Source organism: Diceros bicornis, chromosome 19 (genome assembly GCF_020826845.1).
Source record: "Diceros bicornis minor isolate mBicDic1 chromosome 19, mDicBic1.mat.cur, whole genome shotgun sequence".
Classification (NCBI taxonomy): domain Eukaryota; kingdom Metazoa; phylum Chordata; class Mammalia; order Perissodactyla; family Rhinocerotidae; genus Diceros; species Diceros bicornis.
In genome coordinates this window covers 11,374,444-11,444,204 of record NC_080758.1, presented here as the reverse complement: position 1 = coordinate 11,444,204, position 69,761 = coordinate 11,374,444, and the positions used below count along the sequence as shown (strand labels likewise).

The following is a 69,761-nucleotide window of genomic DNA, read 5'->3' as shown; positions in this document are numbered from 1 at the left end:
AGCTGCACATCCTTCTAGTTGCTGTGTGTGGGACGCGGCCTCAGCATGGCCAGAGAAGCGGTGCATTGGTGCGCGCCCGGGATCCGAACCCTGGGCCGCCAGCAGCAGAGCCCACACACTTAACCGCTAAGCCACGGGGCCGGCCCCTTCCCCTTTTTTTTTGTGAGGAAGATTAGCCTTGAGCTAACATCTGTGCCCATCTTCCTCTACTTGATATGTGGGACGCCGCCACAGCATGGCTTGATAAGCGGTGCATAGGTCCACACCTGGGATCCGAATCTGTGAACCCTGGGCTGCCGAAGCAGAGCATGCAAACTTAACCACCATGCCACTGGGCCGGCCCCTAAACCCCCTTTCTTGGTACAAAGTTATTTAGTAAACAGCTTCCTCACTAATTCTAATCCTATAATACTTCCAGAAGGATAATGTCAATAGAGGATGCTTTCTTTTAGAAAAATGCCACCAGTATTTCATGGTTCAGAATAACTTTTTTAAATAAAAAATTTGTTTTTCTCATTCCAAAAGTAATATATGTTCACTGCAGGTATTTATAGACTACAGAAGAAGAAAATTAAAATCACTGTATTACTACCACTTGGAAACAGCCACCATCAGCATTTTGCTGTTTTTGTACACAGAGTTTTCTCTTTTAGTAAAAATAAGATCAGACTGTGCAGTCATGTAACTCGCTCTTCCCATTTAATATTTATGAGCATTTCTTCAACTCATTAAATATTCTTCTACGACACTCTTTTTATGGCTGCACTAGGTCTACGTATGAAAGTTACCTGGTTTATTCTATCAGCTTCCCCACTGTTAGCCATTTGAGCTACTTCTAATTTCTTTTACTATTTTAACTCCACAAGGATTTGCATACAACCACGATTATTTTCTTAGGAAAGTTCTTAGAACTGGAATTTCTGGATCTAGGGTTGTGCAAATTCTAAAATTTTTGATACATATTGCCAGATTTCCCTCCAGAAAAGTTGTTCTGAGTTTGTATTCTGTTGGGGGTCCAGATACTTCTCCAGATTCTGGTCAACACTAGACATCATCCTTTTAAAATCTTTCATAAGTTAGTGTGTGAAAGGCTGTTTTGAAAAGCCCTTTAATATGTTGAATTTTTGATGAGTATCAACAGATAAGTAAATGGTGAGAATGAAAATAAACATCAACATGCGGACAGTCTACTAATTTGTCATCATCAGTGGCCAATAAAAGTGATTCACGGGGGCCAGCCTCATGGCATAGTGGTTGAGTTCTCGTGCTCCCCTTCAGTGGCCCAGGGTTCACAGGTTTGGATCCCAGGCATGGACCTACACACCGCTCATCAAGCCATGCTGTGGCGGCGTCCCACATATAAAATGGAGGGAGATGGGCACGGATGTTAGCTCAGGGAAAATCTTCCTCAAGCCAAAAAAAAAAAAAAAAAAAGAGGAAGACTGGCAACAGATGTTAGCTCAGGGCAAATCTTCCTCACCAAAAAAAAAAAAAAAGTGACTTGCAGGGCGGCTCTGTGGCCTACTGGTTAAGATCAGCGTGCTCCACTTTGGCAGCTCAGATTTGGTTTCCAAGCACGGACCTACCCCACTCATCAGTGGCCATGCTGTGGCAGCAACCCACATACAAAACAGAGGAAGGCTGGCACAGACGTTAGCTCAGGGTGAATCTTCCTCAGCAAAAAAAAAAAAAAAAAAAAGATTCACAACCAAGCGGCCATCAAATGAGGAATGAATAAGCAAGCTGTGGCACATCCTTATGATGGAATATTATTGGGCCACAACAAGGAATGACGTCATGCTGTACGCCACGATCAGGATGAACCTGGAAGACTTGATACTGAGTGAAAGAAGCCAGACACAAAAGGCCACATAGTGTGTGACTGCATTTATGTGAAATGTCCAGAACAGATAAATCCATAAAGATGGAATGTAGATTAGTGGGTGCCCAGAGGTAGGAGGAGATGGGAGGGTTGGGGAGTGATGGCTAAGGAGGGGGGAGGTGGTTTTTTGGGTGATGAAAATGTTCTAGTATTGATTGTGGTGCTGGTTGCACAACTCTGTGAATATACTTTAGTATATACCACTGAACTGTACACTTTAAATAGGTGAATTGTATGGTGTGAGTTATTTCCCAATAAAGCTAGTAAAAAATGACTCACAAACCTCATTCACTTAAAACAGATCAGCCGTCTAGAGAGTGGACTTTGTGGCAGATGGTGGGGGGTCCCCGCAGTGAACAAGAGGACGCAGCTCCTGTCCTCAGGGAGCCGATATTCCAGTGGACTTGATGTCACACTATATCCTTGGAAAGAAAAGACCTGAAAAAAGTCTTTGCAAGACCATCGGAAATTCTTATGGCTTCTTGAAGAATGGTGGCCCTCAGGTAACCGAACAGGCCTGCTGACTCACAACCTGCATTTAACCAAATCCCCTGGGATGCGTCCTTCAGCTGGTACATTCAGGGTTGAGAAGCACTGATCTGGAGGTCGAGCTCTTATCCAAGCAGAAACCCTGCCTACACTGCCCCCCGTCAACCCTCTACCCAAAGCAGAAACCCCGTCTATACTCTCCCCACGTGCCAGGGGCACTCTGGGAGGGGGCAGTCTGACTGCTTGAATTGTCCCATGGGTGGGGACTCGCTACTTGGAGAACTCATCTGGTCACATGTATGCCTCACCTTTAGAAACCTTCCCCTCACTTCGGGGTGAAGTCGGCATCCCTTTTGTAACACCTCTGGAGTTGTTTTCTGTGGCTGCATAACGAATTCCCACAATCTCAGAGGCTTAAAACAACACACATTTGTTACCTCAGTTTCCACGGGTCAGGAGTCTGGATACGGTTACCTGGGTCCTTGGCTCAGGGTGTCACAAGGTCTGTGAAGGTGTCACAATGAAGGTGTCTGCTGGGGCTGGCTGAGGCTCCTTCCAAGTGCATTCAGGCTGGGGGTAGAATTGAGTTCCTGCAGCTGTAGGACTGACGCCCTGGGCTTCTGGAGGCACCTTCTGGAGGCACCTTCTAGAGGCACACCCACGGGAAGGGCGCAGAGGCTGCTTGCTGTCTTCCAGGCCAGCAGGAGCGTGTCTCTCTGACTTCTTCCATCTCTGACCTCTAAACTCTCCCTGAGGGCTCACCTGATTAGGCCAGGCCCACCTAGGATAATCTCCCTTTTGATTAACTCAAAGTCAATTGATTGGTAACCTAATCACGGGGATGATATCCCGTCACACCCACTGATCCCACCCACACTTGGGATTAACGCAGAGTGCATACACCAGCCAGGAGGAATCTCTGGGGCCATCTCAGAATTCAGCCTCCCTCGGCTGTGTAGCCCAACACCAGGGGGCGCCATTTGCACAGCTGTCTCTGTGAGTGGTGTTCTGGAGTTTTGCGGTGACCAGCCTGCACAGCGGGGTTTCTCTGGCTTTTGTCTCTCTGGCTCAGTTGCAGTTCTTTCCTGAGCAGCCCCATAGAATCACTGACTCCTTCCTCGGGATCTTCCTTTAGACAATCAAGCTTTCTCCACGCAAACAGCTCCAGCTCCTTCAGACCGTCTTCACACGGCATGACCTTATGTCCAGTTTGTCTCACAGACATTTATCGAATCTGGACTTGCTGACAAACACCTTGCCTGACAGTTTCACCTGTTATGCATCTGGCCATCTTCTTTGCCCTCCCTTGAAAACACTGTAGTTGTTCATATTCCACTTATGACGTGGGATTTATTGAGCACTTACTCTATGCCAGACACTGAAGCAGTTTACATAGATCATCTCATTGAATCTTTTCAGCAACACTGTGAAGTTGTATCATGTCATTTTACTGATGAGGAAACAGGCACAGAGATGTTAAGTAACTCTGCCAAGGTCACGCAGCTTTTGGGGGAGCCAGAATTCGAACCTAGACAGTTTGACTCTAGAGCCTGTGCAGTTAGCTGCTATGCGTTGCTGCCTCCCAAATCTACCCTCTGTACCCAGCAGGGGTCGTCCAGGGGCCAGAGGCGTTCCACTTTTACCTCTTTGTACTGAATTCTGTGTTAAAGCATCCTCATTCTCATTTGCTTTTTAGCAGGTGTGTTATTTCACTGCCTTAAGTTAAACTCAAAGTCAATTTTAAAATTCTCTGTGTTTGTCCTGCGAACCGCTGAAGACGAGGTCTCCCACGTCAAGGTAAATGCTTTTTTTGCTAAATTTGATTGTGTTTGGTTTTGGCCATTATTGTAACCAGAGGCCCCTCTCAGCTTTTTGTTTGCTGCTGCTAAGACTGCAGGTTTCATACAGAGCTGTATCTCATTTATGAAGTACCTACTGTATACAGGATGCTGTGCCATGCACTGCAAGGATGGAAGAGGGCCTCTGAGTCCTAGGGAACAGAGAGACAGGTTCCTGAAGCAAGAAAACAAATATATTCAAATGTCCCAATAGTCTAAAGAAGACTGTTTTTACTGGGGCATGTAACTGTTTTCTAACGTCTTCCAACATATTCTGATCCACCTCAGTGCGATGTAACAGAAAGAGCCCCTGCGTTCGAAGTTCACCTCCACTCAACAGTCATATACATGGGCCTGAGCCTCAGTTTCCCCCAACTGTGAAATAGAAAAACAAGTCCACAACTCCTTTTTCGTAATTTTGAAATCCAGGAGACTTGAAAAATCCTTTTCACCCTCAATTCAGCAGAAACGCGCTGGCCAGCAAAACCGGAGCCGAACTGACATGAGGTTTATTCAAGGGCTTCGTTCAGCTCCTTTAAGATGAATAGTCACACGTTTTGCTGAGAACTATTATTGAGTTGACTCACAAGGCGCTGCCGCACGCCCTGGAGTTACCTAAGACGCCACCGTGCTCTGGGTCGGCACTCTGAAACCCAGAGAGTTCTGTTCTGAGACACGGCTGGCCCACGGGTTTTGCGTAAGGAGTGGTGGACCTTAACGCTCAGGGTGGCTGCGGGCGCTGGAGGAGAACTCACAGAAAGCACCGAGCTCAGGCCTGGGTCACTAAGTCCTTCACTCTCGACCTCCTCGCCTTGGGCAGCGTTTCCCATCCAGCGTCTGCTTAGATGGAGGCAGAGAAGACAAGCCGGGACCCACATTTCAGCAGCTGGCAGGGGAAAAACCTCTTTCCTCCAAACCCGAGACTCGCCTCCCTCTTCTTAAGACCAGGGTGGCTGTGGCTGTAAAGCGAAATGTTGACCTGGATGGAGCCGTCTGAACCTTGACCCTTGGCCTCCTGCCTCCAAAGCTACGAGACCCTTTGTGGAGCTCTGTCGTGGAAGGGAAAGGAGGAGAGAAAAACCGATGGCACCGCTGCGGAGCACGCGAAGCTTTCCTTTACGGGGAAAGAAGGGGAATGGGCTATTGCTGTTTCTATTACTACGGAGTGATGATTCAAAACCGGGATAGGAAAATGCTTTTAAAACCTGGTTTTTCAGTACACTTCCATGAAGATGGACTGTTTTCTAAATTATTTTGCAAGTGGGGAAACAGACGCTGAGCAGGAGAGTGACTTCAAATTTTAGACGTGTGTGTATACTGAGGACTCTGCGCACCGGTAGCCTGCTGGACTCCTGCAGCAATCCGAACAACCGGGAAGCCACAGATCCTCCGTCGTCCAGGAGCTTCCTGTCTGGTGGTGAACTGACAGCTTAGCAGAGGGTGGGAGGTATCAAAAGGCAAGTTTAAGGGGCAGAAAAATGGGCCATTGAAAAGAGACCTGGAAGGCTGAGAGCAGGGAGGGAGGGCGGTCAGCCCAGGGGCAGCTAGGGCCTCCCCGACGGGAACTCTGGACGCGGATGTGAGCCCAGCAGACGTGGGCCATGCTCAGGGGACTCCGGAACCAGAAACCCAGACACCTCCAGGGACCAGCAGGTCAGTGAGAGACCAGGGCCAGGTGGGGAGACTGTGGCAGACGGGCGGCTCCCTAACTCCCAAGTATTGCCAGGCCACAGTGCAGGCCCACGGTTTCCTGGTCTTTCCTTTCTTTTTGAGAGAAGCCACAAGTTTGAACGTCCATGTGAATGTAAAAGGCTACATACTACATTAAAAGATATACATGCAGACATGCATTGCTTAACGATGGGGACAGGCTCTGAGAAACTCATCGTTAGGCGATTTCACAGCTGTGCGAACATCACAGAGTGCACTCACACACACCCGGATGGCACAGCCTACGACACACCTGGGCTAGAGGGTACTGATCTTACAAGACCACCGTCGTCTATGCAGTCCCGAGTATCTGTACGTGCGTTGACTGAAACGGCGTTATGTGACGTACGCATGTATTTAAACACGATGTTGTCCAAACCAAACACGTCTGCAAGCACCTTAGTCCACTCAGGCTGTTATTACAGAATACCACAGACGGCGCAGCTTGTAAACAACAAGCATTCATTTCTCACGGTTCTGGAGGCCAGAAGTCCTCGATCCCGGCACCAGCAGATCCGGTGTCCTCTGAGAGCCACTGCCGGGTTGCAGGGGCCGACTTCTCGCTGTGTCCTCACGTGGTGGGAGGGCAGGGGAGCGCTCTGGGGCCCCTTTGATAAGGGCACTAATCCCATTCACAAGGGCTCCACCCGCACGTCCTAACCACCTCCCAAAGGCCCCCTCCTAGCACCATCGCCTTGGGGTTAGGTTCAGCAGATGAATTTGGAGGGCACAAATATTCAGTCTATAGCAGCAGGCCGTGTGGCAGGGCCAGGACTCCGGTGAGGCAAGCAAGATGCCCAGGGCACGCCACACAAGGAGCCCTCACTCCGGGTCTCAGCGAGCCCCCTTACAGTTTGTTCTCCAAGTACCTCTCTCACCTCACCAAGTCCTGGCCCTGCCCTGTGGGCTCCCGTGCGCAACTTAGGGCTCACGGAGAAAAGCAGTCAAGGACAGAGCTGCAAGGTAGGGCCGGGGCATGGCCTGTGAACTTCACTGGTGGGCACTTGGGAGCCACTGAGGAATTACGAGCAAGAAGGGAGATGGCGAGCATGTGCTTTGGGAGGGCAGTGAAAGGGTGCGCTTTCCCCATAGGCCAGGCTTGAACTGGGGAGGCAGCAACAGGGACGGAAAAGGGGTTATCTTACAGGAGGCGGCGTGGGCCATGCAGCAGGGAAGGCCTTGGGTTCTGGAATCAGACCGTCGGAGGTCAGATCCTGACTCTTCCATTTAGTAGTTATGACCCTGGGTGAGCAACTTAACCTGTGTCTCAGTTTCTTCATCTGTAAAATGGGCATCACAGCAGGGCCACGGTGGGGTGTGGTGGAGATTCAATGAGGCCGTCTCCATGGAGAGCTTACAACAGTGCCCTCCAGGTAGTAGGCGCTCCCTTCAGCAGAGGACTGCTGTAGAGACGAGGGCCCACAGGACCCCCACGCCCACAGTGTTAAGCAAACCCTGGAACAGGGCAGATCAGGTCACCTGGGGATCCTTCAAACCTCCCCAAACCGAGGCCACACCCCAGAGCAATGAAATCACAATGTCTGGAGTGGGGTCTGGGCATCAGTATTTTCTGGAAGCTTCCCAGGAGTTTCCAGGGTGCCCGAGCTTGGGAACCACTGCTAATCTAGAACCTTCTGTGCCTTTGGCCTGAGCTGGGAGAACTGACCTTGAAAAGACACAGACAGGCAACCATTTTGCAGCTGGAGGGGAAGCTAGATGGGGTGGGGGGTGGGGGAGGCTGTGTGGCCTCGGGGCCCAGCTGGGGGCTACCAGGGCTCCTAGGGGCCCGGAGGGCCTGGCGGCCAGGCACCCCCCGCATCAGCCCCACCCCCTGGCTGGGAGGGCCTCTCTGCCCGCCCCTGCGGAGGGCTCGGAGCAGGAGGCCGGAGCAGGAGGCCGCAGCAGCAGCTCTGAGCCCGGCTTGGGCGCCAGAGGGAGCTCGCGGGGACGCGCCACGGCTCCATCCCCGAGGCTGGTTCAAACTGGTTTGGGCAGGGTGCGGCCCGGGCAGGCTGCATTCCAGGCCCCGGGCTTGCTGCCTGCCCAGGGTCTCCCCCAGAGCTGGGTCCCGGGGGCAGGCCTCTGGGGCAGGAGCCGAGCACCCCTGGGAGCCCGGGAGATTTAAAAAAATTCAGCCCTCCTTGTTTAAAATCATTGGTTTGGCCTCCCCCGGGGGTCCTGGCTAATGGCAGTAGCAAGAGGCAGCCCTCAGCCCCCGGACAGGGGTTCTTCTCAGACGCTGGTGTGCGGCGGAATCAACTGCACCGCCTTTAAAAACGCACATGCCCAGCCCCCCGAAGATTTTAATTCAGAAAGTTGGGGTAGGGCTTGGGCATCTGTATTTTTAGCAAATGTTTCTAAGGTATAATCACACATTTAGAAAAAAAGACTAGAAACAAAATGACTGTTGGCTAGCCAACTTGGCCCTGGGTGTGAGTCACCGAGAGGCTTGGGAAGAACCAGATATCTTCTCCAGACACCCCATCTCCAGGGACAGGGGTGTGTGTGCAATCTGCACTTTTTGCTGATGTCCCAGGCTTTTTTTCGTCTTTTAAATGAGTCATTTTGGGCATTCGAAAAGTTTAAATATTATAACAAACATCAGCAGAAGAAATAAAACATTACAAATATAATTGAAACCTCTCTCATACCCCTTCCCAATTTCCTCTCCCCCACCCCAAAGCCACCACTTTCCCCAATGTGGTGTGCGTGCTTCTCATGCAAAGCTTTATACTTCTACTCCATATGTCTGTATCCATAAACAATATACAGTGTGGTTTCGCATGTTTTTAAAATTTTATGTTAATGGCAGCGTGCCTTCCAGAGCCTTCTGCAACTTGTCTTTTTTTTTTTTTCTTAGCAGTATGTTTTTGAGATTCATCCATCAGGGGAAGTTTGCTGTGCTCGGACCTATTTGACTAATCTGAGGCTGGTTCTGGGCTTTTCCGAGGGGGGGGCCCTAGCCAGACCACAGTGTGAGGGTCTGGTTCCTGGGCGTGTGTGATGCCTGGAAGGGCTCTGACCATCAGAGAAATCACGGCAGAAATGAATGGCCAAGTGTGGGTTCAGTGAGTTCCCATCAAATCCTTTTCCTAAGCACCTGAGGCCCAAGTCTTTGCCAAGAATTTTCCAGAAAATGACTCTGGCCTGAAGGCTTGAATGTTTGGGCGGGGATGTGGAGAAATTAGCAGTGGGCAGATAAGGAAGTGGGAATGGTACAGTGATGGATTATCCAAAAGACAGACGGAGCATGTGTTTACGCCCCTCCCCGGGGTTGCCGGATAAAATATAAATTCAGATTTAACGAGGTGGGGGGGGTGAAATATATCCTGCATGTTTATTCACAACCCTAAAAGCCTAGCCCGATTTTTTAAACGAATTTAACATTTTAAAAGAAAAGTCATCATAGGAAACATTAGAACTCTAGACTTCCCTATACTTCACCTTTTTAGTATTTTTCTCATTACCATTGCTTTGGGGGTATCACCGCGCCCTCTTCAGCCTCTAAAGGGCCTAGACAGCCTCCTAGGGGCATGTGAGGGGGTCACATTTAGTGCGCTTAAGAATTCCCCGGGAATTATGTTAAAAGCTGCCCCTGGGAGGAAGAGGACCGCCACCCGGCTTCCCTAATTTGCAGGACAAGGAGATGCTGGAGTAGGGAAGGCCTGGGGCCGGGCGGCTTTGGTCTTTAAATGAAAGGATCCTCTAGGATGGCCCTTCTCTATCCTGGAGGCATGGTGGAATCACCCGGCGAGCTTTAAAAACTCCCGATGCCCAAGCCCCACCCCCAGAGATTCTGGCTGAAAGGGCCTGGGGGGAGGCCAGGCTTCCCGGCTTTTAAAAGCGCCCCAGGGCATCCTAAAGTGCCGTGGGGACTGGGAACCGCCGCTCCATCCGGATTCCAATGAAAAGGGGTGGTCTACACCGAGGGTTCTCCAGCTCCGCGGTACGTTGGAATCACCTAGCGAGCTTCAAAAAATGCTGATGCCCAGGTCCCAACCCCAGGGACTGTGTGGGGCCCGGATTTTGGAAGTTTTAAAGGAGCCCCAGTTGACTGCAATCGGCAAGCGAGTTTGAGAAGCTCGGGTGCACCAGGTGGTGCGAGGGCCGGGCGCAGTGAGCGCCGCGCGCCACTGGGTGGCGCTGCCCACTCGGCCCGGCGCTCCGGGAGGCGCGGGCTGCGGCCGCCGGGTGCGCACCTGCCCCGCCTCCGCCAGACGGGCCGCGGGGCATGCAGCCGGCTGGGGGCGGGGCTCCGAGCCCGGGGCGCGGCGACAGGCTCCCGGGCAGCGTCCGACAGCTGGACCCGGCCGCGCTCGTGATGCTGCTCGTGGACGCCGAGCGGCCGGAGCCCGTGCGCAGCGGGGCGCGCGAGCTCGCGCTCTTCCTAACCCCCGAGCCCGGGGCCGAGGTAGCGGACGGGGGTTGGAGGCGGGGGAGAAGGGTCTCGGGGTTGGGGGCTCTGGGCCCGCGCGCCCCGGGGGTGGAGTGGACGGGTGCGGGCCCCGGACGCGCTGGGACCCGGGCCCGGACCCGAACCCTCGGCCTCCCCGCAGCATCCTTTTGCACCGGCGCAGTGGCCCCGGGTCGGAGTGAGGGCCCATGAGTTCCCCTCCTCTGCGGAGCGGTGACTGGCGCCGCCCAGAGATGCGCGGCGGGTCGCGCCCGCTCCCTCCTCCGGCCGACACGGGCCCTGGGGGCCCAGACTCGCCTCGCATCCCACCCGGGGCCCCCCGCGTCGGCCGGGACGCCGGCCCGAGGCGCGCTCGGAGCCGCTGCCCTTTGCCGGGCCGGGCCCTGGGGGAGGCGCTCGGCCCCTCCGCTCCGAGCCGTGTGCCAGATGCCGGGAGCCGGCGGCAGGCTGCGTCTGTGCGGGAGGCACCTCGGTCCTCTGCTGTTGCTAGGAGGGAAAATTCCTCGTCTCTGGCTGTACTTTCTATTTTAAAAGCACAGAATAAAAAGTAGATCTAAAACTGGACCTTTATCTTCCAGCTGAAGCCAGTCTGTTGCCAGCGCCGTGAAAAAGTTATTTACCGAAGTTCACCAGGAGTTATTTAGGGCTAGAAATGCAGCTCTTTCTCCTTTTAAATCACAAAAGCAGTACAGAAGTATATAAAAGAAAGGGTGAGCACCGTCTCCCTTTTCTCTCCCATCCCAACTCTAGTTCCCAGAGATAACCATCATTAACAGTTTGGTGTACATCATTCCAACATTTAAAAAATGCATCTACAAACGGGGGTATGCATATATGTTAATAGTAATATATCTTAGTTTTTATAAAACCCCACTTGATACTGTAATACTGTTCTGCAGCTCACTTTTTTTTACTCAAAATAGCATGGACAAATGGGGAGTGACGGCTGTTGATAAGGTACAGGGCTTCTTTTCAGGGTGATGAGAATGTTCTGGAATTAGTGTGATGGTTGCACAACTTTGTAACTGTACTGGAAACCACTGAATTGTCCACTTTAGTTTTTTTATATTTTTTTAAATTTTTGGTGAGGAAGATCAGCCCCAAGCTAACATCTGTCGCCAATCCTCCTCTTTTTGCTGAGGAAGACTGGCTCTGGGCTAACGTTTGTGCCCATCTCCCTCCGCTTTATATGTGGGATGCCGCCACAGCATGGCTTGACAAGCGTGCCACGGTACGCGCCCAGCATCCGGGCCTGCGAACCGTGGGCCATGGCAGCGGAGGGCATGCACTTAACAGCTATGCCACCCGGCCGGCCCCTGAATTGTCCAGTTTAAAAGGTTGAATTTTCTGTTATGTGAGTTATATCTCAATTTTAAAAGAAGGTGTGGACATATTTCCATGTGAGAATGTATCCATAAGAGCTGTTTGATAGAAATATAATCTGAGCCACAAATGTGAGCCATCCATTTAATTTTAAATGTTCCAGGAGCCGCATAAAAAAGGAAAAAGAAACAGATGAAATTAGTTTCAATATATTAATTTTTTTCCAGTTTTATTGAGATATAATTGGCATACAACACTGCGTAAGTTTAAGGTGTACAGCAAGTTTCAATATGTTTAAAATAACAATGTATCTAAAATATCATTTCAACTTGTAATCAATGTAAGAAAAAACGAGATTTTTTACATTCTTTTCTTTGTACTAAGTTTCCAAACTCAGGCTTTTAACATTGAACTTACAGCGCATCTTAGTTTAGACCGGCCGCCTTCTGAGTGCTGGGCAGTCTCTTGGGGCTGGTGGCTTCCATACTGGCGGGTGTAGGTCTTCGTCATCCTTTGGCTTCCCAGGATCCCACAGTTAAATAATAATTGCTCCTGTCTCCTGGGCACATACTCTGTGCCAGCCGTGTGCTGAACTCTGTTCGTGGAGTAGGTCACTGGCCGTGACCTGGTGGCTAGGGTGCTGTTATGTCGATTTTAGAGCTGAGAAGACCGAGGGCCCCACCAGATAAGTGACATCCTGTGGCTGTATGGTAATTTATGACCCAGGCCCACAGGGATGGGCAGTCAGGGTGGCTGCGGTTTTTCACCCGTTTAAGGAACCTGAACATCTTTCTTGTTCCTTCTCTCCCGCCTCTTGCAGCGAGATGTCCTTGTGCCCAGCGGCTAAACCTCAGCGTCATTTTGTCTCTACTAGGGACAGCCTTCAAGAGACACTGCCGGTAGTAACTGCATTTTCCCACTCAGGGCTCTCTTTAGCTCCGACTCGGGTGGCTCACGCTCATTTGTAAGGGCCGTAATGAAGAGCCCAGCTCCCTGCAGCTCCGTGCGGCGATAAACCCACTCAGCGCTCGCTGAAGTTTATTTACCAAAAGAAGCAGAAACTACCAGAGCAGAGTCACTTGCAGCCTCTGCTTAAAGCTTCATTCATTAGCAGGTACCCAAGCTGAAGCTGTTTGCAGATGAGCTGGAAAAGGGAGATCTGGTTGGGGACCAGGCCTGAGCGACAGGTGCCTCCCCCAGCAGCCTGTCTCCTAGGGCCACTTTGCTTTTAAAAGGAGCCTCAGGCCAGCCACCTCCAGTCCTAGGGGTGTCCTGGGGTTCCTGGTGAAGTGGGCCTGCTTCATTCTACACCTCGAACCCCGGCTGTGTGCCAGGAGCTGGAGACACCACGGGCAGTGAAACACACTGCTCTCGTGGCACTGTCAGACAGTAAGCACAAAACACTGTGATGAATGCCGCAGAGAACATAGCATGGGGAGATGTGACAGAGGGCGTCTGGGAGACAAGGAGCAGGGACGGCCTCTCTGAGACAGCCAAGACCTGAGTGGTAACCACTGAGGAAGGTGCAGGGAAGAGGTAGCACAAAGATCTGGGAGGGTGAAGAGCAGAGGGGTGTATGCTTATCTGGATGTGGTCAAGGAGGGCTTCCCTGAGGCAGCATCTTTTTAGGCTGAGCCGTGAAGCATGAATAGGAGTTGACCGGGCTGAGAGGGAGGAGAAAAATATCCCAGGCAGAGGGAACAGAACTCGCAAAGGCCTTGCGGTGGGACGAAGCAAGGTGTTCTTCGGAACAGAAGAGCAGCAGGTGGGAGGGGAGCAGTGGGAGACGTGGCCAGTGAGGAGGGCAGGAGACAGGGCCTTTGCACTGCCTCCCGGGGTGGAGGAGCCGCCGAAGGGCGGTGTGGTGAGATTGGCTGGCAGGTAAACGTGTTACTATTTCCAGCGCCTCTGGGGTTTTCTGTCCAAACAGCTTTCTTGTGTTGTACTTTCTCTCTTTTTTGGTTTGAACTTCCTCTTTTGGGGGATGTTTCAGGGGGGTCTCCGGAAGCTGCTTCAAGATGGCAGGGAGAGAGGGAGGTCGGCCTCCTGGGCGCCCTGCGACTGATGAGGGAGGGGAGCTCAGGGGCCTCCCTCCCTCGAGGCTGAGCGTGGACACTCGCCGCGGGTGACTTCCTGACCAGGCCCTTTCAGACTTCCACTCGGTGTCTGCTGGGACGCAGGACAGGTGTGGCCCACAGATAGAGTTAGTGGCCTCGATGGAAGGAAACGAAGGAAGCCAGCGCTTGCTCACACCCAGGGGCTCTGCTTGAGTGAGCAGAGGATGGTGGCGGAGAAAGCACCTGGGTCTTTTAACCACGTGTGGATTCCATCAGGGTTTGCAAGCTGGTGGCCCCGAGGCTGCATCCCGCACTCTGATGTGATTGGTTCAGTCCATATGGGGTTTTCAAAATGGAGAATTTTCATGAAAAAGTTTGTTTCTTGTTTGTTTAAAGTAATGGACAGTCTAGTAATACTAGGTCTGTGTTTCCTGGTTGTGGCCCCCTGTTTGCCTCAGTCCCCACTCCTCCCTATTGTACCCGCCGAACGGAAGCTGGTATCACTTACCTTGTGCTTGAACTTCTGATTTTTTTGTAGTCGTGATAAGAGGAAAAAGAACAATTTTTCCAAACCATGTGTCTAGACTAAAGTAGGCAAACATAAATTAGCCAAAGATGCCTTTGAGTTTCAAGAAAAATGTAGAAGAGGCTGTTTCTTTGTGGAAGCAAAGAATATTGTATTGTGTGCATCCTGCAAACACCATGGGCCTAAGGGACACCCCCCCACCCCCCACATATGTCCTGCCCTGTGACCTGCTGGCCCCTTTTGGCATCCCAGTTTTGGATGTTCAGGTTAGAATTTGTGCGTGGGTGCCGGGGCTGGTCTATGCTGTCTCTAGATGTGGTTCTGTGTTCATGTAATCCTCAGACCTGCTGTGTGCCGGGCACGGCACTGGGCACCGGGAAGAGGCCATCCAGACAGACGCGGTGCTGCCCTCGAGGATTAGCGTTGCATTCAGGGAGATGAGTAGACTCCTAATGATCAGAGCGACTAAACGACGATAGATGCCACAGAGGAGACAGCTGGGGGCTGTGACAGAGACACGGGAGGACTGGAAGGAACCGCCAGGCAAAGATCTGGCAGCGTGTGCTCTGCCCGAGGAAGGGAAAGATGAGGAACCGGAAGTGCCCGAGTGGGTGGACCTCAGTGATGAAGGGGGGAGGGTGGGCAGGACCAGACCAGGGCCTGGGGCCATGGGGAGGAGTCTGGATTCGACTTTAGGGTCGTGGATAAAAGCTGTGAGCAGGGGAAAGCTGTGATCAGATTTGTGGACTTGTGGCTGCAGTGCTGGAATGTGTTGGAGGGGCTGGAGGGGAGACCGCAGATGCGGCCGTCCAGGCGGATGTGGACCGAGCCGGCCACACCCCCTGATTCAGAACCTTCGGGGCTGTGAGGAGCCAAGGCCAGGGTGGGTGCTCGGAGCGGGGCAGCGCTCCCCAGAAGGAAGTTCCTATCCTTCTCCCCGAAGAGCTGCCCGGCAGTGGAAGGAGCCGTCCCTGGCTCTGCACAGCCTCTTATCACAGGACATCTGTGTTTTGGGGGAGGGTCAGCCCGGGGCCTTGGCTAAAGGTACCCAGCCTGGCTGACCCTCAGCACCAACCAAGAAGCCTTGAAATAGACGGGTTCCCAAAGACTGGAAACGACCCCAGTGCCCATCAGCACGGGCTGGTCGCATCGCGATGCTTCTGCACAGTGCACAGCTCGTGGCTGCAGCGTGAGTCAGCTCTGAATGCACCATTCGCTGCAGCCTGCAGGGCACGGCGCCGGGGGAGATACGCAAGATGCACAGAGGCGTGTGCGGTGTAAATAAAAACTTAAAAGGCAAAAAGCACCCATTTCATGCATTTCTAAAAAGGAGATTAAGTTAATTCGATCTCTAGGGGTAGGGTGGGGTGGGGTACCGCCGAGGTTGAGAGACTGATGTGGGGCGTGGTTCCCAACCATTGGAGTCATCTGGGGATCTTCAAAAAAATATACTGATGCCTGGCTCCCACCCCTGGGTGTTCTGATTTCGTTGGTGTGGGTGCCACTTGGGCACTGGGATTCTGAAAGCCTTCCAGCAGGGTTTTAAGCCTGGAGTGACCTTGACTGATGGGTCTGTTGGAAAATCAGTGTGACTGCTGATTGTTGGGGGCACCAGTGCGGGAGGCCCAGGCCTGGGGGTCTGGACTTATAAACACCCCCCTGGTGATTCTGAGGGCCAGTCTGGTTGGGCCCCGCTGGCCTGAGTTGGTTGGGGTCGCACAGCTCCTGTCGGTGAAGTGGGGCCTGCCCCGCTCTCATGAATGCCCCGCTTCCAGCGGCAGCCCATGAGGGCGGGGACCCATCTGTCCTGCCTGCCGCTTTGTCCACAGCACTGGGGCCTGAGTGACTCCATACATATCCATTGCAGAAGCATCCTATACAGCTGTGTGGGCCTCCCAGCCCTCCTGCTCCTGGGCAGGGAGGACTTGGGCTCTGGAGCCACAGGGCCCGGGTTCGGATCTCGGCCCTGCGCTCAGCACCTCTCCGAGCCTGGTCTCCTCACCTCATATGGTGGTTATGGGCTTGGATGGGATACTCCACAGGAAGCGCTTGGCGCGGGGTCTGGCCCTGGTAAGCGGTTTGGGAGCATCAGCTACGATTATTTGTTCATTCTACAGGTGTTGAGTGAGCAGGGCCGAGGTGCAGACACCGCGCTGGGTGCCGGGAAGTGAGGTGCCTGAGAGGCTCCCATCCTTGGGGCCCTCAGTTGGGAAGGTGCGGGTGACACACGCTGATGGCTCCATACAGTGTTTGGCGGTGGGCGATGTCAGCCCTTCGCTTGTGCTGAGGATCACGGATTTTATTCATCAGCAGGGCCTCTCGTGGGCCTGGAAGTCCGGTGTTAGCCTACTAACCGGTGTACGTGAGGCCATACTTGAGATTCCAGTTTTTGGTTTACATAACACAGTTGCCAAACGCACGGGCCAAATGGGCCACTGGGTCTCTTAAGCTGTCTTGGGTTCTGAATTTATTCCTTGGTGCAAGTGTGGCAGAAATTTGCTCTGTGGGTTCTTATAAAGTAACTTGTAGTTGGTTTTGCTTTTAAAATAAGTTTGATTTTAAAATTAAAATATGTATGCATGTGCTACAAAATCCGGAAGTCCCAGTGGCCATCGAGTGCTGAGTGAGGCCCTCCTAGCCTGGTGCTCAGCCCCTGCTGTCTCTGCAGAGGCCACCGCTCTTCCCGGCAGACACGACAGGTACTTCGCCACCCCCACCCATCACCTCCCTCCTCTGCATCGTGCCTCTTTCACTCAAGGTGTCTTGGAGATCTTTCCATAGAGAGCTGCCCAATTATTTTTAGCTGCTAAACAGAATTTCATTGTCTATCTGAATTATAATTTAGGTAACCATTCCTCTGTTGATGGACATTTAAAGTCTGTTGTAATGAGTATCTCTGTATGTACGTCATTTTGCATTTGTGCAAATATGTCTGTAGGATAAATATCTAGTGGGGGAGGTCCAAGGGTACGTGCATTTTAAGATTTTATTTATTTATTTATTTTTCCCCCAAAGCCCCAGTAGATAGTTGTATGTCATAGCTGCACATCCTTCTGGTTGCTGTATGTGGGACGCGGCCTCAGCATGGCTGGAGAAGCGGTCCGTTGGTGCATGCCCGGGATCCGAACCCGGGCCGCCATCAGCGGAGTGCGTGCACTTAACCACTAAGCCACGGGGCTGGCCCGTGCATTTTAAATTTGGTTGCTGTTGCCAAATTAACCTTCCTAGAAGTCGGGGTCGGGGGAGTGTAGAGTGGAGTGGTCAGCCCTTTCTGGACTCTCAGTCTTCAAGGTCGGAGGTCCCTCTGGGGCCAGGATGGGAACTTGTTTGCCCTGCTTTGGGGCTCGGGGGAGGGAGTTCCCGAGTCCCATCTTTGGGAAGTGGACTGTCATCTAACCCACCAGTTCCTTCCTGGTCTGCAGTTCCAACCCCAGGCCGTTGGCAGAATCCCTCCACTCGCTCTTCTCAGCCCTTCATTGGTGCCTTGCCCGGCTCCCAGGGTCTTTCTGCTGTCATTTCAGCCCATTCTTCCTCTGCACAGGGGTGGGGCTGCTTTGTCTGCCTCCCGTCAGGCTGGTAGAAGGGCAAACACCAACATCGAAAAGACCTTTACTTTTGCTGTTGTCTGAAGGGGCCACCAAGAGCGCTTTCTGAGAAGAGGTGACATTCCTAACTGTGTGCCCTGTCCGTGGGCAGGTCCCATGGTCCTTGGGCCCCCAGGCATGTGCTCATGGACACTGACCCAGGCTGGCTGGAGGACGGGGGGGGGGGGGGGGGGGGGGCAGAGCAGACAGCAGCACCCGGTGTCAAGCCCTGGAACTCAACATGGCTGCAAGAGGGTGTCCTCTGGCTGGCACAGTGATTTGATTTAAAAAATTGTTAAGTAGTTGCCAACTTCTGAAAAGTGGGAGTTTTCACATAAAAATCCAAATATCTGGCTTCTCTAAAAATGTTGCAAGAAAAGGCACAGGTCTTCAGTGGCCCTGGGCCTGGCCTGGGCAGAACGGACCTTGTGGTTTCTAGGAGGATTCTCCTGTGTGTGTGTGTGTGTGTGTGTGTGTGTGTGTGTGTGTGTGTGTGTGTGTGTGTAAACAGCATTATTGTGATATAATTCACATACCATACAATTCTCCCGTTTAGAGTGTACAATTTAATGGCTTTTTTGTATATTCATAGAGTTGTGCAACCATCAGCCACAATCAATTTTAGGACATTTTCATCACCCCAAAGAGAAACTTTGTCCCCCTTAGCTCTTACTCCCCCAAACCTCCCACTAGTCTACTTTCTGTCTCTATAGATTTGCCTATTCTGGGCATGTCCTGTATGTTTGTGTTTTGAAGACACTGATAGGCCAGAGGTTTGAAGGCCCCGTTCAGCCTGAAGACAGATCTGTTTGGTGATCATGATGTCTTTTAATTTTTTTAGGTTAGTTTTGAACAGTTTCGAACTGGGAGAGTTTGCATAAACGTCTGGATCACCATTTGTCTTGAACAAAAAGCTTGGCAGTTCCCACCTGGGTCAGTCTGCTAGTCAAGTAGCAGCCTCCCTCTTTAGATGGAACGAGCAGTCTCATGTTTGCTGCAGTCCCCGCCCCTCCCTGTTGTCTCCCTGCCCAGAAGGGGAGTGTCAGCTGCCATTTATTATCCTGCTTGTGCCGCCGTGTTTCTTAGAGAAAAGGAAAAGGTCTCCATCAAAAGTAGAAAACTGAAAATAAGCAGTGTGCAGAAAACACCTTCTTAAGCATGGCCCACTTCCCTGGTCTTCACTCCCTGCCTGGCTTCTGTGTCCGTCTGAGTTTGGAGACCTCGGTAGGGTCCCAGTTACAGTCATCTCCTGTGTGGGCATAGCATCTCGCCAGGAGCTACCCGGAGAAATTACTTAGTTGAACCCCCTCAACTTTCATCTTGAGACAGAGAGAGTCTGAGGATCTTTTTCTCCAAATTTTCAAATGGGGAAACTGAGGCACAGAGACAGACAGAGATGTAGTTAAGACCACACAGCGTAACATGCAAGGGTGGGACTAGAGCGCAGTCTAGGCTACTGTCCTCAGGCCGACGCTCTTCTGAGAGAGTGCGTCTCTCCCTCCCTGCCTCCCTCCTTTCTTTCCCGTAGCGAATATTCATTGAGCGCTGTAGTGGTTACCAATCTCTGGGTGACAAACTACCCCAAACCTTAATGGCTTCAGACAACTGCCGTTGTATGGCGCATGATTGTGCAGGTGGTGGGGCTCGTCTGAGTGGTTCTTCTGCTCCGTGGCCTTGGCTGGGCTTACATGGGGCTGCATTCAGCTGGAGTATTGGCCCCCCTGGAAGGTCCAGCACGGCCCCACTCGTGTCTGGCAGTGGTGCTGTCGGCTGGAGCATCTCAGTTCTCCTCCACGTGGCCTCTCATTCTCTGGGGCCTCCCTTGCCCTGTGGTCTCTCAGGCAGAATTGCCTGGACTTCCTCGCATTGTCTGCCGAGAGTGACTCAGAAGCTGCAAGGTCTCTCGAGGCCCAGACCCACAAGTCACAGAGCATTGCTTCCAACACGTTCCATTGGTCAAAGCAGGTCACAGGCCAGCCCAGGTTCAGGAGTGGGGAGGAATGGATGCCACCTCTTCCTGGGCAGAGTGGCAAAGTCATATTGCAAAAAGGTGTGTGGGATGCGAGAGAGTTGGAGGCCATCTTTGTAAACTCAAGCACCTACTATACCAGGCATTGCTCTAGGCCCTGGGAATACAAAGGTGAATAAAAGAGACTAAAACCCCTGCCCTCCAGGAGCTTTCATTCTGGTGCAGGAAGATGACAGGAAACAAGATAAGTAAAATATATATGTTAGATGATGATAAAGGCTAAAGAGAAAAATAAGTTGGGACAGGGCAGGGAGTGGTGGGGAAGCTACAAGGTCAGGGAAGGCCTCAACAAGGAGAGACATGAGCAAAGGCTGGAAGGAAGTGTGGGATGAACGTTACCAGTAAAGGCAACAGCAGGTGCAAAGGCCCTGGGGTGAGGACGTGCTTGGGGTGGTCAGTGGGAAGTGAGCAGTGGGCGATCAGACCCAGAGAGGAGGTGGAGGATCCAGATGGCATAGGCCTGGGGAGGCCTCTAATAGATGTTTGCTGACTGAGGTGGAGGACAGGGGAGACTTTTTAAAAAAAATTAAGATATAATTCATATAGCATAAAATTTATCATTTTAAAGTATACAATTCAGTGATTTTTAGTATATTCACTATGTTGTGCAGACATCACCATGACCTAATTCCAGAACATTTCCATCACCCAAAAAAGAAACCCCATAACCATTAGCAGCTATTCCCTGTTCCCCCTCCCCCTTTCTCTTGTGGGGAGACAACACTAATATGCTTTCTGTCTCTGTCGAGTTGCCTCTTCTGGACATTTCACATAAAAGGAATCATGTAATCTGTGACCTTTTGTACCTGGCTTCTTTCACTCAGCATAGTGTTTTCAAGGATTATCCCTGCGGTAGCACGTATCAGGACTTCATTCCTTTTTATGGCCGAATAATATTCCCTTGCATGGACATACCACATTTTGTTTGTGCGTTCATCAGTTGATGGACATCGAGTTATTTCCACTTTGTGGCTATTATGAATAATGTACAAGTTTTTATAAGAGCATATGTTTTCAATTCTTCCAGAAATATTGTTGGGTCGTAGGGTAACTGTTTAACCTTTTGAGGAACTGGCAGGCTGGTCTCCAAAGCAGCTGTGCAATTTCACATTCCCACCAGCAGCGGATGAGGGTTCCAGTTGGTCCACATCCTTGTCAACACTTGTAGTTTTCCATTTTTGTGACTGTAGCCATCTAGTGGCTGTGGAGTGGTACAGTGGAAGATTTTGAGCTGAGGAGGGCTTTGGTGTTAACACATCTTTCAGAGGAGTGGATTGAAGGAGAGCAAAAGAGGAAGAGGGGGAGCCCGTGAGCAGGCTACTGCAATAGTCCCAGCGAGAGAAGATGGTGCCTTGCCTCAGGGTGGTGGCAAGGGAGGTGGAGAGAAGTGGTCCGATTTGGGATACACTTTGAAGGCAGAACCAAGAGGATTTGTGTACACGTTGGATGGAGCGGGGGTGAGAAAGAAAGATGAGTCAAGGATGCCTGCAGATATTTGGCCTGAACAACTGCACAGTGCAGTTTCCTTTTGTTGAGCTGGAGGAGACCCTGGGGGAAGGTCTCTGTGTGTTTTCTTGTGCCGGTCACTTGGTGGGCAGGGGCGAGCCCCTTCCTGGTTTTTTGGCACGCCTGGCTGGGAAGCTTGGATTGGCACTTTGGGAGATGGGAGAGGATGTGGAAGAAGGCAGCGAATGCCATGATTACATGTGTTGGAAAATGTCCAGCCGCCATCCCCACCGGCCGGGCCCTGAATGGCACTGAAGTGAGCTGTTTGCTTCCTCCCCTTGGAGTGGAGCCATTTATACCTGGGGAGCTGCAGAGGACGGAGGGCGTTCATTCTGCTTCCGGGCTGGTTAGAAAGGCGTGTGGACCACAGCCTCAGGACTCTCGTTTCTGAGGCCACTTAGGGGATTATCTTGAAAGAAAATTGTCCTGGGAATGATTTGTGGGCACGGTGGGGGGCTGATCCCGAGCTCCTTCCTGTTGGTTGGGAATGTCGTAGGCTTGTTCTCTTAGCTGACCAGTCAGTCAGCAAATGCTTTCTTCGCTCCCTCCTGCTTTGGGGTGCCTCCCTAGGAACCGGGAGGTGAGGGGAGGAGAGAGACCATAGCCGACAGGCAGCAATCAAGGGGACGCATTTCCCTCCTCCCCAAAGAGCATCTTGGTGCTTGCAAACTTCAGCTCTGGCGTCAGACTGCTCAGGGTCACACTCTGGCTCTTGTATTTCTTAGCTGTGTGACCTTGAGTGAGTGACTTCAACTCTGCTCCTCTGTTTCTCAATCCATAAAAAGGGGAAATTATAGCACCTGCCTTATAGAGTTCTGTGAGAATCAAATCAGATACTCCATATCTAGTGGTTAGCCATTGTCTTTATTATCTAGTGAGAAAAGTGCACAAGGCGACCATTTATTAGGCACCTACTGTGTGTCAGCACTCTTTAAATGATTTGCCATGTTTATTATGTCAGGTTAACCTAACAACCCTGCCACATGGGTGTGGAGGTTCCTGTCACAAGTGCGCCAACCGAAATGCAGAAGTTAAGCCCTTGGGTTAAGGTCACGGGGCTGGCAGAAGAGAAGATGGGATTTGAACCCAGGACTGAGCATGCCAGGATAGGCTGAGATGCGCTTCCCATGGGCAAAGGGCTCCAGGCACGTCTTGGGAGGGAGGGAGCCCTTCCAGCTGGGGCGTGGCTCTCGTGTCCTTCCTGCAGGGGGACCTCCCTAAGCATGTTTGGACTGGGGTCCCGGCTGTCTACGCCCGTGCTCTGCAGCATCTCCATCACCCGTCTGTGCCCCCTCCCATCTCTCTTGCTTGCCTCTGGATCAGAAGGAGCGACCCACCCTCCCCTCTCCCACCTCAGTAGCCTCTCGGCTCCTGCTTTCTCAGTGTGTTAAGGACATTTTTTTTACCACGATTTTACTTTCGGGGGGTAGGGGGACTTCCTGTGTGTTTCCCAGGCCCCCCTCTGCTGTGGTCCCCTTCTCTGGTCCAGCCTCCCCCATTCAGGCACAGAAATAGGCCCAGCCGTGAGCTGAAGGTTCCAGAGTTTAAAATTGCAACTTGGTACAGAGTTTAATTGCAACTTGGTACTATTTATACTCCAGCCGGAAAGATGTTTTTTTGCTCAGTCGTTTGTTTTGTTGTGGTAGCGCTGGCTCACACTGTGGGCAGCAGGCTCCCGCACTGTGTCAACATTTCTCGGGGACAAGTGGGGGGGGAGCCCTTCAGGTGTAGAGGGCGAGTACCAGGCCTGCCCAAAATATCTGGTGTCGCCTCCCTGGAGCAGAACGCTGTGGCCTGCTAAGCCAGAGAAAGTGGTTCATGTTCTAGGAGAACTTTCCTCCTAGAGGCCTGATAATTAAAAAAAAAAAAAAAAAATACAAGTATTTGATAAGTCATGAAAATGGTACGTACTTGACGGGGGAAAAGGTTCAAATTAATTTTCACATAGGTGATAAAGCGGGGATTGTAAACTGGCAGACTGTTTCGAGTTCATGTTTTGCTTGGCCCGTGAAGCATTAAAATTTTTTTTGAATTTGTGCCACTATTTAAAAATTGGGACATTTCCGATAAAGTTAGAATTTCTGGCTTCTCTTGAAAAATGGAAGGCTCTGGCAGCCCTGGCCTGTGTTTCCTGGTGGCTGCAGGTGGCTGGCTGCTCTAGACCTGGGCAAGCACCTCTCAGCTCTCCACGAGCCCCGGTGGCCCGCTTCTCTCGTGTGCGTTACTGCCAGGCCCTGATAATTTTAGAGTTTTGGACCCTTCAAAGGACGTAAAGCATTCAGGTCTCCCTTGTCAGATCCCATTCCCCAGTGCCCACGCCCCAGGGTGAAGTAAGTAGGATATCCAGACAAACTACAGGATGCCCAGTTAAATCTGAATTTCAGATAAGTGTAGTGTAAGTGTAGCCCCTAACTGTTAGCAGTTTGGTATGTATCATTCCAGGCCTTTCTCTGTTGAACCAGGCATATTTTTGGTGTTGTTACAAGGATAGGTTTATATTCTTAATCTTCTGCTGTTTGCGTGTCTTCTCCGTGGTGTTTCTCAGTGTTGATAAGACACTGTGGGCTCAAACCTACGAGAGAATCCTGGCCCCACCACTTCCTAGCTGTGTGCCCTTGAGCAGGTTACCTCACCTCTCTGAGCCTCAGATTCCTCCTCTGAACAATGGGGATGATAAGGGTAGCTTTGTTTTTGTTTGTTTTTTTTTTGCCGAGGAAGATTGGCCCTGGGCTAACATCCATGCCCATCTTCCTCTACTTTTATATGGGACGCTGCCACAGCATGGCTTGACAAACTGTGCATCAGTGCGCACCCGGGATCCGAACCTGCAAACCCTCGGGCTGCCAAAGCGAGTGTGAGAACTTAACCGCTTGCGCCCCCGGGCTGGCCCCGGGGTAGCTTTGTTATCTCCTGTTAGTATGTATGTATCTCTTCTCTTTTGAGAGCTGCACAGTGCACAGAGTGGATGGACCACGGTGGCTCTAACCAGTCCTCCGTCCACGGGCATCAAGATGGCCATTTCCAGTGAGGCTATGAGAGGTGTTGAAAAGGGAAAGGAGCTCTAGAGGGAACGGGGCAGATAATCCTAAGATTTAGTTTGCTTTTAGGAAAAAAAGAGGGGCGTTTGTCTCCCTGGAAACCTCTCGCTAACCTCCAGGATGTCGTCTCTTTTCAGGCGAAGGAGGTGGAGGAGACCATCGAGGGGGTGCTCCTCAGGCTGGAGGAGTTTTGCAGCCTGACTGACATGGTGAGTGTCTGCTGGGAGGCGAGGATTCAGGCCCAGGCCAGCCTCCAGGCCCTCCCTGGACTTTTCTGGGGAGGCCATCTTGGTGGTGAGTTAGCAACCAGAAGGAGTGGGGCAGCGGCCAGAGGTGGCAGGAGAACCAGGCGCTCTCCCTCCCTCCCCCTCCCTCTCAAGGCCAAGGCTTCCTGAGGCGGCCATCTTGATAGCGCCCTTCCCCCGAGATGGTTTTTATTCCACAGAGGAGCCGGGAGCGGGCCACCAGGTGGCACTCTCGGGCGCCGATGCGGGGAGCCGTTCAGCGGGGATGCTGAGACTGTATTTAACTTTCCTCGGCTCTGCGCAGTTCGCCAGGCAAACATGGAGACAGCCAGGAAATGGCTTCAGGCCTTCAGGCCTCTGAGAAGCCTCCTGGCCAGGCCGTCGCTGGTGGCGGGTTGGGCACCGGGTTCGGGCACCGGGTTCCTTCCTGAATCCTTGTGCTCTCTCCGCTTTTGCCTCCTACCCTGTTTTGTTGGATCAGATCCCCTTGGCTGGTGGGGAAGAGCGTGGAAGACTGTGCCTTAGGCCTGGAAGATGAGGTCTCCACTCTGAATCCTCCAGAAATCTCTAGATCCTTGTGTTCCCAGGATTGTTGCCAGCCACCTGTGGGGCCCCCAGGAGCAATGATAGAATTTTCTGGAAGTGCCCAAGCTTATTAAAAGCAAACCAACAACCAGGGTTTGAGGCTTCTGCCTGGAGGCCCAAAGGGTAGAGCTCCATATTGTGACAAGGCCCTGCCTCTCCCTGGACGGAGGGAGGCCTGCCTGGTGGTGTAGATTTGTGTCCCTGTGAAGCAAGTGTCTGGACAGCCCACAGGAGTAACGGCAACGGTAGCCCCGCATGTTTATTGAACACCTACTTTGTAGCAGGCACCATACAAAGTGTGTTTCCTGTAGCATCTTCTTTCCCCTTGAAGCAACCCAACACGATGGACACCAGGTCATCCCCGTGCATTCAGCAGACATTTGTGCACCTGCCTGTGCCAGCCTCTGGGGCTCAGCAGGGAACGAGACAGAAACGTTCCCGCGAGGACCCATGTGTGTTTTTCTCTCGAGAGCCAATTTTTCAGTTCGGATGTGGGTCCAGGTGGGAGCTGGGTGACGAGACAGACTTGGAATGCCTGGATCATCCTTTCTTCATCACCAAACGTTGGGTGCCCTCTCTGGGTCCCGTGGGGAGCCTGCGGACTCAGAGGCAGACCCCCAGTCTGTTGTGGGGGACAATTTGTGCCCCAGTCGCTGTCATCCGGCATCGAAGGGCTGTCATGAGGGGTGTTCAAGGTGCACAGGGGGGCTGCAGAGGTTTTGAAAAGGGAGAGAGGGTCTGGAAGGAACTGGGGGCTTAGTTTGCTTTAAAAAAAAAAACCAGTGAAGAGCAGAGGCGTTAAATTCTGCCTGGGAAATTGGGAAGGCTTTGCAGAACAGGTGGTGATTACTTTGGAGCTTGAAGGAGGAACAGAAAGAATTCAACTGCTGGGGAGGGCGGGTGTCCAGGCCGAGGGCCGGCCTGGGGGTTAGTGTGCTGGACACAGTGTGGACAGTGAGGGCCCACGGGCAGGGGGTAGATTTGGAAGATGGCGTGAACTGCTGATCCAGGGACATTTTTGTTCTCAAGTCCTGGCGCATCCTCCTCTTGTGAAAGGAGACCCACCAGCTGCCCGAGAGCAGAGCTTGGGGCAGGAGTCAGCCTGGATGGGCAGAGAGGGGCCCAGGCCACCCTTGCCTTGAAAACCGCCAAGGCTTTCCATGGTGGGAAGTTCCAAGATTGTAGGCAGCATTGAGAAGGTCATCTCCGAATGAGAAGGTCCTCTCCGAACTTGAAGCCCGGAGATGCACTTATGCAAAGATTTTAATACTAAAGTCACACACAGATGACCCGTGGGCCCAATCCTGCCTGCAGATATATTGGATGTTTCTGGGAACAAAAAAGGAATTAGCTGCTGACATTTATAGAATGTCATGCAAAAAAATCTGGAGTTCTGGCTTCTCTTGGAAAAGCAAAGATCTGGCCCCCCTTGGGTGCTCTTTCCCGCCTGACGGCATCAGCTGGGGCTGCACAGTGTCCACTCCCTGTGGACAGCACGTGTGCTCTGCAGCTTGTCACCGTCCCACTGCTCCCGGGGGAGCCTCCCCAACTGCACGGCCACCCGCCAGGCACGTCCATCACGTGCTCGGGTGTTTTATGGTGGAGTACTTGGTACTTTGGGCCCCACTGAAAGGAGGCAAATAAACCAGACCAAGAGGGTCCTGTGTTTCAAGAAATGGAAGAGATTGCACTTCCCGTGGGAGTGAAGACTATTTCAGCGTTTATAAGCAAGCAAGCTGTCTGCATTGATAGAACGTGCCTAGTGCGATGCTTTTGTGGCCCCTGGAGGCGTTTTGAGTGTGCAGCCCCAGCAGCAATGCTCTGTGCCGAGGCTGTTTAGAACACGGAAATCCTCTTGGCCCCAGCAGCTGATGCGTAGCTTACCCAGGGTGTCTGCGCCCGAGTGTCGTGTGCTCCACGGCACAGAGAGGTGTCCCTGGCTTGGGACCTCTTTTCTCTTTTGATCCAAACTAGGGATGAGTGGGGACCCCCTGGGGGGCAGGTGGTGTCACATCGTGGACCAATGTCTGCAGGTCCCTGCCGTGGCCTTTGGAAACACTGATCAAGTTGGAGGTCCAAGAAAGGCCAGGCTCCCTGCTGCACGGTCCAGAGGGAAGCTGCTTCGTTTCTGATAAAATCAGCCTTCTAGAAATGAGAGTCCAGCCTCCTGTCTGATGCCTTAACTGCTCTGCCAGCCTGCCTCTCCTCGTGGCCAGCGTGGGCTTCCTCGGAGTGTGGTGGTCTGGCCTCCTGAAGCAAACGTCCAACAGGTGGGAAGTGGAAGCTGCCTAGTCTCTGGAGCTGTGCGTCTGGACGTTGACCCAGTGTCACTTCCCTCGTGTCTTATTGCTCAAAGCTGTCACAAGGCCCACCCACATCCAAGGGGGAGAGGACATAGACCCCAGCTCTTCATGGAAGGAGGGTAAAGAGTTTGTGGCCAAGTTTAATCCACTGCAAATGGTGTCCATCTCCAAAGAGTTGTAGTGACCAATAGATGAGGCAGGAACGTGTGCTTTCCATCCACTGGAACGGCCCAAAGGAAAAAGCCAGGGGCCAGCCCAGCGGCGTAGCAGTTGAGTTTGCACACTCGGCTTCGGCGGCCCAGGGTTTGCCAGTTCAGATCCTGGGCACAGACCTACACACCACTCATCAAGCCGTGCTGGGGCAGCATCCCACATAGAAGAACTAGAAGGACGTGCACCTAGAATATACAACTAGGTACTGGGGCTGTGGGGGGAAAAGAGGAAAAAAAAAAGAGGAAGATTGGCAACAGATGTGAGCTCAGGGCCAATCTTCCTCAAAAAAAAAGAAAAGAAAAAAAAGTGGTTTGGAAAAAGCCAGACAGTACCAAGTGTGGGCGAGGGTGAAGAGCATCTGAAACTCTTGTACCTTTGCTGTTGGGAACGCAGAAAGGTGGCCCGCTTTGGGAAACAGTTTGGCGATTTCTTATCAAGTCAAATGTAGCTTACCCCACATCCCAGCAATTCTAATCCTAGGTAATTACCCAAGAGAAGTGAAAACAAGTGTCCACAGAGGCTCGGACACGAATGCTCATGGCGACTTTGTTCGTGATGCCCTGAACTGGAAACAGCCCAGATGTCCGTCAACAGTAGAAATGGGTAAATAAATTATTGTTTACTCACACACTGGAACACACAGCGGTAAAAGGAATGAACTACTCTGTATGGCAACATGGATGACTCGCACAAACGTGATGTTGAGGAAAGAAGCCAGACACGAGAAGATGTTCTGTGTGGTTCCCTTAATACGAAGTTCGAAAATAGGCAACACCAGTCCACGGTGATGGAAGTCAGAGAGTGTTAGCTTGGGGAGGGTGGTCATGACCTGGAAGAGGCACGAGGGGGCCTTCTGGGGTGGTGGAATCTCTATACGGTGGTTAACACAGATGTAAACACACATGTGAACTCATCCAACTGTCCACTTAAGGCCTGAGCACTTTACTGTGTGTCATTTACTCTCAATTAAAAAATAATTGCTTCACACGGTGCCTGCTATGTATTAAATGACCCATAAGCAGTAGCTTCTGAGGTCACTGTCATCACCATGAGGCACCAGAGGGCCGTGACACCGATGAGGTTATCCACAGAACTGGATGGGTAAGGCCTCCCGGCTCAGTGCCCTCTGGGGTTTGGGCGGCTCGTCGGGACCTCAGAAGCCCCGGTGGCCTCGGGCCCACCTCTCGTGGCGCAGACTCTTCCTTCACTCACGTAAATGGAGAAAATTTCCTGTTGGCCTCGGCCCAGCAGTTGCATTTGGCTTTGGTGTGTGTTTTTGGGTCAGGTGCATTTGGCTCTCCTTCCTGGGGGCCCTGAATCACCCTGGACAGCCCTCCGTCTTTGCTCTGTGATGACCCCCCTACCCACTGCCCAGACTTCTGAGCTCCGGAGATCGGCTCTGGAAAGCGGGGAGAACAGGCTGGGGAAGGGTCTGCCAGCCCCCCAGGCCAAGAAACCTGGCTGGGGGTTCATCTTAGCAGAGGCTCTGGAAGCATCTGGTGTCATTCTCTGCTCTTCTCAGTTGTGTGTAGAAAGTGCAAACTCAGATGCCTGTGACTCGATGATGTGAAGGGGGTTGGGTGTGGGAAACAAAATGTGTCACTTTCCTTTGACTCCCCTATAAGAAGAAAAGTGCACAGAGTGGCCATGGACGCCATGTTGGGGAGACTCTAGGGGGTGGTGGGGACTGTGGTTAACCAAAGGGGGCAGCTGTCCCTTAGCTCTAGCTGATTGTTGCCAGGTGGAACAACAGGTCTTCTGATTTTTCACAAGAAGCCATAAATCTGGGTTTCCAAGGGAAATGTCCTTAATTTTAGGTCTTGGCACCTAACTTGGTTGTGACGTTGAGGTTTTTTTAGACGTGATGCAGGCTGGCTCTGCATAGGCCCGAGAGAACATGTCTGCAGACCTCTGGTGTTAGGGGGTGGCCTCAGACCAACCTGCTCTGGAATCCTCCATCTCCCCCTTTGTAGCTTTGTGACCTGGGGCCAGCTCGTTGAGTTGCTCTGTTTTTCTCAGTTTCATCACCTATAAAATGAGGTTGAAGATAAAGTAGTTTCTGCAACACGGGGTCTGTTCCCAGCACATGGCGAGCGCTCGTGGCATGTTGGTGTCAGGCTCCCCTTGACCCGGCCTGTGTTAGCACCCTGAAGTTTCCCCTTAACGGTTCCCAGCCCATGGGGGAACCAAGAGAAAGGTTTGAGGGTCTTTCAGACCCCAAGGCTTACCCGCTACTCTCCCCCCGAGTGCTACCCTGCCTTCTAGGCAGGTGCGGAGAGCTCCCCACCGCCTACAATTTCAGCTCGTGGAGAAGTGTCTTCAGAGACACTTCCCACTCGGCCCACAGACCCTCTCGCTTCCTCCAGGTCCTTCAGATTTAGAGGAAAGCAGGCGAGCGCTCCGTGTCTCTCCCCTCTGCAACCTTCCCTTCACTCCTGTAGGTTGCTAAGACTAGTCCCTCCTGATTCTCGCTTGTTCTTGCCCTGTTTGTTTCTTTAGAAATTAACAGAAAGAAAAGATTTGCCTTTGATGCACTGTGTTCGGACCTTGCCATGAATTATCTGCTCTTTGTTGCATCAGAGCGATTTCTCCTGGGTTTAGCCTTGTTGAGAGATGGGTGTCTCTCCAGAAACTGGTCCTCGGGGAAACAAGGCAGGATATTGAGGACTTTTCCCTATCCATGCAGAGTAACAGATGCAGGTGCCTGCGGGAGCCGGGCGGGATCTGGACAGGGTGAGGCGCTAGGGAGGGGTGGCGACTGTGGAAACTGGAGCGCTCCTGCCCCGTCTGGAGGAGCAGCGCTGCTCAGCCCGGCCTTCGGTGCCTGGGGAGATGGGGGCCCAGTGTCGCCAAAGCTGCTGACTTTTAAGAGAAGTTGTAAATCCGTGCTTAATCACTTCAATATTTTTAAGCCATATTTATGTATTTTATTTTGGAATAGTTTTAGATTTATAGAAAAATTGCAAAGATAGTTCAGAGAGTTCCCATACATCCCTCATCCAGTTTCCCCCATCGTTAATATCTTACATCAGCACGGTACCTTTGTCAAAACTAAGAAACCAACCTGGTACGTTGCCGCGCTCTGAACTGTCCCAGGATCCCATCTGAGATGCCCCGCTGCATTAGGTCCTCGTGTCTCCTTAGGCTCCTGCAGTCTGTGACAGTTTCCTTCTTGTCTGGATTTTCGTGACTTCGGCAGTTTTGAGGAGCTCTTGTCACGTATTTGGTAGAAGGTCCCTCGATTTGGGTTTGACTGATGTTTTCCTGAGGTCGGACGGGGTTATGGTTCTCTGGGGAGGATCCACAGAGGCAAGGAGCTTTCTCGTCACATCACGTCAGGGGCACGCGGCGTCACTGGGGTGTTGGTCTCCGTCAGGTTTCTCCACGGTGACGTTGCCATTTTCCCCTTTCCACGGCCTGTTTGATCATTTGTTCCTATCAGAATCGGGTATTTATTTTATAATTTGGGTTATAATACAATACTGTGTTATTTATTTTCTTGTTCAGATTTTTCCAGTTTTGGCCATTTGGCTCTTTGGGGTTGGTTCCTGTGTTCCTTTGACATCCTCTATCCTTCGTTTTTTTTTTTTTTAAAACACTTCCTGGCACTGCAAGATGCTCCAGGCTCATATTTTCTCGGCCCCAGCCCTAGAATCAGCCATTTCTCCTAGGAGCCCCAGTTTAATTTTAAAGTTCGAAATTAAGTCAAATTAAAAACTAAAACACTTTGTAGGCCACATCCAGCCATCAATGATCTTGTTGAATCCTCAGAGCATTCTTTTGAGAGAAACACTAGTATGATCCTCGCTTTACAGAAGAGGAAACTGAGGCACAGGGAGGTCAGAGTAGAGACTGGGGCCAGATGCCACCCTCTCAGCGCCGACCTTTGACCTCATGGGGTCAGGGCATGGGAAGGGAGTGTACCTCAGGACAGCAGGCTCAGAGCCAGGTGCCCAGGGAGGTGGCAGTGCCCTGACCAGAGGAGGGGAGCCGGGAGGGAGATACACAGGTGTTGGTGTTAGATATGCAGGGAATGGGGCGGCTTCTGAGAACCCAGGGCGAGGAGGGGAATGTCATCCTGAAAGGTGGTGGGAGCAGAATTCCAGGAGAACCACAAGAAGTTTCATGAACTTAGGCAGGAAGTGGAGGAAAAACAGGTAGAGTTTTCTTTTCTTTTTTTTTTTTTTGTGAGGAAGATCAGCCCTGAGCTAACATCCATGCCAATCCTCCTCTTTTTCTTGCTGAGGAAGACTGGCCCTGGGCTAACATCTGTGCCCATCTTCCTCCACTTTTATATGGGATGCCGCCACAGCATGGCCTGACAAGCTGTGCATCGGTGTGCGCCCAGGATCTGAACCTGGGTCGCCAGCAGCGGAGCGCGCAAACTTAACCGCTACGCCACCGGGCTGGCCCCCAGAGTTTTCAAAAACGTTTTTAAAATTACAGTTTTGTGCTGAGTTGTCACCCTGTGTTGTTACTGCTGCATAACACATTATCCCCAAACTTAGTGACTTAAACAGTCTTTACTATTTGACGGCATCTGTGAGTCAGGAAGCTAGGTGGGGACTGGCCGGGTCCTGTGGCTCAAGGTTGCCATCCAGGTGTCGGCCAGGGCCGTAGTCATCACAGGGCTCGACCGGGGCAGGACTGCATCCAGGCCCGGTCAGTGGTGTGGGCAGGATCCGGTTCGTCACGGCTGTTGACTGGAGGCCACCCTCAGTTCCCAGCCACATGGGCCTCTCCACCACGGCCACTTGCTTCACCAAAGTTACCAACCAAGGGGGCACGTGAGAAAGAAGTCGCGGGGAGAGAGCGCCGGCAGGATGGAGTCTTCTGTACACGAGTCTCAGGAGTGACGTCTCTCGCTGTGGCTGGCTCCTCTTCGTTAGAAGCGAGTGGCTAGGCCAGCCCACAGCCTGGGTGGCAGAACACACAAGGGTGTGAATACCAGGGGGCGAGGGTCACTGGGGACCGGGTCAGAAGCTGCCTGCACACGCCGTGCCAAACACACACGCTCTGCTGAAGGTTCTTTCCTCCCAGCATTCCAAGGAGGCCAGGACCATCGTCGTTGCTGCACTGTCCAGATAAACCAACAAGGGCTCAGAGAGGTGTGGTGACTTGCCCGAGGTCACACAACTTGTGGTGGGGAGGGCTAAAATCAAACTCCAGTCTGAGCCCTGAGTCCAGCTCCTACTGTGCCCACTGCTTCTCTGACTGTCCCCAGACCCCGCCTCCAGCATGGCCTTGGAGCTTAGCCGAAAACACAGATTCCCAGCCAACCCCATGCAAACTAAACCAGACATGGAGGGGCCTGGGAATCAGCATTTGACAGGTTTCCCTCGGGGGATTCAGATGCTCCCTAGACTCTGAGAGCAGTGTGCACACTGCGCCTCTGCACGGTGAGGACGTGATAATGTGGAAATGGAATCTCTCTCGCACACACTGAAGGGTTAGGCTTGGTCCTCAGCTCTGAAGGAGAACAGAGGCTTAAGTGTCCCATTTCAGTGATCAAGGGGAGGATGTGGCTTCATAAAGGTCATAGTCGCTTTTGGGGCCCTTCCAAGCAAAAGAAATTGAAAATTAAATGAGATGGTGCACGGAAAACGCTTAGTGCAGTGTCTGCCTGGAGGATGCACTTAGATACGTGAGAGCTGTGGTTTTCATTAACATTATTAATGAATATTCATGGTTATTATTAACTCGTTAGTATTATTAATTCTAGTGCAACGAAAACTCGACTTACCCCGACTTCAGTTTAGAAAAGAGATTTTGTTTCTTTTCCTTTGCTCCACTTCAGTGGTTTAGAAAACGAAGATATTTAGTTTGGGGCTGGTATTGTTGGGTATTGGGGGGGAACAATTAATTTGCGATTCGGTAAATAATACCTGGGTGGGTCTGGGTCCCGAGAGGCGGTGAGCTTGGTCCCCACCTGGGACTCTGGGTTGTTCCTGGGCCTGTCCCTGTGCCGGATGCTGCTCGGTGTCTCAGCCATCAGCGAGGTCTCTGCAGACCCTGGCTGACCCAAGGCAGGCGGGAGGACGCAGTGACAGGGCAGAGGGCCTGATGAAGTGTTTTGTTCCTTGCAGATCAGAAGCGACACATCCCAGATCTTGGAGGAAAACATCCCATTCCTTAAGGCCAAAGTGGCAGAAATGCGTGGCATCTACGCCAAAGTGGACCAGCTGGAGGTGTGTCCAGGATAATGAGCTTTCTTTGTGAGATCTGTGGACTAGTTCTGGCTCTTTCGTCCTCTCTTCCAAGATGCTGATCTGGCCTTGAGAGTGTTGAGTATTAGACCCAGTGCAGGGGGGTGGTGATGAAAAAGGGTCTACACTTACATGGTATTTAAAAAAATATGACAAATCTGAATTTATATAAAGTACCCTCTTGAAAAATCGAGATGCTTTATATAAAAATCTGAATTTTAAGCTGCTTTTTGAAATTCGGAAGCTTTGATAACCCTGGGCCCACATTTCTTTAAGTTCTTTAATCTGTGTATTTTTCAAGGTATGAATATGTAAAGTGCACACATCTTAAATGTACAATTCACTGAATTTTTACATATGTAAACTCCCATGTGAAGATGACCCAAATCGAGAAGTAGAAAATTTCCAACCCCGGGGCTGTATTCTTGTAGAGCTGGTGGCAGCTGCCCCTCAGATGAGACAGGTGCTCTCCTGCTCACCACACTCCCTACCATGCCCTATTGCCTCATTGATGACTGATCTCACTCATCTTTTACCCGGTGGGTGCTGGGCCAAGCTGCGTGGTATCTCATTTTTCTCCTTGCCACACTGCAAAGCCAGTGTCCCGTCTCCTAGAGGAGGAGCATAAACTCCGAGTGCTAAGTCGCTTCCCTGAGATCACACAGTCCCATGAAGCTGGGACTTCAGCTTGCCTTCACTGGAGCCCAAGTTCTTAATCACACTGGGGCCCTTGGCTTGGGATCCTGGCTCCTTGCATGGGGAAAGCCCCAGAGGCTGGGAGGAGCTCGTAATTTAATAGTGGTCACCTGGACAGAGGGGACGGGGCCCCTCCGAGCTGCGGAGGAAGAGAGTGTGGCATTTGGCTCCGGAGTTAGCAGAGAATTAACATTCTTGTCAGCAGAGAGTGAGACAGGAATATAATTAAAACTTTGCCCTTGGAATAGCTGATTCATTTGAATTTTATTCCACACGTTTGAAAGAGGAAATAAAATGGGAAGGTCTGCAGCCCTGGCCCCTGCCTTGCTTGGCTGGCCCAGCTGTCAAGCCCAGTTCTTCCCTCAGCGTTCAGTCCACTAACATTTGTTGAGGGCCTACTGTGTGCCACTGCCGGGCTCTCACAGTGAGAAAGACGGTCCAGGGCGATATCCCAGCAGGAGAGACATGACAGCAGATGTTGCCGTGGTAGTTTCCTGTGGCTGCTGTCAGAAAGTACCACAAACGTGTGGGTTAAAACAACACACATCTATGATCTTACAGCTCCTGAGATCAGGAGTCCAGAATGCTTCTTACAGGTTAAAATTGAGTTGTCAGCAGAGCTGGTTCCTTCTGGAGGCTCTGGGGGAGAATCCCTGTCCTTGCCTGTTCCGGCTTCTGGAGGCTGCCTGCATTTCTCAGCTTGTGGCCTCTTCCTCCGTCTCAAAGCCCACAGCACAGCATCTTCCAGTCTCCTACTCTGACACTCCTGCTTCCCTCCTGTAAGGACCCAATGATTACGTTAGGCCCACCTGGGTAATGCAGGCTCATCTCCCCATTTCAGGATCCTTAATCACATCTGCAAAAAAAAAAAGGGTTTCTTTTGTCATGTAAGGTAACATATTCACAGGTTCCTGGGAGTGAGGATGTGGACATCTTTGGGGCCATTATTCTGTTGACCACAGTGACTGAGGGTGATTTAGGGGGAGGCGAGTGCCCAGGAGTGGAATCTACAGGCTCCTGGAGGATAAGTGGAAGGAGCGGTGTGGGGTGGGAGGTGTGGGCAGGGCACTGCTCAGATAGAGACTCAGAGGCAGGAAGGATCTTAACTCTGGAGCAGGAAGGAGATGAAGACACTGGAAAGATCCTGGGAGGCAGATTACGGGGACATGACCAGAGCGGGGCTGGAGAAATTGGGCAGCAGGAGCCCCATTGTCAAGGCCTTGTGATCCAAGGTCAGGATTTCGGCCTTTATCCTGAGGAATAGGAAGCCACTGAAGAGACAGGGTAGCCTAGTGGTTAGGAGTGTACGCTCTAGCATGGGGCAGCCCAGCCTTGGTCCTATTGATGCTTTAGGCCTGAAATTCTCTGTTGTGGGGCTGTCCTGTGGATCGTAGGATGTTTAGCAGCTTCCCTGGTCTCCACTCACGAGATGCCAGTGGTATCACCCACCCCTGGTCCAGTTGCGACAAAACGGAATAAGAATAGGGAGGGTCTTGAAGGCAAATCTTACCAATATTTACTGGACAGACATCTGTTGAAGCCTCACTATGGGCCACCCTGAGATGGGTGCTGGGGACACAGCTGGTGGGAGACTCCTGGTCTCCTGCTAGTAGCCTGTGGGGGGCACTGATGAGGAGGCGGGCTGGATGAGACAGCCTGGCTGTGTGAGCACCTGCCAAGGGGGTGGCTGACCAGACCTGGGACAGAGACAGCTTCCTGGGGAATGACTCTTACACGAAGGCCTGAAAGAGGGAGGAGTGAGCCTGGGGAGGGAACAGCTTGTGCAAAGGCCCGGAGGCTGACAGAGCAAGGCCTCTCAGGCAGTTGTGGGTGGGTGTAGAGATCAAGTCAGAGGTGAGGCTGGAGCACTGGGCACAGACTGACCTTGTAGGGCCAAGTCGTGGAGTTTGGACCCTGTTTTGCGAATGACAGGACCCATCAAAGGGATTACAGTTACTATATATTTTTTCCCCCTGAGAAAGTCCAAAATGATTCTGTTTGAAGTGTTCCACTCAGAGGTTCTTAGTATATTTACAAGGTTGTACAGTCATCATCACCACTGTCTAATTCCAGAACTTTTTTTTTTTTGTGAGGAAGATCGGCCCTGAGCTAACATCGGCCAATCCTCCTCTTTTTGCTGAGGAAGACTGGCCCTGGGACAACATCCATGCCCATCTTCCTCCACTTTATATGGGATGCCGCCACAGCATGGCTTGCCAAGCGGTGTGTTCGTGCACGCCCGGGATCCGAACCGGCAAACCCTGGGCCGCCGCAGCAGAGCATGCACACTTAACCACTTGTGCCACCAGGCCGGCCCCAAATTCTGGAACATTTTTTGACCCTTTAAATGAAACACCATCCACCCCCCAGCTCTTGGCAACCACTAATCTGTTTTCTGACTCTATGGATTTACCTATTCTGGACATTTCATATGAATGGAGTTGTACAAAATGTGGCCTGTCGTGTCTGGTTTATTTCGCTTAGCATAATGTTTTCAAGGTTCATCCATTTTGCAGCACGTGTCAGAATTTCATTTCTTTTTATGGCTGAATAATATTCTATTGTATGGATGGATATACCGCATTTTGTTATCCATTCATCAGTTGATGGACATTTGGGTTGTTTCCACTTTTTGCCTATCATGAATAATGCTGCTGTGAACGCTTATGGTTTCTGTGGGGGTGTATGTCTTCATTTCTCTTGAGTAATCCCTAGGAGTCGAATTGCTGGATCATACGGTAACTCTTTTTGGGAACTGCCAAACTATTTTCTAAAGCGACTACACCATTTTACACTTCCACCAGCAATTACTATAAGTTTTAGACGGAGATTACTAACTCAGATGCCAACAGGATCCAGGACTATGCTGGCCAGGTGGGCTGGCATTAAAAGACCAACCCCAAGGACCCCTCGCCCATTACTTCCAACAACTATCCCCTTTGGTGGGGTACGAATCTGCAGCCTGCCACAGTCCCCACTCTGCCCCAGAGTCTCCCCAACATTGAGGCTGAGTGGCATTTACCTTGTATCAATGCCCCAGGGCTGTTGCTTTTCTTAGAGTAGAGAGAGATTTCTCTGTAACTGGTCTCTATTAAAAGGAGGAAAAACTAAGCTAGTCCAAGAGGATCATGGATTCTGAGACCAATGGGAGAATACACGTTTCCCACTACGTGACGTTAGAACAATAAAACTAAGGACCTGACGAGAACCTAACGTTGTCCTGGGACAGATGGACTCCAGGGCCAGACAGCCTGGGTGTCAGATCTGCCCCTTGGGTAACTCTCTACCCTCTTAGAGTCTGTTTCCTCCTCTATAAACTGGGAATGTGTCGTCCGTCCCCCCAGAGTTGTCGGGAGGGTGTGGGGCCGGCGCCTGGCACGGTTGGGCACTCAGTGAGGACGTGGTGGTTGTTGCCCACAGGCCGAGAGGCAGACTGTCTGCATGGATGCTTGCCATTCTGCCCCGCCGGCTGGGGCCCCAGGGTGCCTGAAGTGCCAGGGGCTTCCGAGGAGCCCAAGACCACCCTGCTCTCAGTTCAGTGCTACCCCAGGTGGGGGCTTGGGATCCGTAGGGTGAGTTTTCAGGCTAGAACTTGGCCCTTTCTCAGTGTTAATAATAAAAACAAACATTTACTGAGCACCTGCTGTGAGCGGGGACTCTAAGTGCTGTACTCGGAAGAACCCAGTGCACCCTCACAGCCGCTCCAGGAGGAAGGTCCCCTCATTAGTCCCATTTTACAGAAAACGCAGCTGAGGCACAGAGCGGTGAAGCGATTTGCCCAAGGTCACGCAGCTGGGAAGCGGTGGAGCTGGGTTGAAGTCTGTGCTCCTGGGCGCTCCTCAGTGCTGAATGCTGGCACTCCTGGACCGGCGCTCTGACGCTGGGGGGCCTTTTGCCGGAAGTGTTCAAATACCTCGTACTTACAAATGTATTTTAAAACAATGGGGCTTTCCTCTCTCTTTCCTCCCTCCCTTCCTTCCCTCCTTCCTGATAATAAAAGTAACACATTTTCATTGTAGAGAAAAATATACAGAAGTCACCCATCCTCCCGACACCCAGCCCCCAGGTGGTGACGGTTGGCCGTCGCCCTCTTTCTGTGCCCCCAGCCCTCATCTGTGCGTGTGCGTGTGTGCGTGTGTGCGTGTGCGCGCGTGCGTGTGTGTGTGTGTGTGTGTGTGTGTGTGTGTTCCCATCTCCCTGGCCCGGGTTGCGGCCTCCCCCTGGCTGCGGCTTGGCCGGGGCCCTGGCGAGCAGGCCTGCTGGAGGCAGCTCCGACCTCGTGAGCCGCATTCCTCCGCGTCGCCTCACACTCCCCACCAGCTTGGTAGTAACAGTAACGCAGGGAGCGGAAAATTGGAATCGGCTGGCGGCCGGGACTGCGGGACTTTCTTCTGTGTTTTACAACCAGATGTGCTGGCCGAGCGAGGCCTCTGAATGTGGAGGCGGAGCCCTGGTCAGGGGACACTGCCCCGCCCGGGGCTCCGTGTCCCCCACCGAGCCCCCCCAGCACACATCTGATGTGGCTTATTCAGCCTTTCAACTCTGCCCCTGCCAGAGCCTCGGGCAGCCACAGCACAACAATGCCGCCATCTTGGGTTCATCCTGTGTCTTTTTGCTAAGGATGCATGCTTTCATTCATGCGTGCATGTGTGCATTCATTCATGCGTGGGTTCATTCATTCATGCGTGCAAGCATGCATTCATTCATGCGTGCGTTCATTCATTCATGCGTGCGTGCATGCATGCATTCGTGCATTTGCCATCCAGCTGAGCCCCTTCCAGCTGACCAGGCTCTGGTCTTGGCCTTGTGAAAACGCTGACTCAGCATCTGCTCCTTCAGAACTTACATTCTAGAGGGAGGTGGACCGTGAATAAGTAGACAAGAATTTCAGAGGGCAAGGAGAGCTAAGACAGCAGGGAAACTGGGTGGCTCCACAGTGACTCGGGGGCTGTGTTAGATCAGGTGGTCAGGGAAGGCCTTTCTGTGGAGGGGCCAGTCAATCCACGGCCTGAAAGACAAGCAGCATTCACCCCATCAAGAACAGAGAGAAGGGCCCTGCTGGCATGGAGAGAGCTGGTGCAAAGGTCCTGTGGAGAGTGAGGCCTGCACTTTCAAGGAACTGAAGGGAGGCCAGTGCAGCTGGTATGTGGGGCAGAGATGGGGGAGGGCTGGATGGTGGTGGCCTTGCAGCCATGGGGGGACCATGGGTTTCATTCTAGTGAAGGGAGGCTCCCTCATGGAGCCCTGCACTGAGGTGTCTTCCTTCCTCTGCCTGGTGCAAGAAAATCTCTTCCGTTTTCCTATTGGAATGAGGGAGGCCCACAGAGGTGGGGCTGGTCTGAGACGGCACTGGAGTGGCTACCTTTGGAGGCCTTAGCCATGTACACACACAAACACGCACACACACTTAAATACATGCATGCAAACACGTGCATGTATAAACAGGCACACGCAGGCACGCATGTAAACACAGATACACACGTGTACCAAGTGTAGAGAAAGGCGTGAAGAGATACACACCACAGGTCACAAATGAGTGGGTTGAGTTTTACCGGGCTTGCCCAGTGTCCTGTAAAATTGTGAATTTATTGGTAATCTTGATAAAAACTGGGACACTTTTCATAAAATCTGCCCTTTTCTTTCTTTTAAAATGATATTATCTGGGCCGGCCCCGTTGCGGTTAAGTGCGCGCGCTCCACTGCTGGCGGCCCGAGTTCGGATCCCGGGTGGGCACCGACGCACCGCTTCTCCGGCCACGATGAGGCCGCGTCCCACATACAGCAACTAGAAGGATGTGCAACTATGACATACAACTATCTACTGGGGCTTTGGGGGAAAAAAAGTAAAATAAATAAAAAAAAAATTAAAATGATATTATCTGACATTTATTGAGCTCTAATACATGCTAAGCACTTAACTGCTTAGCAAGGTTGGTACTGTTATCATTCCCATTTTACAGATGAGGAAATCAAGGCTAATAGAAATTAAGTGACTTGCCGAAAGGCACACAACTGGTGAGCGGTAGAACCTGGATTCTAATCCAGAGTCTGACCCCAGAGCTCTCTTTTTTTTTTTTGAAACTGGAAGTTTTGCACAGAGGCCAGGAGCTCAGGGTCCCCTGTGGGCCTGGACCAGCATTCCCATCACCCCCCTTAGCCCTCCTCACCTGCTTGTCACCTGCCTGCCCCTTGACAGCTTCTGAGTTTGAGACTCCCCGATATCCACCCACTGTTAAAGTGAGCATTTTGGCATTTTTAATAAAGAAGGCTTTGCAGTCTGAGGGATGTGCACCTGAGTCCCTTCACTGCCCCTTCCTGGCTGTGTGAGTTTGGGCAGGTGACCCAACCTCTCTGAGCCTCAGTTTCCCTCTTCTGGGTCCCGGTGGGGAGAGGGTGAGAGGATGCAGGAGAGGCTCAGCCAGGCCCGGCCCCAGTGGGAGCTGTTACTGTGCTGTCAGGGTTTCTGAAGGTGCCTCGGCTCAGCAGGCCCTGCCTGGCCCCTCCAGGGTGAATGGGAGGCTGGGGGCTGTGGTGGAGGGGCTGGCGTCTCCGCCGAGGGAGCGCAGCCAGGACTGCTCCAGTCCGGGCGGATGCGGCATCCTGGCCCCTCTCTCCCCAGGCCTTCGTCAGGATGGTGGGGCGCCACGTCTCCCTCCTGGAAGCCCACGTGTTTCAGGCCGAGCGAGACCACGGGGCCTTCACGCAGACCCTGCGGAGGTGGCTGGGCTCCGCGGGGCTCCCCTCCTTCAGGAACGTGAGTATCTCCCCACTCCCGCCTCCTTGCAGAGCCCGCAGGGGGAGGGGGCTCAGGAAACGGGAGTTCAGAGGGCACGGCTCGCTCCTGCAGACAGGAAACGGTGTCTGGCCGCCAAGGGCGGCTGGCCCAGGTGGCTGGGTGTCTACGTCCCTCCCTCTGGTGCCTCTGCTTGCCTTGAGCTTCGAGCATCAGTGCTGTGACTGCTCACTTATTTATCCACCATTTATTGAGCGCCTGCTGTTTGCTGAGCACTGTGGTCCATCTGGGGTTACTGTCGGGAGCAGAAACAGCCCCTGCCCTCCTGTCCCATCCATGCACACCTAGGGACATGCTCAAGGTGACATCCACAATTCAAGCCGTGTCCCCCTTCCCAAGGCGCAAGTCAGCCTTGAGCTGACCAGAGGGGCCGGGGATGGTGGAGGGGTGTCCAGCCTGCATGTGGCCCTTTGCGACTTGCAAAGGCCTCTCCCTACCATGCCTCTGCTTTCCTGGGACCCTCCCTGCGACGCCCTAAGGAAGAAAGGATCATTGTGTCCCTTTTACTGATGGAAAAACTGAGGCCAGACACGTCTGTCTTTCTAACTTACCGTCTGCTGATCCCCTGCTCCAGGGGACACTGGGCAATGTCTGGGGACATTTCGGTTGTCAGCTGGAGGTGAGGATGCTATTGGCATCTAGTGGGTAGAAACCAGGGATGCTGGTAAACATCATGTACCCTACAGTGTACAGGACAGTCCCCACAGCAGAGAATCATCTTGCTCTAAATGTCAGTGTGCTGACTTTGAGAAGCCCCGCCCCACGCCGTATTCCATAGTTATAATCCTGGTTTCCCTTAGGTCTGTTCTCAGGGCTTTACGTGTGGTTTGATGTGGCCTCTAATTCCACCCCAGTCTTGGGAGGAAGGTACTTTGTCATCCTCCCATATTACAGACAAGGAGACTGAGGCTCAGGGAGCTGAAGGGACTTGCCCGAGGCCACACAGCCTGGTATGACAGGGCTGGGTTGGAGCCGCAGTGGGCCCGTCTCCAGGGCTTTGCCCTTCACAGGAAAGGTGTCTGCCTGGCTGGCCGCCCTGTCCTGCCCCCAGCAGGGTTTCTCACTGTTCCCTGGGCTCTGCCTGTGCGTCCCCGCTCTGTTCCCTCTGCCCCATGTCTCCACTTCGTGTTATCACAAAGTCTCGTTTGTTGAGTGTAGATGATGTGCCCACACGGCCTTAGGCATTCGTTGCCCTTTCCCAGCCATCGTGTGTGTCTGGTATTAACGTTCTGCCGGCCCGACAGGTGAGGAGATGGAAGTTTGGAAGGTTTCAGGGGTTGTAGTCTTGCAGTCCATTGGCAGAATTTGGCTCATGTGAGCTCATTCTGTTTGGCCAAGCAGTGTTATGTAAACAATGTGACTCAGGCTGCCTGGCTGGGCTTTCACTCGTCAGTCCCTGCCGGGACCCCACTGCTCCATCTCATCTTACACCCGCCCAAGGCATGTACTCACCTGCCTGCCTCCAGCTGAGTGACTTGCCCACGGCCAGTAACGGCTAGACAGTGGGCTCATAGATCTCATGGTCTAGAAACTCCTATTGATCCTTCAGAGCCCAAGTTAATGCCACCTCCTCTAAGAAGCCCTCTGAGATTGCCCCCTCTGCAGACAGAGGCACTCCCTCTGCCTTCCAGCAACAGAGAAGTCAGGAGCTGCTCCTTCTGTCCTCCTCTCCCTCTGGTTATGGTGACTGTTCCTGGGTGACCAGGAGACCCCAGTCACACAGTGCTCTGCCCACCGATGGCTTAGAAGCACACTGGGGAGGACCATCGGAGGACCGTGGCTGCCCGTGGCCGCCCGTGGCCTGCAGCAAGTGTTGCAACAGTGGGGCCTGGTGGGCCTTGTCTCTGTACTTTAGGGTATTTTTCTGGAATCCGCACGGTCGTCCCCGTGTGATCGGCGCTGGTGTCCCCATTTAGAGGCGGAGACCACGGCTTAGAGAGGGAGTCACGTATCTGAGGTCAGCGCTGGGTTGGAACGCAGGCCCACGGGGCTCTGGAAGTGGGGTCCCCTGCCCACTCCTGCTGCGGGGTCCCCCGGGGTGTGGCCGGGCGTGCTGGGACTTGCATCCTCATCTCTTCAGACGGGGCCCCCAGGCCTACCTGTGGTGACTTGTTCCAGGAAACGTGTCCCAGCTTGGGTGGTGAGTCATTCGGCCACCCTGGCATGTTGATCTTGGTCCCGGGAGGGCTTTGTCTGGGGTAGACGGGCAGGGGAGTGTGCGTACACATGTGTGCAGACCCAGGGTTTCCAGGGTGCGAGCTGGAGGGGCCCTTCTACAATAATGGTCGTCACAGCTTGTGTTGGGGCCTGACTGCACCTCACGTCCGCCTTGTGAGGCGGGTCTGGTCCTTGTCCCTATTTTACAGGTGAGGAAACTGAGGCAGCGAGGGGTCGAATTGCTTGCCACCCAGAAAGCGGTGGGGCTGGGAGCCGACCCTGCGAGGCCTGGGCGCAGAGCCGGTGCGCTGCACCACCTGGCCACCAGCGTCTCTCAGTGCCCAGTGCCACCCCTGGAATGCCGTCTAGGGCGGGTCCAGGCAGAACACCCGATGGTTCTGTTCCTTCCATCGGGGTTTCCCCTAAAGCCAGGATCTCACGCTGTGTGGAGTCAGTTCCCTCAGCGCCTGCCGGGGTGGACACTCTGCTCAGGGACCGCTGCCGTCGCCTGAGTCCACACCGGGCCCTGCTCCGTCCCTCAGGGAGAAGCCTCTCCCACAACCCCGGATTCCACCTCCTGCCCCGCCCGCCCCCCCCGGCCTCTGAGGGTCCCGTGGAGGGGCAGCTGGTGTGGGCAGGGCTCTTGGGCCTCGCTGGGCCCCATGGGGATGCTGGCTAGGGGTCCTGTCCCCGTGGGGTGAGCCACACCGCTCCCCTGGGAGCTCAGCTCCCAAAGGAAAGAGGCCGCCCATCGCGGCCCCGCATGGCCGTCCTGGCATCAGGGGAGGAGTGGGGACCCCCTCAGGGGGCCCGGGAGGGAGGGTCCTCAGCCTTCACCCCTGGAGCTGGGCGGGGGCCTTTTGGGGTGTGTTTTCCACCTTCCCTGCTATTCCATCAGCTGGAACAGGAGTTTCTCAGCGGGGGCAGGGGAGAAAACACGTCCTTGTTTTTTCTAACTTTGGCAGCCCCGCCTTCCCTCCTCGCCTCCTTCCTGCCTGTCTTCTGGTCTTCACTTTGCAGATGAAGTGGGGAGGCCCAGGGAGGTGGGGGCAGCTGGGTCAGGGTCTCCCAGCCCCCCAGGAGTGGGGCCGGGAAGAAGTCTCCCCACCCTCTGCCCCAGGTCCAGGGACCCAGACCCGCCCCTGCCCATGTGACTTGGTGCCAGCCGTGGCGTGGGCTGGCCCCGGGATGCCGTGGAGGAGGAGGCCTGGGGACGCTGGGGAACCTGGGGTACGATGTCGTAATGACCTCCTCCTGAAGCCCAGGCCTCTACCTCTGACTTGAGCTGCCTGAGACTGGCGCGGTCATCTGCAGACAGGGCCAGCCTGGCGCCCAGGCACAAAAATGTACACGTTTTCATGCTACAGTGTACATTTTCATGGTGCAAAGGTCCGTATTTTGCTGCTGTCCTACGTAAAAGTTTTTGATTATACTTTTACATTGATTCTTACACTGTTCCAAGATTTAACTAAGAACTGTAGCTCTTTTCACTGTAGCTAAACCCCGTCTCTGGCATGTGTTAGCTGTGACTGGGCAAATCACTTAGCCTCTGTAAGCCTCTGATGGCTTAGCTGTTGTTAGCTGACGTGGGCACAACCATGGAAGGCTCTGCTTGCTAGAAAACTGGTTTGGATTTGATGCAAAATGATGAAGACCTCCATTAAAGCAGTGGGAATAAAAAGGAAGAGAAAGACTCCAGAACCCTCAGAAGCAGGTCTGAAGAGCCGGCTTTGCCTGCAAATCATGGAGTGGTCCAGGACGGATTGCCCAATCACTCAGAGCTGAGCAAGTATCGTGGTGGTGGTGACATAGAGCCAGCTGTGTGGGGCCAGACACTGTTCTCAGCTTGTCAGCACCCCACGAGGGAGGTGCTGTTTTTATCTCCATTTTACAGATGAGCATACTGAGGCACAGAGAGGTTAAGTAACTTACCCAAGGTCACATAGCTGGGCATCAGGATATAAACTCTCTTAACTCTATCCCATAGTGCCTTGGAAGAGAGCTGTGATCTCTCCCCTCAGGAAGCTTGTATCTAGTGGGAGAATACAGACAGTGACCAAATCCTAAGAAAATTCCAGATAGTCATTTCTAAAGGGGGCCTGGCTTGCCCTGAGGGCGTCAGGGATGGCCTCTGAGGAAGCGCCATGTAAGCCAAGAGCTGGGTGTTGGGGAAGAGCAGTCTGAAGCCGGGAGAAAGGGTGCCCCCAGCAGAGGGACCTGCAGGCACAGAGGCTGTGAGGCGGGAGGGCTGGCGCTTGAGGACTAGCAGGCAGCCCAGCGGGGGCTGGCCTTGTGAGCTGGGGGAGAGTGGAGGGAGACGGGTCAGGGCCGGATTGGCAGTTGAGCACCCCTCTGAGGGCAGTGGGGAGCCATGGAGGGTTCGTGGCAGGGGAGTGACTTGGTCAGTTTGCTTCGCTTGGAGCATCTCCTGTTGTCTGGCCCAGAGACCCTCCCGAGGGGCGGCCCCGCACATCTGGATTCCGGTGCAGGCGGGTGCGGAAGCGAAAGTGGGGATGGAGCGGAGTCGCACAGCCCGCGGGCCTGGGGGGGACGTGGGGACCCCATTGGCTGTCCCGTGTTACGGCCTGGTGGCCACCCTGGGTGTTCTGCCGACCGCGCCAGGCCCTCCCCGTGGCGCCTGTGCCCGGAGGCGCGGAGCAGCCTCGCTAATTCGTTGTAAACCGCTGTTTGTTTTCTGCCGAGCCAAAACATCTTGTTCACGAGGTGTCATTTTGATTAATTTTCCGATGGATGGGAGGCTGGTGCTTTCCAAGGAGGGCCCTTTGGCTGATAGCAAAACCAGGTGGGGCCGCGTCCTGACGCCCACACGGAGCTGGGCTGCCGAGTGGATTGCCGCCTGGCCTGGACCTGCTCACCCTACAAATGCCCACGGGGTGATCAGGTGAGGTAAATGAGTGCGTCTGCCAAGTGTGACACGGTAAGGAGTGTAAGGGCCCGTGGCGAATTGCCGAGCCCAGGCCTCATCTAAGGGGGTGGAGATGGTCCAGCAGCAGCCTTGCAGAAATGGGGGCCAGATGTGGCCAGATTTTCCTATTTTGGGGAGAAAGCTGGACATCTGGAGTCTTATATAAACCTTCTAATGTCTAAAAGTCAGCAACTAATTTTTCTAAATGTTAAACACTGTGGGAAACATCTGTTGCACCTGTGGGCTGCCCCGGCACTCTCCCTAGCCCCAGATTTTAGGCTGATGGCCTGTACCCCACAGGCTCCATCCCTTTGGAGGCCCCCGCCCCAGCAGGACTCCTTCGGCTTTTGGCAGCAGCATCACTGACAGCCAGCAGTTTTAGTGAGGATCTGCTATTCCTCCAACTACTGTATTGAGCACGTACATGAAGGGCTTTCTGTGCCTTGTCTCAACCTCCCATAACAACCCCAGAGGTAAATGTTATTATTCCAGTTCAGAGTAAGGGACCTGAGGCCCAGAGAGGGCTATTCGCTTGCCCAGGGTCTCACAGCATAAGCGGCAGAGCCAGGGTTTGATCCAGCTTTGAGCTTGTTCAGTGTGTCTCTCCCCTCCCTCTGAGATCTTCCTGAGGTTGGGGACCACAGCCTCCACTGCTGAGGTTGCGAACTGGAGATCCTGGGGCCTGATCTCCCCCACCAACGTGTTCTTTTGCTGGCTTGGTGTATGTATATATTTAATTTGAATCAGTTGCCAGCATTTTTAAAAGCAAATTTCACATAAGAATCTGTACTTCTGGCTTCTCGTGAAAAAGCAGAGGTCTGGGCCCCTGAGCAGCATCCCTGCGTGTGGGCATTTGAGTTTCTTCCTGGTGGAGCGCATAGTAGGTGTTCAGTGACTGTCAATCAGCGGATGCGCTAAGGCTCCCGTGGCCCTTGCTGGCGGAGTTCTTGGGAAGCGTTTTCAGGCCCTGGAGAGCTGGGACAAGCCTCCCTGCCTGCCTCTCCCCCCCTCGTTGGGGCCGCCTCACGGGCCTTCCTGGAGGGAATGGAGGCTGTGGGCGGGGCTGCCCTGCCCGGGCTGGCCTGTAGGAGTCCTCAGTGCCAGGCTTGGCTTCTCCTTCCCTCCCCCGCCGAGCCCCCCCAGCTCCCTCCACACCCCGCCCGGCCCGGAGAGAGGGAGGCTCCGTCTTGCTGGGGCCTCCCCTCCCTCTGCCCAGTCCCCCTGGAGGGGTGGCTCCCGGAAGGAGGCCCAGCCTGGCTGGGGCTTTATCTCGCTGGGGGAGGCCGAGCAGGGCACCAGCACAAAGAAGGCGACGAGATCCTGTGCGCCTCCTCCGGCCCTGAACCGGCCTCGTTCTCCTTCTGCCCCCGTCGTCCCTTGCGGTAAAATGCACCATGAGCAGATGGCAAATATTAGCGCGACAGTGGTGGGCCGAGTGGCGCTTGGTCCCCAGCCCCCCACCAAACGCTGTCAGTGAGTCACTCAGCAGGTCAAGGCATTTGTTGGACTCCACATAGTTGGTGGCATGTGCGCTAGGGAGGGACAGAGGGCTCCTGGCAGGCTGCTTTGGGAAACAGATTTTTTTTAAGCATTGCTTCTTGTTGAGATTTTGAGGGTGAGTGAGGAGGAAGTTCTTTTCAATATAGGAGAGGTTTTTATTTTGGGTGGGCTGTTTGCAGCCCGTGCGGGAGCGCCCCAGGGGTCAAAATTCAAGAGGTGGCATCAGGTGGGGCCCTGTGTGATGCAAAGGGGCCAGGTGGGGACTGTGGCCAACTGAAGAGGCGGGTGCCCTCAACTCCAGCCAGGAATAAAGGCTCCCAGTGGCCTGACCTTGTCTTTTTTTAAAGGAGAGAGGTCGAGGATACAGATTTCTATGTGAAATTAATTGATTTTGAAAACAAATCTGAGAGGCTCAGAGAAATCTCAGGGGGCCTGTTGGCCCACAGGCCTCCGTCTGTGCCCTGGCAAGGGTCTGCGGTGAATTAGTGCCCGCTGCGGAGCCTGGCCTGGGTGCGGGTTCGGTGCCTGCTTATTGAGGGACAGGGAGAGGGGCCGCTATAATAGCAGAGGGGCGCGGCCTCGAGAACTGGAGGCCGTGCTGAGCCAGCAGGGTTGGCCTCACTGAGCTGCAGACCCTGCCGGCTCTCGTCCTGTCCGAGGCTCCTGTGGCTGGGTCCCCACCCAGCCTTTGCCCCAGACCCCTAGCATCTCAGCAGCTGTTCTGGGCCCACCAGGGGTGGTCGGGAAGTGGGACCTGTGACCTCGGACAGCTCACTCTGGCCAGATGGTTCCCGGTCCCCAGGGCCTGTGTGGTGGCAACTGGGCAGCACCCACAGAGCCCAGGAGGTGAACCCCATGGGTGGGGCATGTGCCTATCCCCACCCAGCCTGGCCATTTGAGTCTCCTAGGTGGGGGGACATCACTTGGGATATGAGGGGTGCAAAGGCCCAGGGGTTGACCTTTGCCAAAAAGGGGTTCTCTCTGGGTGCAGTGCCAAGGGAGGTGGTTGGTGGTGGCCCCTACCCCCCAAATACTCTCCATCAGGTGCCCCTACTTCCTGAGCCAGATGTGCAATATTTTCTCAGTCTTATGTGAGTTGTTGACAGATGCAGCTTCCAACACCCTCTTTTCTAACCAGAGTGTCACCCTCAAGGTCACCCTTCATGGAGAGATTCTGCCCTCTCAGTTCCCCATATCATAATGCATGCTCCCTGCCCCCTGACACAGGTGTAGACCAAACTCCTGCACCTTCGGATCGGGGTAGTTGAGAGCATGGGCTCAGACCAGGGGTTCACGACCTCAGCATTATTGACATTCGGGGCCAGATGGTTCTCTCTTGTGGCGCTGTCCTGTGCATTGTAGGATGTTTAGCAGCATCACTGGCCCCGTTTTGTAGAAGAGCAACCCAGGCACCTCCCTGGAGTCGGAGTTGCTTGCCCACAGTTGGCCAGAGGAGGGAAGAGGAGCAGCCTGGATGCCCCCCCCAACACACACGCTGTCTGACTCCTGAGCTCCACGCCGCCTCCAGGATCCCGGGTCTGTGTGGGGCACTCAGTAAGCAGGGTCCAAGCACCCAGCAGGTGCTCGGTGAGCATGGGCTCCTGGGATTCGTTTTCTAGAAACCTCCCTTTTGCAGGACTGATGGTTCCACCCCGCTCCCCGACGTGTTTGTGCGGAGCCCCCCGCCCATCCCACCAGTGGGAACTGAACAGGGCAGCTTGCTCTTCCCTGAGCCACTGTCCCCTGGGCCAGCCGCCCCCGCCCACACGAGGACACAGCCAGCCTGGCTGAGGTGGCGGCTTGGGAGTGGGGCTCTGCAGCAGAGGCCCTGCCCGAGGACTTGTCCCAGGTGACGCTGGGTCGTTAGGGGACAGGCACCAGGCATCTTGGGTCCCCCTCCGAGCCCCACCCCTTCCACTCTCTCCCCACCAGGGGCCACGGGTTCATCTGACACCCTGGGGGCTACACTGGCTGTGGTCCTGCCGTGTGCAGATCTTAGCCCGTCAGTCTCTGTGTCTCTGTCTCGTGTGTCTGCCTGTCTCTGGGTCTCTGTCTGTGTCTCTGTCTCTGTGTGCCTCACACACAATCACAAAGCCTCTCCTACCCCCCAACTTGTTCATCCCCCCCCGCATCTCTTCCGCTCCCCTCCGGGTCTCACCGGGACCCCCCACTCCTCAGATGGAAGGAGAAAGGCTGTGGGCCTGTGTGGGCCTCCCACCTGTGTGGAGTGGAGGGGCCATCAGGGCTGGCTCTGCGTCCACTGGCTAGGCGGCACCGTGGACGCCCACTGCCTCCCTTGGAGCCCTGGTGTCCTCGTCGGACATAAGTGCACCCAGAGGGGGTCCCGCAGTGACACGCTTAGTGTGTAGTGAGGCTTGGTACGTGGGAGCTGTTAGCAATAACAGCTGTGAATTGGGCACCCATGGATGGAGAAATGACGCTGGGCCCCTGCCTGAGCTCTGGGTCTCCCGGAAAGTAACCCTCCAGGCAGGTGCCCTCAGCAGGTGGTTCTGAGGAGGGCTGCGTGCTTCTGACTTCCCCACATGACAGAAAGGGAGAGAACAGAGGTCAGGGGAGCCACTGACCTAGAGAGGAAAGGACTTTGGGAGGGGACTGTGTGGCCCGATGTGTGGCACCAGGTTGGCGCTGGGTCGCAGGGCGTTCCTGAGCGAGGTGGGCCGGGCAGAGGGTGGGCAGCTGCGATCAGCCATCGCAGGTTCTGGAGGGATGTGGTGAGCGGAGGTGAGTCCCTCGTTAGTGTGATCACCTCTGGTGCCTGCAGCCGAGGTTGGGGCGTCTGGAGAAAGTGTGATCCCTTTGATGCCCGGGGAACCTGGGAAGCTCTTGAACTCGGCTCCCTTCACAGTCAGCTTTCCGCCGGGAAGATAAAGCACGTCTCCTTAAGCAGTAAATTCATCCCGGTGCTGTTCCGGCTGATACCGTCACACCTTGTCACGCTGCCAGGCCTGCAGTGAAGGCCAAGGTGCCCGTTACTCCGAGAGTCCTAACAATTAACCTGGGAACTCAGTCGGAGACGGGGAGTGCTGGCTTTGAAATGGAGTGAGGAGCTGACCAGGGAGGGGCTGTTTCACGGCGGACATCGAGGAGCACCGGGTGGGAGGTGCCCACCGTGACCTCCGTTGGGATCTCAGCTCTGTGGCCCCGGCACCGCCTCTTCCCCTCCCGGGTCTGGCAGCTCTTTGCTGGCCTGGCCCTGGCTCCCGAGGCTTCGGGCAGTGCCTCAGACTGTGTGTGTAGCGGGGTGGGCAGGAGGGGTCAGATGGCAGCACGTTGTATCGAGAGAAATGGGAGACCCCAGGCCGGGGGCTGCTCGCGGGGCTGGCTGCCAGTGGATTTGTGCCCCGTGTGACCTGCTGTCACCTGTCACTGTCTGGCCAGCAGCATTATTGAGCCCTTCGTGTGAGCCAGGCGCCCCGTTGGCTATTGTAGTACTTGAGATGTTGTACCTGAGAGGTGTTGTAGTACTTATCATCGTTGAGGAAGAGTCAACGCAGCACCCGAATTGGCTCCTGCACTTGTGATTTAGTTTAAATGTTCCTTGAAACTGAATGCATTTGATACTAAAAATGCATGGAATCTTATGCAGTTGAGCTGTTCACAAGTTAATGATGGCATTTAAAAAGAAAATGAGGGGCTGGCCAGGTGGCGTAGTGGTTAAGTTTGTGTGCTCCATGTCGGCGGCCCGGGGTTCACGGGTTTGGATCCCGGGCACAGATCTACACACCACTCATCAGGCCACACTGCGGCAGCATCCGACATACAAAATAGAGGAAGATTGGCACAGATGTTGGCTCAGGGCTACTCTTCCTCACAAAATACATATATATATATATATATATATATATATATATGAATTCAGGGGGCCATAAAATAATAATAATGAAATTAGCCAACATTCCTTGAGCACTTACTGTTTTCTGAGCACTTGGCAGTTACATGGGCACAGCACCCTATGAGGTAGAAACTGTTGTTAGCCCTATTTCCAGATGAGAAAACTGAGGCACAGAGAGGTTAAGTAACTTGGCCAAAGTCACACAACTAGACAGGGGGACCACTGCCATCTGAGGGATTTGGAAATGGGACACAGTTTACTGTGTTGGATGAGGGGGTCCAGCTCTCAGTGCTGGCAGCTCCATGGGGCTTTGGAGGGGATATTACAGGTGCAAATCCGAGGCCCTCTGTGACCCCCGCCTCCACTCCCACCCTCATTCCCACAAGCCCGAGTGAACGGGCAGATAATGGGAAGCCCCTGAGTCTTGGCCCCTGGGCCCCCAGGAGGCCCCAGACAGTGAGCTCAGCCTCCACCCCTCCCCCTGTTTCTGGTTCTCCTGAGAGCATGTGGGGTGGGGGTGGGCTGCGGTGGGCAGCGTGGCCCCGCCTGCAGGGTATTGTCCTGGGCTTCTTTCCCTTCATATCTTGGGCTTTGCCCCGGAGACCTTGGGATCCTGAGCCTGGAGACAGCCCCGCCCATCCCCCTCTTTGCAGCGCACCAGCCCCCCTCCCCCCACATTCCCTCTAGATCCCCGGGGCTGCTCCAGGAGCTGCCACGTGTGTGCGACCCCAGCCCTTCACCCCTCCTTGCTCCGCCCCTGGCCGGGCTTAACTCCTTTGATGCCGGATCTCCACCCACCGCCCCTCTTGTCTTTCGTTCATTCATTTGTTCATTCATTCAACAAATACTTAGTATCCACCCACCTGTATGAGCCGGCAGGAACCTGCCCTCCGCAGCTGAGGGTCTAGTGTAACCTGTAATGTGCCCCAGGGGAGAGAGAAAAGTGGGGAAGGGCAGGGAGGTGTGTGTGTTGGGGGGGCTGGTCAGGGAAGGCCTCATGGAGAAGGTGACACTGGAGCACGGGGTGGCTGGCGCCCCCGAGGAGGTGGGGGAGGGACTGGGCAGGTGTCTGGGGCAGCTGAGGGAGCAGCGAGGCCCGAGCGGGCGGCATGTTGGAGCTGAAGGTGCAGGTGGCGGGCCAGTGTAAGGACTCGGCCCAGGAGGGTTTCAAGACGTGGTCTGCCCTGCATCTGGCCGCGTGGAGGAGGACGCTGGCTGTGCGAGGGTGGAGGTTAGAGCCGCTGGGATGTCCAGGGAGAGAGGCTGGCGGCCTGGACTCGGGTAGGCCAGGGTGGAGGTGGAGACACGTGGCCCACTCTGTGTGTGTGTGCGTGTGATTGAAATCCTTCATGGAGACGATTGTAGATTGAAATGCAGTTACAGGAAATAGTACAGAGGCCTGTATGCTTTGCCCAGTGTCTCCCAATGGGAACACTTTGCAGAACTGCCTACAACATCCCTACCAGGATGCTGACATGGATACGATCCCTTGATCTTACTCAGATCTCACAGTTGTCCGTCTGCTCATTTGTGGGTGTTAAGTTCGAGACAGTGGTATTGGTTCTGTGCAGTTCTATTTTAAGTTCCCATCTCCACCACCACGGTCAAGACCCGGAGGTCCCAACGCCGCAGGGGCCCTCGTGTTGTCCTGTTATAATCACCTTCTCCTTTCCTCTGTCCGCCCAACCCCTCTCCATTTCTAAAATTGTGCTGTTTCAGAAATGTTCTATAAATGGAATCATACACATGTCACCTTTCGGGGTTGGCTTTTGGCACTCAGCATAATTCCCCAGAGGTTCATGCAGGTTGCTGTGTGAATCGCGGGTCCATCTGGGTGCGTGTCCAGGTGGAGCCACGGTGGGAGATACGGGGCGGGGTCCAGGGCTGGAGGCATCCAGCGCGGAGCCAGGGGCTTTAGGCCTGAGGCTGAATGAGGTCCCCAGGGAGGCAGAGGGGCTCATATTGATTAAGTGTCTACCGTGTACCAGGTGCTGGTGGAGGCATGGGGACACGGCGGTGAATGAGGCCGACCAGGTCCCTGCGGGTGGCGTGGGGCTGACTCGGGGCTAGAAGCCTGGGGTGGACATGGGAGGGGCACACTCAGCATCCATCTTCCTCCTCTTGCCTCTCTTTGCAGCCGTAGAGGGCTGGGACCCTGTTGAGGCCAACAGTCTGGCCCTGGGGTGGAGGGTTTAGCCCAGAGGTTTCCAGGAGTCCTGAATAAAATGAGAAAAGAGCCAAGTGTTGCCCCTAAGACAAGATGGAGTCCATTCAGCAGACTGACCCGCCTTCTGAGATGGCCTTTGTCCCTTAAGAATACGATTTCTTTAGCAAAGGGGTGGGGTTGGCAGGTGGGAGAGGGGTGGCACGTGTCCTTGCCAGGCACAGTGACTTGGCTTGGGTTTGGAGAGGCCCTGAATCCATGGACTGGCTCCCCCAGCTCCCGTCACAGGCTCCTCGCCTCCGTCTCCTGTCCCCAACCTGCCCCACCCCCCACCGCCCCCTTCCTGGGATGCTCACTCTTCTGCAAGGGCCACTTGGTCCTTCTCTCTTTTCTTTCTTTCCTCATTTTCTCTCTCCATCCCTCCATTTCCATTTCTGTGCTCTCTCTCCCATTTTTTCCTCCTTTTTCCCATCCGTTTCCTCTCTTTCTGAACTCCCTTATCTTGTTTCCACATTTTCTCTCTCTCTCATATTTTTCTCTCCCATCTCCCTTCTGTCTCTGCCTCCCTTTGTCTGTCTCCTTCTCCCGTCTCTGATCATCTTCATCTCTGTTTCTCTGTGCTCTCTCCTTTTCCTCTTTTCCTTTCTTTTGCTCTCAAATGTTATTTCGCAGACCTTGAAAACCATCCCTTTCCCTCTCAGGAGGCCCAATGGATAAATGTCTTAATCAGACCAGGCCTGCATGCGAGGTGAGTTCTTGTGAAAGGGCTTCGCGAGGCGAGTGCTTGGGGCCTCTGGTGAAAGACGAGACCGTGGGGAAGGAATCAGTGTGGTGTCGGTGACCATCTGTCTGTCCGTCCATCCGAGGCTCACAGGCCAGCATGCAGGTGGAGGACAGGCCGGGCTGAGGTCGTGGGCCCAGACCGGAGCTCTGAGCAGCCTTGGTCTGAGGAAAGGGTACCTCGAGAAGGGGCTCCCAAGGCCGCCTGGAGGCCCAGAATGGGGGAGAAGGGCACGGTGACAGTCCAGACCTGGCCTCTGAAGCAGGTTCCCTGACTTCAGGAGGTAGCTGCTCAGCCCTGGGGGAAGAGTCTTGCTCTAGGCTGGACCAGGCCTGGGGCGGACTTCTCGGTGGCTTCCTAGTACCTGCCGGTTCTGGTGGCTGCCTCTGTTTGCCCTGGTGGCTTGTTTGTTTAATGGAGAACAGCTGCCCAGGTTAGGGACCCCCGACAAAATGCTGGAATGTGGCTGTGTCTGCTTCTGCTCCCCAGAGCTAATTGGTGCTGTTTTCAACATTCTTTTCTGGAGCCAACCACCTTTGAGGCCAGCCAACAAAACCTCGGAGGATTCTGTTGATAAGCAGCATCAGAGGAGAACTGTACGGCTCCGAGGTGAGGCAGCCTGTGGTTGGCGTGGGCTCCTGGACACTGGTCTGGAGGCGGGACACAGACGGTGGGAATCTGGGCATGACCATGCCTTCCGTGGGGAGCTCGAGGGTCTGTTTGATTGACAAGGAGGCGGCCGAACTGAGCAGGCCCCCAGGCAGGGGTGGCTGGTGTGTTGCCCTCTGCTGGGAAAGGATCTGCCTTCCCTGCTCCGTGCCACGAGTGGGGCAGTCCCAGCTCCAGCCAAACCCACCTGCTGAGGGCCCCCAAAGTCAACCGCTGCCCCTGCTGCCGCCCTTTGCCCTGGTGTTTTCTCAGCCCGGAGCGCTGGCCCCACGCTGTCCCCGAAGCCGTCCATGGGTAACCTTTCTGGGGCACGGCGCAGTGGGGAGAACCCTGCCCTGGGAGCACACGCATTCCGGAGCCGGCTGCGGAATTTGCGGGGCCCAGCGCAAAATGAAAATGCGGGGCCTCTTTGTCTAAGCTTATTAAGAATTTCAGGACCCTCACAGCAGAGCATTAGACTGAGCACCAGGCCAGTATGATTGCACGGTCGCACGCCCATGAGGCCAGTCTGTCACTTGCGTGTGTCATGCTTTGAGTGAGCTCCTGAGACTGCCGAATCCCAGTCTCCACGTCTGTGAGATGGGGTTTACAGTCATATCCTCTGCCTAGCGTTGTCGGGAGCAGTAACTGAGATCATGGAAGGTTTAGCTGCTCTTGTTATTATTATTGATGATGTTAATATTGTTACTTAAAAGCTCATTATCTGTGTTGTTGCCTCAGTGCTTTGCATACGCTGCTGAGGATGCACTTTATTATTTATTTTTAAATGATCTTTTTATTTTGGATAACTGTAGTTTTGCAGGAAAGTTGTAAAGACAGTACAGAGAGTTCCCACATGCCCCTCACTCAGTGTCCCCCGTTATTGTCACCTCACATCACCATCACCGAGACGCAATTGTCAAAACCGAGACACCAGCATCGGTCCCGTGCTGTTCACTCGACTCCAGAATTCATTTTGGTTTTCTTTCACGTCCGTTTCTGTTCCTGGCTCCCACCAGGGCCATGCACCGTGTGCTTTATTTATTTATTTATTTATTTATTTATTTATTTATTTAGTGAGGAGATCAGCCCTGAGCTAACATCTGCCAATCCTCCTCTTTTTTTGCTGAGGAAGACTGGCCCTGGGCTGACATCCGTGCCCATCTTCCTCCACTTTATATGGGACGCCACCACAGCATGGCTTGCCAAGCGGTGCATCGCTACGCGCCCGGGATCCGAACCGGCAAACCCCGGGCTACCGCAGTGGAGCGTGCGCACTTAGCCACTTGCGGCACTGGGCCGGCCCCAATGTGTGCTTTATTTTTAACGTGACCTCGTGTCTCCACTAGTGGGTCACAGTCCTAGCCAGGGCAGGGACGCCAGCCTTGAGCCACCCAGTGACTCCAGAACGGTGCCCTGCACGTGTCCTCGTCTGGAGATGATTGTCACCGTTGGTCCTGGGCTCCTGAGCCCTGACTTGGTGAGAGGCTGGCCCCCAAACCTGGCCTGCTCCACAGATTCGAGTTCATTCATTTCTCATTTCCTGAGTGTCACCTGTGCACCAGGCTCCGGCTGCCGCTGGGGCTGAAGACTGGCTTGGTCCCCATCCCTGCAGAGCTTAGCCTGGTGGGGAGATGGGTGGTAACCAAGGAAAGAGGTAAGCAAGATACACTCCACAGTGCTGCCATGGAGGAGGGAGGGTGACACAGATGAAACTGGGGTCCCTTAGGAGGGTCTGAAGGAAGGAAGGAACCAGCACAAGAAGACCTGGTGAAAATGCCTTGAGAACAGACAGCGGGTGCAAAGGTCCTGAGGCAGGACAGCCCCCGGTAAAGTCCAGGAGCAGAAAGAAGGCCCGGGCTGGAGGGTTGTGAATGATGGGAGGTGACAGATCGAGTTTAGAGAGTCAGGCCAGATCATGTGGATCTGGAGTCGAAAACCTCCAGCTCTGAGGGACCAGGCAGCTGGCAGAAATGAGTGACGTGGCTGGGGGACCACGGCAGGCGAGTGCACATGTCCCCTGTACAGGGGGCAGCTGCTGCTCAGCACCCGCTCGTCCCTACCGCCCCGTGTGCCAGAGCTTTGGGTGTTTTTAGAGAAGCTTAAAATCTGTTTTTAAAAGAGAAATGGCATTTCAATAACAAATATGAGAACACAGACATCCAAACTAACAAAAGCAAGAGTACTGTGAAGGAACTCAGCCCAGGGAAGCCCAGCGGGACGCACCTGTGGTCTGGGTTTGTCCCCAGGACTGCCCGTTGGTGACCACGGTGGCAGGCCTGCGACCACAGTGAGGAGTTGGATTTTATTTGAACTGCGACAGGGTACTTACCTGAGGATCAGGGTTGTTGTTAAGACAATCCAGCAGGCTTCAAGGGCTGGGAGATGGCACGGACGGTGTGACAGTGACAACGGGGAGGGGGATTTGGGAAGAATTAGCAGCCGGGATGGAGGACGGGCTGGATGTGGGGGTGAGGGGGAGTCCAGGGTGAATCCTAGTTTCGGATTTGGACAAACTGGGTTGATAGAGGTTCTGGTTAGCGGGTGGGCCCCACAGTGCGTCACTTAACCACCGAAAGCCTCAGTTTCCTCGTCTGTAAGAGGACTTTGTGATACCTATGCAGATTTGGGTCTCCAGAACGTAGCCGGTGCTCAATTAAAAATATACATATAAGTTTATGATAATCAGAAAATTACAGTCAGTGGCCCTGTGATGAGGTCAGACCCCCTCCCCCCAGAGGTGGGGCCGCAGGGCAGAGGGGCCAGGGGCAAGGCATCAGACGCTGGGTCAGGAGCTGGAGCCCCCAGAGAGCCTAGTTCTGGAGGGGCCGAGACACGACTCCAGCCACCTGGCTGTCCTGTCTGCTCCCTGCTCCTGTATGAGTGTGCATTTAGTAGCCAGCATCTTGGCAGAACTTCTGGGGGCTCCTCCTCTGCTGGTTTCCATGTTAACGCTTTTCCTCCAGCTAAAAAGCAGAATCCATGGGGATCCAGGAACCTTCTAGAGCTGCCGCCAGGGTCAGCATCGCCTATAATGAGATTGCACCAGCTTGTCCCTGCAGCTAGGGTCCCCCTGGGCAGGGGCTGTCCACTCTGGGAGCCCCCAGCCCTGTTGCTCTGTCTCCAGGACCTTAGCAGCCTCCCGCCGCCACCTGCTGCTGTGGTTCCGGGGCGGGCAGAGGCTGGGCCGGGGCGGGCTGGGCAGGAGGGCTCCGAGGGGAAGGGGGACTGCTCTCACACAGGCGCGTGAGGCTGGCCAGCACAACCCTGCGGGCAGGATTGGACACGCAGGGGCTGCCTGCAGAGAAGTGGGAGGGGCTCTGCTCACAGCTGTCAGAGTGTTCTGGAAGACGGGGCCCTGGAGCAGACACAGAGATTGCAGGCAGGACAGCCAGGCGTGGCCTGAGGTGCAGAAAGCCCTGAGCTAGGACTGAGAAGGGAGGCCGGGACCAAGGGGGAGGGTCGTGGGGGCTGGCCGTGGGGGCGGGGGGCAGGGCCAAGGGCTCAGAAGAGCCGCATTTTCCTCCTTGCTCAGCCCTTACCAGCGATGTGACCCCGGGCACGTGACCTACCCTCTCCTCTCTGAGCCCGCTTTCTCCTGCACAGAGCGCGCACCTCCAGCACCTGCCTCGTGGCTCCCGTGGGCCCTGGAGGAGAGCGTGGGTGAAGGGCAGCAGCCGCGGGTCCTGGCGGTGGCCCCAGGCCGGCAGTCCCCGCCCCGTGGGGCCCAGGGCACGGGGCTGGAAGCACAGCCGTCTCCATCCAGCCCCTCGACAGCCCCATTGAGTCTTGGCTGAGCGATGTGACGTGAGCCGGGGGCCACTGCCAGCTCAGCTGCCCGCAGGCTCGGCAGGTCCTGCGGACAGTGAGTCAGGCCGGGCAGGACGGTGGTAAACCAGACAGCACGTGCCCTGTCTGGAGGGGCCAGCTCGCTGCACCCCGCAGAAACGTGGCCCAGTGCAGCCAGATCGCTCTGTTGTTCAAGACCAATAGGAACGCGATATTTACTTGAGCCATCCCAGTTCTTCCATGTTGGCAGCTAAGGCACTTGTAAATTGCGTGAGCCAAACCGGTCATGTCTGCAGGCCGGACACTGACCAAAGGCCCCCAGTGTGCGATCTCTGAGTAGGCTGGAAGGGGGGACTCCCAAGTGTCCCAAGGTTGGAAAGCAGATGCTGATGGGACATCCTGGGTCCTGGACTTGAGGTCCCCCCTCAGCCCCAGGGCCACCCGTGTCCCGGCTCAGTGCTGGGGCAGCGCAGACCCCGGAGTGGGGTGGGCCTGGATTCAAATTCAGCTCTGCAGTTCCCAGTTGGGTTATCTTGGGCCAGTGCCTCTCTGAGCCTCAGTTTCCTCTTCTGCAAAATGGGATTAAGGACCCCTCCTCTCTCAGTGTGTGTGAGGATGCATGGGCCGTGACCCAATAGGGCCCATCCTGAACGGGGCACTCAGGAAGTGCTTACTGCTCGGTCGCTGCGGTTGAATTCAGAGAGGTCGGGGCTTGGTCTGTGCAGGTAGACAGAGCTGGTTCTTCTGTTTGTTTGCTTTTTTTTCCCCCAAATACATTTCTTAATCTTAGAATTAGAGACAAGTTGCTATGATAATACAGAGAGTGCCGTATACCCCTCACCCAGTGCCCCCTATTGTTAACATCTTATTTGACTGTGGGACATCATCCCAGCCTTGATATCTTGCTGTTAACTACACTCCACAGTTTATTCGGCTTTCGCTAGTTTTCCCCTAATGTCCGTTTCTGTCCCAGGATTGCATCCAAGATACCAACCATATTATATTTAGTCATCATGTCTCCTTAGCTGCCTCTGGTCTGACAGCTTCTCAGACTTCCATGTGTTTGGTGACCTTGGTCTTGAGGAATAGTGGTTAGGTACTTTGTATGATCTCCCTCCATTAGGGCTGATCTGACGTTTTTCTCGTGGTTAGCCTGGGGTTACGGGTTTTTGGGAGGAAGACCAGGGAGGTGAAGTGTCCTCACCACATCATAGCAGGGGACGTGCTGTCAACGTGACAGATCACTGATGACGTTGATCTTGGCCACCTGGCTGAGGTCGCGTGTGCCAGGCTTCTCCAGGTGGCTGTTACTGCCCCCCCCCCCCACCCCCCTACTCTCTGCTTGGGAAGCAAGTCACCGAGCCCAGTCCCCCCTCGGGGGAGGGGCAGTTCAGCTCAAGCTCCGGGAGGCAGCGATACACACATAAATTATTTGGAATTCTTTTGTACCCTTTGGAATTATTTTGAGATTTGTGTCTTCTCTTCCTGTCTGCTTGTTCTACATCTAGCAGATTTCACTTTTTTTGGAGATCATTCCGTTTCATTATCTAAACAACCTGGGTTGAGTCCTGGCCCTTCCCATTTACTATCCATGTGACCTTAGGTGACTCACTCTTAACTGGAGTGATGATGAGAATAATAGTGGCGTGTGTCAGTCAGGGTGCGTTCGGCTGTGTAACAGAAACCTGACTACAGTGATTTAACCAAATAGGGTTTGTGTTTTTTCCTCATGTGACAAGAAATCCTGAGGTGGCCAGTTGAGCTGATGGGGCTTCTCTAGGAAGTCGTTAGGGACCCAGGCTTCTCCTGGCTGCTGCTCTGCCATCCTTAGTATGTGGCTTTTGTCCTCATGGTCCCAAGGTGGCTGCAGTACCTCCAGCATCACTGCTTGCTCCAGGCACAGTATGAAGTTGATGGTATTATCTCCATCTTACAGAGAGGAAAGTGAGATTCAAGAGGATGAGAAACCCCTACCTTAAAGGAATGTTGTGAAGGTTAGAGACAACATATGTCACCTGGGGCACAGTAGGCATAGTTGTTGTTTTCCCAGTGGGCTGTGGGTACCTGGGGGATGAGGGTGGGCCTCTGGGTACTTGAGCTCCCACACATGGTCGGCCTGGGGCCTCAGCCTCCCTGACCAGGCTCTGGGGCTGACCTTGTAGACCCTCAGAACCCAGTCCAGGGCTGGGGCTGCTGTGTAGCCTGCTTCTTTTGGGGGGAGGATGCTGGAGCTGCAGTCGTGGCCCAAGAGCAGCCAACCAAATAACACTCAGGCCGGGGGCAGTCAGCAGGGCGGCCCGGCCCTGAATCCTGCAGGCTGAGTCTGGTGACCTGTTACTCAGTGCCCACTTGGCTGGGAGATACAAGGAAAGGTTTGTTGTTCCTGTTCTGTTTAGGAAGACAGATTTAATCCAGGACAAACTATGGCCTCGGGGCCAAGTGTGGCCCGCTGCCTTCCTTGTAAATAAAGTTTTATTGGCACACAGCTGCTCCATTAGTTTACATATTGCCTGTGGCTGTTTTGTGCTACCGGGGCAGAGTTGAGTAGTTGTGACAGAGACCGTGTGGCTTGAAATATATACTGTCTGGCCCTTTGCAGAACAAGTTTGCTGGCCCTGGCCTGACAGCAGTCCAGGATCAGGGCTGTGCAGTTGGGGCTTCCCAAGAGGGAGCTACAAGGTGGGCCAGGACTTACCAGGGGCTGTGGGGGATTTCTGGAAACAAGAGTGGGCCGGTGGCACAGGCCCTGAGTGGGTGGGTTTGGCTTTATTAGGTGGTGATCTGACTGAGGGGCTTCCAGAAGAGAGACCCTGAACCCAGGCCGGGCCCCACGCGAGGCTTCACTTGTCACGCGCTGCAGCAGCCATTTGGGGTCTTTGTCAGAAAAGGAGCTGCCTGACGGTGCAGATCGCCAGGGGGCCAACGCTGAGGCGTCTGCCAGGAGCAGCAGGTTACAGCAATGGTGAGGTGGCCAGGGAGGGGCCTGGGGCCACAGGAGAGTACACGCTGCTCCTCAGCTCGGCCACGACGGGTGGGCCTTGGGCTTCCAGGTCATCCGATTTTCCAAGAGAAGCTGGCAGTCTCGTTTTCATGAGAAATCTGATTTTTTACATGTTTGCAATTAATTCCATTTTTAAAAACATCATGAAGCAGACCAAGCATGCGTGCGTCTGGTGTGTGGGCTGTGGGTTTCGGATCTCCGGTGTCCAGGGTGGAAGCGAGGAAGGTGTGCGGTGTGGGTAGACCTGGGAGAGTGCCGCAGGCCCGGTGCCCCAGGCGCAGCGCCCCCGAGGTCGCTTTTCTAGGGGACAGCAGGCACTCTCTGGGCTGGGGGGGATGGAGGGGAACTTGTGGGGGGGGCATGGCAGAGCCCTGGACCTGTGGTGTCAGGTTTCCGAATCTCCCATCCAACCCCGGGCTGGTGGGACATTCCAGCCTGCAGGCCGGGGGTGGGGGAGTGAAAGCCGGAGTTGGACTCTCCTTGCTTGCCTGGCCGCCCCCAGAGGGGCACCTGAGTACCGGCTGCAGGGCGAGGGGTGGGGGGCGGAGCTCTCTGAGTCCCCTCTGAGATTCTCAAGGGTTTGGGTTTGCTGAGTCCAGGTCCGAGGCAGGAGCCCTGGGGTGGGGTCGGGACTTGGAGCTGGATAGGCCTGAGTGGACCCCAGCTCCACAGGTCCCTGGCTCCGGCCACCTCTGAGTGACTGGACGACCCCTCTTGCAGGTTGCTGTGAGAATCCAGGGGAAATGGACGTGAAAGGGCTAGGTTTCCACGGCATCCTGGTGGCCTGTGGCTGGGCTGGCCTCCGGGGTGTGGTCCTGCTCACCCGCAGCATCTGGGGCGTCTGGCTGTTTTCAGCCTCACGCACCAGCCCTCACGTGCTGCTGAAGCCGCTGGTTTCCAAGTGCTCGCTGCCCCACGGTGGGCTTATTATTTGTTTTAGGCAGAATTCCTGGTTGCACGTGACAGCAACCCAGGTCAGCTTGGCTTAAGCCAAGAGGAGAATCCATGCTCATGAACGGGAGAAGTCCCGGGGGACCGCTAACCTCAGGCAGAACTGGACTCGGGCTCAAATGATAGCTCAGGACCGTCTTGCTCCATCTCCAGTCTGCTTCCCTGTGTGGCTTCATTCCCAGGCAGGCCCCCCAGGGCAGCGGCAGAAGTGGCCCTCAGGGTCGCAGCCCATCCTCACAGGAACCTGAGGGACAGGGAGAGCCTCTCTGTCCCAGTATCAAGAGTCCCAAGGCTGTTTCTCGTGGGCCCAGCTGGGGTCACCTGCTCACCCCTGGACCAGTCACTGCTCAGGGTGGTCAGGCCTCCTTCAGCTGTGGGGTCGGGAGAGGAGCTCGATGGGGAGCAGCCAGGGGTCCTGCAGGAAATCCAAGATGCTAATACCAGAGTGGGAAGTGGGGGCTGGCCGAAACAGCACACGCCCACTCCACGCCCATCTGCTCTCCCAGAGCAGCGTTTGGGGCTGAAGAGGCCACATTCGGAGCCCCCTGGCTCAACACAGGGCGCCCCTTCCTGGTCACTGACCCCCATTCTCCACGCGCTCCGAGATGTCGTCAGGGGCTTGGTCCAGGGCTGAAATGGAGCTACACCAGCCTCCGCAGCCTCTCTTCCCATCTTCCAGGCTGAGGACCCTTGTGAAAAGGGAAGGCAAGCTGATTTGGAGTGGCTTGTTCTTGCGAGCCCTGTGGGTTCCTAGTGAGCGAACGCACATGCAGCAGCTGTTTAATAACCCACGGGGCCGCCTGGGGGGTGCCCACGGAAGGCTCCCCTCTCCCTGCATCCTCCCGCATCCCCCCGCATGCCCCCGCATCCCCCCGCATCCCCCCGCATCTCCCCTGCATCTCCCCGCATCTCCCCGCATCCCCCCACATCTCCCCTGCATACCCCCGCATCTCCCCTGCATCTCCCCGCATCCCCCATCTCCCTGCATCCCCCCACATCTTCCCTGCATCTCCCCGCATCTCCCCTGCATCTCCCTGCATCCCCCATCTCCCTGCATCCCCCCACATCTCCCCCGCATCTCCCCGCATTTCCCCTGCATCTCCCCGCATCGCCCATCTCCCTGCATCCCCCTGCATCTCCCCGCATCCCCCTGCATCTCCCCGCATCCCCCCACATCTCCCCTGCATCCCCCCGCATCTCCCCTGCATCTCCCGGCATCTTCCCGGCATCTCCCCGCATCCCCATCTCCCTGCTTCCCCCCCATCTCCCCGCATCCCCCCACATCCCCCCTGCATCTCCCGGCATCTCCCCTGCATCTCCCTGCATCCCCCATCTCCCTGCATCTCCCCGCATCCCCCATCTCCCTGCATCCCCCCGCATCCCCCTGCATCTCCCCACATCCCCCCGCGTCCCCATCTCCTTGCATCCCCCCGCATCCCCCCACATCTCCCCACATCCCCCTGCATCCCCCCGCATTTTCCTGCATCCCCCCCGCATCCCCCTTTTCCTTGCTTCCCGAATGCAGAAATGATGTTCCCCCTCCATCACCAGGAAAGGTGCCGCCGTTTCTTGCACTGGGTCTCGCTGGAGTTATAGATGTGATTCCATCTAGAGCTGCTAGGAGTCTCTTATGACATCTATCCTTCGTTCCTTCATAATGACATTGATTTTCCTCCTCTTTTGGAAATCTGTCTCCTTGAGGGGAGAGGCAGAAGCCCCGTCCCTGTTGGTAGAACCGTTTGAAAAGAACACGGGTCAGATGAGGCCCAGCAGCTCCAGGAGAGGCCACGTGGCTGGGCCAGGACACTGGCTCTGGCCTGGCCTGGCCACTGACCCTTGGCGCCCACGAAGGCTTACCTGCATCCTGAGGGCCAGGAGAAGAAGGGACCTGTCTTTCAGGATCACAAAATGCTCTTTGCTCCGCAAGCCACGTGTCAGGATGAGGGAGTTGGTCTTTGAACTGTCATTATTCACTTGAATGTTGTATTTTCTTTTCTTTTTTTTTTTTTTAAGGGAAAGATATCTGCTGTTTCAACACTTGATAACTTTATTTATTTATTTATTTTTTCCCCCAAAGCCCCAGTAGATAGTTGCATGTCATAGCTGCACATCCTTCTAGTTGCTGTATGTGGGACGTGGCCTCAGCATGGCCGGAGAAGCGGTGCGTCAGTGCACGCCCGGGATCCGAACCCGGGCTGCCAGCAGCGGAGCACGTGCACTTAACCGCTAAGCCACGGAGCCGGCCCCAAATGTTGTATTTTCTAGATAGTACAAGGGCCAGTTCTCCGGAGGAGCAGGGTGAAGATTCTAGAACTATGGGTTATCCACAAACCGCATCCCTTAGGCTGTGAGATGCATCTTGTGCCTCATTTCTCAGTTGTGGTCGTAGTGCTGTCGGAGGACTTGGGTCCGATCTGCAGGGCTGAGTGGCAGCCCAGGGAGGTGCTGGGAGAAGGGGGCAGGTGAGATAGGCCCTAGGTCCCAGGATCCCCCAAGCAGGCTGAGCCAAGAGTGGCTGACCGGGGGTTACTGGGTGGAATGCTCTGTGTGCCCTTTTGTGAGGCTGGTCCTTGGCCAAGGTGAATTGCTCGTCCTGGTTTTCCAGACGTCCTGGTTTTCCAGGTGTGGGGTGGTGACACGGGAAGGCTCTGTGTGGGGGCAGCTCAGGGCCAAGCGGCTCACACACTAGATTCTGTCCACTCCGACCCTGAACCCGGCCCTCATCGGCGGGGGACACCTGCCCAGCCTCTCTGGCTCTTCTTTCTTCTACAGTCTGTTGTCTGTTCTGCTCTAACACATGTCTAATTTTACACACACACACACACTCTCTCTCTCAATTACTGGCTTCAATGGCTCCCTCTCTTAGGATGAAGTTCTTAGCACGGCCTCCAAGAGCTCACGTGATCTGGCCCTGGTTTATGGCTTCATCCCTGTCCACACTGATCCAGCCCGACTCTAGGCTGAGCTGCTTCAGTGCCCGTGGACCACACAGCCCTGTGCACGTGCCGCTGCTCGGCCTGGACCACCGCCCCTCCTGTTGGCTGAGGTCCCAGCCGGCTCAGCCTCTGCAAACCTCCCAGGAGTCAGGCCTCTCGCGGTTCTGCAGGCCTCTGAGCCTCCCCACCGTCGGCCCTCATCACATGGCGGTGTTGTTCCTATTGGTTCCTTTGTCTTCCCCCCCAGACAGCGAGTCCCGTGACGGCTGGGACTGCCCTCTGGTTCCCAGCTGTCCCTCAGTGCCCAGAAGGGGGCCTGGCCTGGCACAGGGGCTCAGTAAGGTAGAGGGTGAGTGGGTGGATGCTTGGAGGACGTGGGACGTGGGGCACCCATGAGCACCTCCCAGAGCCTTTGCTCCCCCACGTCCTCGTGGGAAGGACGGTCACGGTGTCGCTTGGGGAACAAGTGCGAGGGGAGGGTAAGTACGCGCGCAGCACAGCGCGGGGCCGCGGAGGTGCTTGCTTTGGGGAGCTGCTAACCACCAGCTAGAGCCCCATCCTTACCCTGCCGCCTGCGACTCCAGTCGAAGGCTGGGCCAGAGCTGGTCTCAGCCGGAGGGGGCAGAGGTGGCCAGGAGATGGAACAGTCAAGGGAGCTGTGGGGGAGGCGGGAGGGTGGTGAGAGAGACCCCAGGCGGAGCCATGCAGAAGGGCCTCCTCCCTCTGCACCCCTGAGCCCCACGGAGCTGCCCATCCCCTGCCGGGTCCTCCCGGGGGCAGCCCGGCAGGCCTCCTCGCTTTTCCCTCCTCCGCCGGGACCCCGTCATTGGGATCAGCCCTGGCTCTACAGACGCATCACCTGGGAGCTTTGAAATACCCGGATGCCCAGGCCACACCCCAGGCCAGTGACGTCAGACTCAGGGTGGGGCCTGGGCAGAAGCCTTTCATAACCCTCCCAGGAAGCCCCAACGTGCAGCCAAGTTCGAGAAGCACTGTTCGAGGTATTCCTCTGTAAAACCGGTTTTTCCTCGAGCTGCGTACCTAACTTATAGGGTCCCGCCAGCTAGAGCTCGGGGAGGGTTGCCTGATGGGAAGTGTCCCCATTCCCAGCCTCCCCACAACAAAAATCCACACCAGAAATAAGTAAGCGCTTCTTAAAATGGTTCGATTTTTTGAAAAAGTGCCGCATGCATGTGGCACAAACTTCAGGCAGCACCGATGGGCACGCAGTGAAAGGACAAGCGGCCCGCCCCCCCGTTCTCCCAGCGGCGGGCCCCGCGCCCCGCTCCTGGGGGTCCCTGCAGAGCTGTCTGTGCGTGCACGCGCGTGCGGGGGTAAGGCCCCCTTTCTCGCCGCCCCAGTCGTTCTCTAGCGGAACCTGGCTCCGCCTGCTCTCAAGCACGCAGAGTGCTCCGTCGGGGACGTGGGCCACGCTGATGGCTAGCCCCCCTTCAGGTGGGCCGGCTTTGGTCATCACCAAGAAGCATGGAACCTGTGGTCACATGTGCGACTCTCCCTGCAGGATGAATTCCTGGAAAAACTGGAATTCTTGGGTCACAAAACAGGTAGATTCACCTGGCTGATAAGCACCCCGTTTTCTGTCATTCCAGAGACCGTCTACACCGGCGCCCCCCACGTACGAGCTGCCCGCATTGTACAGGACCGAGGACTATTTTCCTGTGGACGCCGGGGAGGCAACGCTCCACCCCCGCAGCGGCCCTCGGCGTCTGTGAGCCTTGCCGTCCTGCCATCAGGGTCGTCGGAGAGTGAAACTGAGGACAAAGCAGCTTGGGTTTTTTCTTTTTTTACTGTTGATTTGTTTTCTGAGTTTCCTGCCTTGCTTCATGTGCGACCACGGGGTTTGGAGAGGCGGTGGGAACGCACGTGTGGCCGTGCCGCAGGGGTGAGCTGGGGGAGGCGCTTTCCGCCAGCGGTTGGCCTGCCTGGGGTTCCAGGACGAGGCGTCAGGTCTGACTTGCCACCGGGGCAGATGGACGCCAGGGACTTTCTCTGCGAGGGCTTTGCATGGGAATCTTAGGGGGCTCTCTCGGTGCCCCAGGGCTGTGTGGCTCCAGGTCCAGTGGTGGTGGGTCTGTCTGCAAACCCCAGTGCCCACTGGCTGTGAATCATCTCAATAAAGGTGTCAAGAGGTCACGTGTGGTCTGAGTGTAAGTGTTTTCTGCAAGGGTGCTCCTGCCTCCTGGGCAAGCGTGATCCTCCAACCTGCTTATGATAAAGCCCCTCACCTGAGGGGGGGTGGGGGTGGGTGCAGCTCTGGCCTTCAGAGGCCCAGCAAGAGTGGAGAGCTCATTAGGGTTCCAGGGGGTCTGCAAAGGTGGGTTTGCCTTAAATTCTTCTCATGCAGATGAATTTCCTGAAACTCCAGATTCCTCATTTTGGTGATGGATATTTCTCCTTTTTCTGGAATTCCTCAGAGAGCCAAGAAAACACACACACACACACACACACACACACACACACCCTCTGAACTCCAGACCTGCATTAGAATTCCGAGGAAATCTAACATAATGAATCGGGAGAGACAGCAGTAGAAGCAAGGAAAAAGTTGAGTCTTGCCAATTTTAAGACAGTTTTCGGAATTAAAAGATATAGGTGGACCCCTTGTTTCAAGAAGAGCCAGCATTTTTCCATGGAGATAATTTTTGTAAACGTTTATAAAAAATTTTTTTAATTATTATTTATTATTTAAATTTATTTTAAAGTATCAAAGTATAATTTACATACAGAAAGGTGTACTTAAGTGTACAATTCACTGAATTTTCACAAACTGAACACTGATGGTGAAATAAACATCATCAGCACCCAGAATCTCCTCTGCGTCCTTCCAGTCACGCCTGACCCCCCCACCCCATCCCCACCCCTACCCCGCGCTAACACCGTCCTGACACGGAACAGTATCGACAGGGGTTGCCAGCTTCTGTACTCGGTGTAACTGGAGGGTGAGTGGCATGTGCACAGTACGTCCCCATCTGCGCCTGGCTTCTCGGCTGACGCTGTGCCTGCGGGAGGCATCCCTGTTGCTGTGTGTAGCTGCACATCGTTAACTGTGTGTATCGACTGGGACCGTTTTTAATGAAGGAAGCTTAGATACACTTGTGCCCGTCTGCTCAGGGAGAGCATAGGTTCAATGGAAAGTTAAGTTTTCAGACAAGCGGTGAGGACACCAATTTCTGGAAGGCCGAGTCTATGTTGATTGCTGGAGACGCCCAAGCTGCTTTATCCTTCCAGAGCCTGGACCAGGGGCCAGGGAGAGGTGAAAGGGAATGTCATGTGATCAAGCCACAGCAACTGAAGTGTTCTAAAATAGAGACCCACAGGACCGTGCTAAGAGTGTATAGGCTCTGCGGTCAGCCTGCCTGGGTGGCACCGTCATCTCCTGCACATTTCAGCTGTGTGACCCTGGGCTCGTTGCTTACCCTCTCTGAGCTCAGCCTCCTCCTCAGCAAGATGCAGAGAATAATGGCCCCTGCTGGGTTGTGAGGATGAAACGAGATGACCTGTGTGAGCGCTTGGCTCAGGGCGTGGCATTGGGCACTTGGTAATGGGTGGCTGTTGTTATGGTGACTGGGCTAGCTGGGAACAGGGTGACCCCGTGCTG

At 54.4% G+C, this 69,761-nt stretch overlaps 1 protein-coding gene across 3 annotated transcripts; it reads left to right on the top strand.

Annotated features, from left to right (window-relative positions):
• Positions 1-10,135: 10,135 nt before the first annotated feature.
• BCAS4 (breast carcinoma amplified sequence 4) lies at positions 10,136-68,296 on the top strand. Of its 3 annotated transcripts, XM_058562475.1 has the most exons (5): positions 10,136-10,330; positions 24,534-24,605; positions 33,829-33,930; positions 41,263-41,397; positions 67,753-68,296. In XM_058562475.1, exons 1-5 carry the CDS (start codon positions 10,151-10,153, stop codon positions 67,873-67,875), a joined length of 612 nt encoding a protein of 203 aa, XP_058418458.1. In that variant the 5' UTR covers positions 10,136-10,150; the 3' UTR covers positions 67,876-68,296. The 3 variants fall into 3 exon arrangements, with proteins under 3 accessions (XP_058418458.1, XP_058418459.1, XP_058418460.1); XM_058562476.1 differs by lacking the exon at positions 24,534-24,605; XM_058562477.1 differs by lacking the exon at positions 41,263-41,397.
• The last annotated feature ends 1,465 nt before the right edge of the window (positions 68,297-69,761 follow it).

What these genes read in the sequence shown, in the direction of transcription:
- BCAS4 (XM_058562475.1), top strand. Translation starts at nt 10,151, where the DNA reads ATGCAGCCGGCTGGGGGCGGGGCTCCGAGCCCGGGGCGCGGCGACAGG. An exon ending in CCCCCGAGCCCGGGGCCGAG is followed by an intron (nt 10,331 to 24,533) that starts GTAGCGGACGGG and finishes GTCTCTTTTCAG; the next exon opens with GCGAAGGAGGTGGAGGAGAC. An exon ending in GGCTCCCCTCCTTCAGGAAC is followed by an intron (nt 41,398 to 67,752) that starts GTGAGTATCTCC and finishes CTGTCATTCCAG; the next exon opens with AGACCGTCTACACCGGCGCC.